The sequence below is a fragment of the Lucilia sericata genome, unplaced genomic scaffold (assembly GCF_015586225.1).
Source record: "Lucilia sericata isolate MDLA Ls3-8-SP2 unplaced genomic scaffold, ASM1558622v1 Contig000147F_arrow, whole genome shotgun sequence".
Lineage (NCBI taxonomy): Eukaryota > Metazoa > Arthropoda > Insecta > Diptera > Calliphoridae > Lucilia > Lucilia sericata.
The window spans coordinates 467,402-539,490 of record NW_023994179.1 but is presented as its reverse complement, the minus strand read 5'-3'; the positions used below and the strand labels follow the sequence as shown (position 1 = coordinate 539,490).

Genomic DNA, 72,089 nt, shown 5'->3' with positions numbered 1-72,089 from the left:
AGACTAGTCTATAGAATAGCCTATAGACTAGTCTATAGAATAGTCCATAGACTAGTCTATAGAGTAGTTCATAGACTAGACTATAGAGTAGTTCATAGACTAGTCTATAAAGTAGTCCATAGACTAGTTTATAGAGTAGTCCGTAGACTAGTTTATATAGTAGTCCATTGACTAGTTTATAGAGTAGTCTATAGACTAGTCTATAGAGTAGTTCATAGACTAGTCTATTGAATATACCATAAACTAGTCTACATAGTATTACATAGACTAGCAGTCCATAGACTAGTTTATAGTTCATCGACTAGCTGTAATCCATAGACTATTCAGTAAAGAATTCCATAAAATAATCAAGAGATAAGGCCATGGACTAGTCAGTAGAGTATTCCATAGACTAGGTAATAGACTAGTCCACAGACCAGTTCGTAGATTAGTCAACAGTCCATTAATTTATACAGTAGGCCATAGAAAATAATTTAGTTATTGCATAGACTAGCCCATAAATCAGTTCATAGAAGTCTCCTAAGTTTAGTCAATAGCTTACTCTCTGTAGTCAATACCTGCTGAGAGCAATGTTTTCAAAATTCGAATTTTACAACGATATTGAAAAATCCTAAAAAAGCACCGATAAAATAATTTAGATTGGTTCCAATTTTGATAAAATCTGATATGAAATTAAAGATTTGAATGATAGAGAAACTATTAATGTAAATAATACTAATTAGGCAAAAATTATAAATTAAAGCATCAACAAATAATAAGTTACAAATTGTTCTTAATCAATTGGTTTTAAATTCAACAGATCATTCCGATAGACAAAAATAATTTCTTTTCATAATGGAACCAAATTTGTTAAAGTTCAATCGTGAACTTAATCAAGAATATTCCTCTAATCTTGATTAATGTATAAAAAACAACCCTCGTATTACCAATTAACATATGTATATACAATTATAGACAAAATAACAATACAAATAGCGATAACAAATTTGAATACAAATACCTACTTGAATATTATTGAGTGTGTGTTCAAAGTTCTCATCAGCCAATAATTATGCCACTTGAAATAAAGCAAAATAAAACAAAACAAAAGTGTGTACAAAATGTTTTCAAATACTAGTGTTTAACTTATTAATAAATAAAATAAGTTTACTTACACACACACACTTTGTTTATAGATGATAATAAAGTCAATAATAAACAATATTGCATATTTTTTGGGATTTAGTTTATCTATATAATTTATATAGTATTTGTTTATTTATTTACTTTGACAAATATTAACTAAAATTTGTTTCATTGTTATTTAATTATAAACTAAAATATGTATGTATTTACGGTCTTTTTTTATACAATAAAATAAATGGTCGTCCTTAATTCGTTTCTTTGTATTTAGTTGTTTCTTTGCTTTTACTTAATAAATATTTAATATATTTCTTTAATTTATGTTTTAATTTTAGGTACTTATTCGTTCTTTTTTGTAACAAAAATATTTAGTTGTAAAAGTGTTGTTTTACTTACAACTTAAATATAGTTTTAAAAATACAATTGTTTTGTTGGTTTTTATTTAAAATAAAATTTTAGTTAAAAAACAAGTTTGATAGTTTTTTTGAGAGGGAGTTTGTAGATATGCCTTAAAATCTTTAGGGTGTTTAAAAGTAAAGTTTTAGATTAATATTTAAGCACCAATATATTTGTTATTTTGTTTGTTGTAGTTTTTTAAGGCATTCTAAGAAATTAAATTGTGCTGTTGTTTTTTCTTCTAGATAGTGATGGTATATTAAAAAAAACAAATCACAGTTTATGCGTTTAAGTTATAAGCTTATCAAGGTTAGAAGGATTTTTAAAAGTTGTTGTTTGGTTTGTTTGAATAAGTAAGTATTTGTTTTAAAATAATTTTAGGCAGATTTTTCTACAAATAATTTATAATTTTTGCCTGTGGAATAAAGAAAGAAAATAATAAGGTTTATGAAATGTTAGAAAAAGTTAGAGAAACTCATCAACATTCTAGGCAATGACAAGCACTACATTTAACATTTATTTTTTTGTATTTTTTTTTTGGTGTTCAAATTGAATTAAAATAATTTTTTGTAGGCCAATTAAGCTGTAAAAGAAACATGATTTTGGGATTTTCTTCTAGAAAAATGTTTATTTATTTATTAACTATAAAAAATGGTTTTTTAAAAATTTAGTTTTATAATGCATTTTATAATATAACAATTAATTACACTTTATTATGTACAAAAATAGCAAGAATAATAAGAGAAATAAAAAGGTTTTAAAATTAAAAAAACAAAAATAGTAAATTCTAATGACATGATGTGTTAAATTTTGCTTTAAAATAAAAGCATATCAAAGGAAACCTAGTTTAACAGCTCTTTGCATTTAAAATAAAGTCTACTTTTAGCTGTTTTTATTATAAGCAAAAAGCTAAAAGTAGACTTTAATGTTTTTTAAAACAGTCATGAGCATTAAACTGTATATTTTTTTGTAAAATTAAAATTTTATAAAATTTTTGGTTTTTAAACTTAATAATGATGCCGTAACAATGTGGTTTAGTAAGTCAGGTGGTGTTTGGTGTTGGTGGTAGTGTTAAAAAGTATAGTAGTGTGACATGTTGCTGTTCTATTAGTTTTGCATTTAGACAGTAACACACTATTATTATTAAGATTTTTTGTTTGTTATTTATTTAAGACTTTGCAAACATGTATGGCTTTTGTTTGTTTATGGTTTTTTTTTGTAAGGACTGGGTAACAACTTATTAGAGCTTTGGTGCCGGCAGTAATGATGATTGCCTAAAAACAAAACAATAACAAATGATGATTAAAATGTTATGCTGAAAATGATGTCAAATGTTATAAAATTAGCTACAGCTGCATGAGAGAAAGGTAAAGAGGAAAATGTTTAAATTAAAATTTACAATAAATAGATTTTGAATTATAACTGATTGTTTACAATTATGCCTAATTATTTTAACATTTTGCAAATTTTTGTTATTTACAATAGTTTTTTTTTTTTTTTTTTGTTGGTTTTTCTATAGAACACTTTCTTGTGCAAAATGCTTGAACAGTGGGTTGGTGCAGTTTTACAATTTCTTGTAGGTTTTTATGTTTTACTTAGAAAATGTATTTGAAATTTTTTGTTTTTTTAATGACATTTGTGTAGTGTTTGCTTTAAAACTAATTGTTTTCACTGTGAATCCTGTAAGATTGATGTTTAAACATTAATTAAATTATATTTAATTAGTTACAATTTAAACAGAAAATGTATAATTACAATTACAAAATAAATTATTACGAGGTCTGGTCACAGTTTGGAGCAAACATAACGAGCTTCTTAACACTCGTAAGTAATTATTATACTAAACTGAATAAATCCAAGTTTATTTTTCCTAAAAATAACATTCTATATTCTAATGTTCTGAAGGAAAGTTCAAAAAATTACACAAATCAAGATCAATGAACTTAGCAGCTTTTCATAATTCCAATATTTTTTATGTATATCCTTCAACAAAATGGCAAAATTTTTCAGTTTCATCAAATACATCATTTTTAACAGAAATTTAAATTCAATTTTTCACTAAAACTTGCATTTTCCCCTTAAAAAATTTATTTTTTTAAATAAAAATTGCATTTTTCTCTAAGAATTGCACTTTTTGCTAAAAACGCATTATGCAAAAATTCTTTAATTTTCATCATTGGCAAGTTCAATACAGCACTACCCTAATATTTCTAAAACTAGTCGTTTAATAAAAAATAAATAGCAGAATTTAAAGAAAAAACTATAGCTAGTTAGACAAATTAAGAATTTAATAAAAGTAAAATTAGTTATAGTTAATAAAAATATGCTGCTAATATATTTTAAATTCTAGAAAGCAAATTGGCAAAAGTTAAATTAAAAAAGCTGCTTTTAAAAAAACAACGCATTTGCACCAAAATGTGAACACTCCTTAAAATATTTTGCAATTTTAAGAAATCAAAAAAAAAAAAATACACAGTTAAACATAATAAAAATAAGACAGAAAGAAGAAACTTTACACACAGATTGAAGAACAACTTACATATGCTCGGGATGAATGCGTATGCATTCAATTAAGTCTTGGGGCTTAAGGGCACCAGTGCAGATTTTATTAACGGCGGTAAATAAGGGGAACCTAGAAAAAGAAATAAAATGAAAAAATAATTAAATTTATTTAGAAGATTGATTATAAAGAAATTAGTTTTATCATACTTTTCTTCCAAGTTTTTGTTTTTCAACATGTAGCTAACTTCTTCGGCAGTAAGGGGACCCTGTAATTTTTGTCCATTCAACATTTCAGTTTCCAATTGTTGAATGGTTTTGCCAGATTTAACAAAAGCTTCGCCGACTTTACGGTTGCGGCCACCATAGCAGGTGGTAATTAAATCAGCTACACCACAGCTTTCAAAGAAGGTGGACAATTTGCTGCCGGGATACATGATTTCCACAAAGCGAATCATTTCCATTAAACCCAAACGGATAACAGCGGCCTTGGTGTTGTCACCCAAACCCAAGCCATCAACGAAACCAGCACCCATGGCTACCACATTCTAAAAAGTGAAAACAGTTTTAGTATTTTTTACATTATTGAAAGTTTTTCGCGAATACCTTTAAAGCACCACAGATTTCTACAGCATCTGAGTCCTCAACCACTACCACACGGAAGTGATTGGCTTGGAAGAGATCACGTAAGATTTTGGCATATTTGGCATCGCGACAACCGATTGTGGTTTCACAAAATTGTCCCTCAGCCACTTCATTGGCCAAATTGGCACCCATAAGTACAGAGCAGGGGATTTTAAGATGGCGGGTAATAATGTGTGAGATCAAGTCAATGCCACCACCTTCGGCCTTATCGAAGCCCTTGATTAGGGAAATAGCCACAGCATTGGGCTTAATTTTACCCAAAAGTTGTTTACAGAAATTGGGAATGAATTGATGGGGTACAACGAAAATTAAGACATCAGCATCTTTGGCAGCCTCTACCAAATCGGGTACAGCAACCTAAAAATAACATCAAAATAACGAAAATATGAATTATTTATTTTTAAATTTATTTTGGGTTTAGGTTTTTAATTAGTGATAAGCAATCTCTAGACGCAATTCAAAAAGTATTATTGATATTTTTGGCATTGGCCTTTAACTAATTTAATAGATAAAGCTAAATAATATTTTATTATTTTTGGTGTTGCTATGTTTAAATTAAACTAAATATAGAATCTTCTATTGTATGGCTTCTTGGTAAAGAATTTGGAATTTGTTTTAAGTTCTAAAATAAACATTAAAGGGCGTTAAAGTTAATGAATGTTATCAAAGTTTTTGTTAAATCAAATAAATAACCCCAGAAGTTGAGTTGTTTTTTCTAACAATTTGTTTACAAATATTTTAAAAAGAATTCACAAAATAAACAATTGAAGTTTTTAAACAAATATTAAGTAATATGTAATACAAAAACAAGTATGCTTTCAATTTCAATAAAATCAAAACAAACAGGTTATCTTTGGATGTGTTATATTTTAAATGTCATATTAATAAATTTAATAAAAAACACCTATTAAATAACATATTAAAGTGTGTCTTAGTCCATTTTTTTGGCACAAAAACTTGTCACTTGTATTGCAAGCATATCTTAATAAATTTGAATAATTTAATGGTTTTGTTTTCATTCAAAACAAAAGTGTTAAGTTAAAAATAAACAAAAGTTTTTTTCTTTCAAACCCTTTAAATCTTCCATTAAATATAGAAACAAATGTGTTTTGTTTGTTTTGTATTTTTGTTGATAACAAATAAATAACGTCAAATAATAAGAATAATAATAAAAATAAACACTTCCACATACATATATTTACATACATACATTAATAGGGAAAAAGCAACCACATTTCTATACAAAATTGGTTTTGGAAATAATAAAATTATAAATTATTTTGAACAAACAAGTAAAAGTGTCTAGAGTTTAGCATTAAATAGAGAAATATGCTCTCATTGTTCTCGGTTTAAAATACAAAGCTAATCTTAAGCAAAGTAGTTTTATGATTTTAAGTTTGTAATGGGGTTTCAAATTTAAAATTAGCATGACGTTTTATACCCTTCACCTTTTTGGTTATAAATCAAGCAACCACTTAGGGCCTACGCTAACTTAAGAAGAGTTAAACCATATTTTTATTCAAATAGAAAAAACCATATGGTAGACACAATCAAATTAAAAATTTACTTCCGGAAATGTTTCATTATATAAAAAAGAAATCGAAAATAAAAGTTTTAATCAGGAGTGGAAACTTTAGTGTATTTTTATATTATAAACTATTAGCCCAGGAAAATAAGGGTTTTGCTGTGGAATTTTAGATAGCTTAAAGAAAATGGGCGCATAGCTTCTCCTTAGCATAATTAGTAGGGGATTAAAAGTCACCGAAAATATAGTTTACGCTAAAGGAGATATTGGAGGTCAAAGGTTGATTATTACATCTATAACCCCTTTATTCATGGTCTAATCACGAATAGTCATGGAAAATACAGTACTTTAGCACCATATTCAGTACTTTTTTATATCGAAAAAAAAAAAAAAAAACGCGGTACCCCCATGACATTATTGGTACTTTTTAAAACTTATAAACTTTTTATAATTAGTTCTCATAGTAGTCGATAGACCAGTATATTGTCTCGTCTATAGTCTAGTCTGTACTCTACTCAATAGTCTATTCTATAGTGCAATCTATAGTGTAGTCTATAGTCTAGTCTATAGTGTAGTCTATAGTCTAGTCTATAGTCTAGTCTATAGTCTAGTCTATAGTCTAGTCTATAGTCTAGTCTACAGTCTAGTCTATAGTCTAGTCTATAGTCTAGTCTATAGTCTAGTCTATAGTCTAGTCTATAGTCTAGTCTATAGTCTAGTCTATAGTCTAGTCTATAGTCTAGTCTATAGTCTAGTCTATAGTCTAGTCTAGTCTAGTCTATAGTCTAGTCTATAGTCTAGTCTAGTCTAGTCTATAGTCTAGTCTAGTCTATAGTCTAGTCTAGTCTATAGTCTAGTCTAGTCTATAGTCTAGTCTAGTCTAGTCTATAGTCTAGTCTAGTCTATAGTCTAGTCTAGTCTATAGTCTAGTCTATAGTCTAGTCTATAGTCTAGTCTATAGTCTAGTCTATAGTCTAGTCTATAGTCTAGTCTATAGTCTAGTCTATAGTCTAGTCTATAGTCTAGTCTATAGTCTAGTCTATAGTCTAGTCTATAGTCTAGTCTATAGTCTAGTCTATAGTCTAGTCTATAGTCTAGTCTAGTCTATAGTCTAGTCTATAGTCTAGTCTATAGTCTAGTCTATAGTCTAGTCTATAGTCTAGTCTATAGTCTAATCTATAGTCTGGTCTATAGTCTAGTCTATAGTCTAGTCTATAGTCCAGTCTATAGTCTATTACTAACTAACTAGTAACTAACTAATTAACTAACTAACTTACTTAAAATATACAAAATATTATATTTTCAATTGCAATTTCTTTCAACTTGTTAGATTTGTGGATTTGCTTTTTTGATCTCCAGTAAATAAAAATATCATTTTAGATTTACGTGAAATAGAAGGTTATCAGATTAATTGAATAGGTGTTTAGTATATAAACAATTTGTACAATATTTTGAATGCGCACATGTCATACTTATAATCATGTCATTTTGAATTTATTTCTATTTTTGTAAAAAAAATATTAAAAATTTTTGCAACACACATATGAAAATTTATAAACAAATAAGCCAATTTTTATATGCAGTCATTTTTTTCTTGATTCCATGCCAAAAAATAGAAATGTAAACAGTATAAAAAAAACAGACAGCCTTTGTCAAGATATATATCTAACACGCATGCAAATAACGAGATTTTTAATTAAGAAAGTTCATTGCATTTTAAGAAATTTCTTTTTTAAGTGAGACACATATTAATTCTTTAAATAATAAAAAACAAATTGAAAAATCTTAGATTAATTCTCTTCTTTATTTTATTATTACTAATTAAATGACATCAGCTTTATATAAAAAATATACCTATGCAATTAATTACATACGAATTGCTTCACCTTGTAGGCTTAAATACTGTTATTTATAAACAATAAAATTGTTTGGTTATGCCTCTCATATTAATAAATAACCAGTAATTCTTAAATTATTATTTTGAAGAGCTTTTTTTATATTTTTAATGTTTAATGAACCTTAAAAACGTTTTTTTATGCTGCGTTGATCAAATTTAATACATACAATTTATGCATACACTTTGCATTTAAGTATTTAACAATTTACATGCATAAATAGTTTTTCATAGCAAGTTTCGTATTTATTTTGTTTGGTGTTTTGGAGACAAAGTTCATTAAACTTTTTTTTGCTTTTTTTTGTTTTTGTTAAAAAGAAATACAAAATAAATCAAGTAAAAGTGCCAAGTTATAAATCAAAACAAAAGTAAACAATAATTTACAAATTGTCTACCATGAAATTAAAATTGTGACGACAAGCGACAATACTAGATACATAATCACTAGTAGTTAATATTGAAATGTCAAATCTTTATCAGAAATTTGAAACCCTTGTCTGCAATTGAATATTAAAATAAATTCCCAAAAATTATCAGAAAAAATGTTTAAATTATTTTAATGTTTTCACTTGCCTTATACCAAATTTATATAAATCCACTTAAGAAGTTTCAAATATCATATACACACATATCAGTGTGTTTTTAAGTGCATTTTGTTGCCAGCCGCTTGTGGTTTTGATTCTATTTCCTTTCATAAAATAAATGTAGATAATTTTTTGGTTTTTGATAAGCATCAAAAAACATACGATTGTTATGACTGATGTGTATTTTTATTTTTATCGGTATTTTTTTTTTTTTTTTTCAAAATACAACATGTTTGATGGCCATTAATGAAAATTTTTTCCTTTTTTTAAAGTACTTGAAATTTTTAAAGTTTAAATGATAAGATTCTGAAAATTTGCTAACATTAACTTTGTTGCCTTTTTATAGTAAAGAAATATGTATATAATTTAATTGATTACAATATAATTGTGGTTAATTATTGTACAATTGGAATTAGTATTATAAAATATAAACTTTTAGAACTACACCGGCATAAAATTATAGAATGAACGGAAATAAATGATATTTGAATTACTGTATTTCGATTTCAATGTTTTAAATATGTATACTCAAATCTTTCAAGAAATTCAAATTATGCAGCTAGTCATACATTCGAGACTTTGAGAGATATATGTATGTATAGTGATCAATCGGTTATGAAATATACATATCTGCCTATTTATCTATCTATCTATCTATCTATCTATCTATCTATCTATCTATCTATCTATCTATCTATCTATCTATCTATCTATCTATATCTATCTATCTATCTATCTATCTATCTATCTATCTATCTATCTATCTATCTATCTATCTATCTATCTATCTATCTATCTATCTATCTATCTATCTATCTATCTATCTATTTATCTATCTATCTATCTATCTATCTATCTATCTATCTATCTATCTATCTATCTATCTATCTATCTATCTATCTATCTATCTATCTATCTATCTATCTATCTATCTATCTATCTATCTATCTATCTATTATCTATCTATCTATCTATCTATCTATCTATCTATCTATCTATCTATCTATCTATCTATCTATCTATCTATCTATCTATCTATCTATCTATCTATCTATCTATCTATCTATCTATTTATTCTATCTATCTATCTATCTATCTATCTATCTATCTATCTATATCTATCTATCTATCTATCTATCTATCTATCTATCTATCTATCTATCTATCTATCTATCTATCTATCTATCTATCTATCTATATCTATTTATCTATCTATCTATCTATTTATCTATCTATATCTATCTATCTATCTATCTATCTATCTATCTATCTATCTATCTATCTATCTATCTATCTATCTATCTATCTGTCTATCTATCTATCTATCTATCTATCTATCTATCTATCTATCTATCTATCTATCTATCTATCTATCTATCTATCTATCTATCTATCTATCTATCTATCTATCTATCTATCTATCTATCTACCTATCTATCTATCTATCTATCTATCTATCTATCTATCTATCTATCTATCTATCTATCTATCTATCTATCTATCTATCTATCTATCTATCTATCTATCTATCTATCTATCTATCTATCTATCTATCTATCTTCTATCTATATAGTTTCAATTTTTAACTGTTACGGTTCAGTGACATAGATATAAAAAACTATTTCAAATTATATCAAGAAACTTAAAAATTTTAAATATCTAAAAAGTATGTAAATTGAAAAACATAAATATTTGCAAAAAAATTAAGAAAAAATTAACATAATGTTAACAGTGCCAAATGACAATTTTCAAAATATTTTAGCCAAACAAAGTCAAGAAACCCTGGCAACAATAAAGACAAACTTTGTTATAAATATGTTTGGCCTTGACCTACAGTTCTTACCAATGGCATTAATGCATGAGAAAAAAAACTACACTTTCATTTGAAAACAATGAAAAAGAAAAAGAAGAGAAAAACATCTCCCTCATATAGTTAAGAGAGAAAATTGCATTAAAAATAATACACTTACAAACACATTTATATAGAAACAACAATATTCCTATGTAAAAAACAGTAATCAACCCACTGGGGTGGGGAAGGAAGGTATACGGAGATGGTCATTTAGAATTATTTTAAAACTTGTAAATATGTTTTTCAATATACCACGGAAAGCAATAAAACTTTTTTGCAACTTTATTATTATGCATATTGTTAAAAGTATTACATATTTAAATTATTGATTACAATTTAGAAACCTTTCAAAATTTCAAATTTCACATCTCTGCTAGTTTTTACATGACGTCAAGAGCAGCAGCATTTGATTGTTACATTAAAAAATTAAAAGAATGACATGACAGCCTTTCACACTCTTTGCCAATGTGCAACATTGAAAGAAGAAACATAACATAAAAGTGAAAAAATAACGAGAAAAACTTTCCACATTCATATTCTTTTTATTTTTTTTTTTTTCTATTTAAAAATAAACCATCGTAACAATGAAAAATTTCAATGTCAATGTTTTTTTAGATTAGGTAATACCAAAGACTTGTATGTTGTTTGTAGTCGAAACCGGGGTGCATAGTAAATGCATGTTCACTAGTATTTTACTTTCATTTACAAGAAAATTAAGTGAGAGGTGCATCAGCCACAAACATATGGTAACAAATTTTTACGTAAGATTTGAAATTGATTATTTAGAAGTGATTTCTATTTTAAATTAGAAATTTTTGTTTTTTAAGCTGTAATAGCAATTGTATGAAATTAGTTTGTATATAAGTTTTGATTTTTTTTTTATAAATAAATAAATGAGAATAAAGTGTAAAGAAAATCTAAAGCTAATGACATGTTAGAGATGCCAAATGGTTTTTAATTTTAAAATAATTTAATTTAGTGGAAATTAGCAATAATGAGAAAGAAAAACTTATTTAACTATAACAAAATTATTAATTTAAATCTGTTAAGAGTAACTTTCTATTTAATTATGTCTTTGGTTACAATTGGTTATTTTATCAGACAGCCATTCATTTACAGACAATAAATAAAAATTAATAAAATGTTCTTGTAAAATAGTTCTAAACATTTTTTATCTTAGGAAATTAGTTTTTGTATTAGTAAATGGAATTAGGTTAATTAAAAGTAGAAAATTATAAACTCCAAAGTACATATTTGTAAAGATTCACAATTCCAAATTAGAACGTGATTTGAATTTAAATTTCATTTAGCCATAAATTTATTCAGCAATGAACAATAGTCAAAAAAAGACGATAAAGCCTTGCTTAAACACGAATTTTAGAATAAAAGATCTATAGAACTCAAATAATTTAAAATTAATAAAAAAATTGCACGTGTCGTTAATAAAAATTAAAAGAAAAATTATTAAAAAAAATCAAGAATGAATTTAACATTTTTAAAATTTAGAAATTGTTTGACTTGAAAATTAGCACCATTGTTTCAGTTCAATTTAGAAGCAAAGTTTTTTAAATATTGTAAAGAAATTGAAATATAATTGAAATTTGGCAACTCTTGTGTTGCATGCACAAAACTAAAGAGATGATGTACTCGACAAATGGCATTTGTTGTTAATGCTCTTGAAATATTTTTACTTTCTTGTTTCTTTTTTGTTTTAATCTCTACATTTTACAAACAAATTATTCATTACATAAGAAATCTAAAACTAAAATATAAAATAAACTAATGCTGTAATAAGATAAAATACTAATAAAGATAAAACTTAATTTATTTGATAATAAAAAAAAATAATAAAAAGACCTTAACAAAAAAGCAAAAAATAAATTTCCATTTAATATTGTTATTTTTTTCTAGATATTCAAAGTTTAATTGTTTAATGGTCATGGTACAAATACTATCAGTTATCGCCTTATTAAACAATTAGTCATTTGACTAAATTCAATAATAATCAACTAACTGATAAGAACCAAAAAAGTTTTCCATGAGATATGAAAATCTGAACATTGAACTTACCACATTTGGTGGCAATTTGTGTCCGGGTAAATATTTAACATTCTCATGGGTGGTATTAATGATTTCTGTCAATTTCTTGCCATCGATCATTTCTTCATACACATACATGGTGACACGTTCCTCGAATTCGGGCAAATTAGCACAATTGGCACCCACAATTTTGGCTATAGCAGAACCCCTATACAAAAAACGAAATAGAAAATGCATTTAGTTTTTAATTTAAAACAATTTTTTTAAATTTATTATGTAAACAAAAATTATATAACTTCTATTAAATGCAAAAATATCAAAAATAATAGAAACAATTAAATACCATAATTAAAAAAACTATATAAACTTACCAGTTGCCGGAACCCACAATGCATACACTTGTCTTTTGAGCCATTTTTAGTTAATGTTTTTTGTTGTTTTATTTAATTATTATTACAGTAAAGTTTCTAAGTTTCTTTTTTCTATGAATGCAATTTTTTACGTTTTTGCACTAATGCGTTTTGTATTTTTTTCAATGTCTAGAGTTTAAAAAATAACACGTTAAACACGGCCGAAGTAGCAACTACGACTAAATTTTATATTTTTTGTTTAGTTAGTAAAATACTTAATTTTTTACTCTTGTCTGTTATCATACGAATTCAAAATAAAATTATTAAGAGAGTGTGAGTTAGCGTGAATGTGAGACTCAGAGTGATAGAGCATAAACAAGCAAAAAAATTAATAGAAGAGAGTAGGTAATAGAGATAAAAAAACAAATAGAGAGTTAATTATTTTTATTTTTAATTTTTGTTTTTCGTTTTAGCGTTTTTCGTTTATCTTGAAATTTATTTTTATTTGTTTTAATGTTTAGAAACCTACTGGCAGTATTTATTTTATAATCATTAAATAGGTCTAGATTTACAAAGAACTCCTTTAAATATTTTGAGTTATGTTAGGTTATTTTCTTACAAGGACAATTTTGACTATGAAAATCCGTTTGGGAGAAATTTTAGCTGGTCTGTTGACTGGACACAGAAAGTTGTTTGGTCTATTGTATAGAACGGAGCGAGATGAGTCGAACTTCACGTTCAAAAGCTATGATAAGTACATTGGATCGGTAAACGCCTATTTTGTATAAGGATACCGTTCCACAACGCAGTGAGTACCCAAGACCGCGAAGAAGCGGCTACCAATATTCTTCCAAGGTACAAATTCAACCTAGTGAGTTGAGCATAGATAGGCCTCTGTAAAGTTCTATACCTCAACATTCTTATTAGAAAGCACAAGACTTCTGATGCAGCAGCGATTCAGATTCCTTAGAGCTGTCATTTAGGCGACTCCTATAGTAATATATCTCGCATAAACTGGCAAATACAGTGGATGTTAGTCCAAAGAGCTTAAATTTCTGATTAATTTATAATATCCCTGCATCTTATTTATTTAAAAATACTTTTTAATTCTTTAAAAAATCTTGGTATTTTAAGTTCAATCAATAGCCATAGATTTATGTATATGGACATAACATGCCGGTTCTAAACGACTACGATTTCCATAACTCTTTAACCACGTATGGAATATTCAATTTAAAGCTTTTGTGAGCATTTTTGGTTTGATGTCTGTTAGTTTGGGTGTCTCTTCCTTTTGGATAATTCATATATCGTTCGAATGGGCTTTTAAACGATAATCAGACATTACCTCCGAATTAAATCATATCAATTTTGTGTCCTAAAAATTTATATTAGAATGTTTTAATTATTTTTCTTTCGATGACCTCAAAATTAAGGAATTTTTAGACCTATTTCCAAAAGATTACATATATTTTATATATCTAAAAAAAGTGATCCACGGTACATTCTAATGTATTTGTCGATATGAAGTAAAGTAAAGCAAATTATTTCCGAAAAATGTCAAAATATCAGTAGTGTCGTAAGGTATTTCCCCCAAAAATGCTTGGCAAAGATAGTGTTAAACATTTGTCGGTCTAGTTAAACCCTCTAAAATTTAACAAATTAGTACACAAATTGACAACACCTAATATTTGTTTACTTTTACTAAATAAATCTCACTAGGAGTGAGCACAAATCGTCTGTCTGTGTCACCCTTAAAAAAATTCCATCAAATGTGGGGGGGTAAAAGGGTTATTGTTAAGAAATTCCATTGAAATGCACTTTAAAATAAAGAAATAACAACGAAATAAGAAAATAAAATTCCAAGTAAATGAAAAATCTTATGATACTATGGAAAATTTATTAACACACAATTATGTATGTATGTATGTATACATTATAAATTAAATTTACTTATTTAATTTAAAATAACAAGTATTTGTACTTTTATATTTTTTGCAAACTATTACAGCATACTTTTTTATCTGAAACACATATTTTTTCTCAATTACAAAAAAATAGACAAGCAAATAATCTTGAACCAAATTATTTTGCAAAAGGTGTGAGTTTTTTAAAAATTGTATTTTTTAAATAAAACTTTTATTATTGTTAAAACACTTTAGCGTTCATAGTTTTTGGTTATCACAATATTTACTTATTAATTATTACCGATGTTTTTATATTTTTCTTATTATTTTTAGCTACAAATACCGCACTTCTTGCCAGAGACCTGTGCCGGTTCGGCTTAATGCCGACTAAGCCTAGCCGCCGAAAAAATTTCAAAGCCGCCGCCGAAAATTTTTCAGCTTTAGGCGGCTTGAAATTTTTTGTATAATTTGCTGAACACTTTCATTAAACGTTGTAAATGTTTTAATTTGTTTATTAATTGCCACTCATTTATAAATTATAATTTGTTCTTGTTTTATTTCGAAATAAAATGTCAACTTTTCAATGAAAACATTTAACATTGTTTATCCAAGACACAACAACTAGGTTTGACCAAATTGCATTATAATTAATCACGTTATCTACAAAGTGTAATTATAAATTTTTTAATTTAATTTGTTACCATTTAATAGAAAAAATATTCTTGTTATATAAAATTGGTAACAATTATGCCGTTATTTATATTAAAAAATATTTGTTTACAAAATGCTTGGTATTTTCAGATTTTTTAACATAAATAATTCGAAATACTAAAGAAGTTTTTCTCTGTTTTAACAGACATTTTAAATAAAGAGAGTAAACAATAACAAACTCAGTGCGTAGCAGTCAAGTGAAGAAAATATAATCAGCTGATTGAATAACACCACCTTATGTGAACTCTCCTTTCTAAAACGGTTGCTGTACAAAAAAATACATCAAATTGTATTACGGCGCCATCTAATGTCAAATGTTGTTACTTATCTACTTCCTTTATATGTTTCTTAATAAAAAAAAAAAGAAAGACAACAATAAAAGCTTTTTTATAAGTTTGTTTACAAACAACTGCAAAGAAAAGAGCGGGAATTAAATATTTGTTGTGTCAGTGAAAAGTAAAATTAAAAAGAAAATGTTTTTTATTACATTATAGTTGGAGGTCGGTTTTTCTATAACATTACGCTAATACAAACAGAAGAGAAAAGAACGTGCTTAAAACAAATGTAAGCGATCATTGAAATGAAAATTTAGTCAATCGATGGTTAATTTAAAGAGCCTTAATTTTCAGGCAATGGTATTGCGAAGAAATAAGTAAATGGATAATATCAGGTAAGAGCAGTATAACCAGCTGTGTCACACAATAAGAAATACCTGCCACGTCTATAAAAAGAAATAAGTATGCGAATTTGTTGACGCATTTAATATGTATTGTTTGTCAGTCAGTCAATTAGCTCAGAACTGACTTCTATAAAAAATGCTATAATAATAGAGGCAGTCACATTAAGGACACTTTTTTTTAAATAAGAGTGGAATGAAACTCATTCTAAATGCCTTCCTAAGCATTTCATTAAAACTTCCAAAATGGATTCCCAGATTAATAACACGGTGTGACGAAATTGTGCAGTTACCTAGAGCAGTTTATAAGTCTAGTAGAGTAATGACACTTAAAATCAGGCATGGAAAATTCAGTAATAAATCATGACATATTAGAAACCTTTTCCAAACTTTTGATTATAATAGGTTTGTCAATAGGCTAATGCATGTATTAATCAATAGACTATCCCATATACTAGTCAATAGGACAGTCTAGTCCATTGACTAACCAACAGACTAGTAAATAGACAAGTCAATAGTCAAACCAATAGACTAAACAATAAAACAGCCAATAAACTTCATAATAAACCAGTGAATAGACTGGTCAATAAAATGTTCTATTGGCTAGTTCATAGATTAGTCAATAGATAGACTAGTCTACAGTCTAGCCAATAGACTAGTCATTAGGCCAGTCCATAGAATAGTCCACATACAAGACTAGTCAGTCCATAAAATAGTTCACGGACAATTAAAGAAAGTAGTCAATTGACTAGTACATATACTTTTCCCAGTCTAGTCAATAGACTTGTCTATAGTCTAGTCTATAGACCCGTCAAAAGGCTAGTCCATAAACATACTAGTCAAAAGACTACTCTAAAGACTTTGAAATGTAATTTAGTACTTTTAATGTTTAAATTTTACATTACTACTTGTAATGATCACCCCTGGACTCTTAACCGAAGTTAAACTAATATTATAATGAATGACAATATTTACATACATAATGATTTGGAGATTTTATTTATTTCAAAATATCATCGATTTTCAATTGCGTGTAAATTCTTATAATTTAAATCATAAGTTTTGCATTAAATTAATAATTGACATTGACCTAATATCATTAAAATATTTGAACTAATAATTTGAATAATTATTGGGAGTGTAATAATGTAAATATGAATAAACAAATACTTATTTAGTATAGCGTAAGGCATTTGTTGCTTGTTGTTGTTGTTTAATGTTTTAAAAAAGAATTAAAACAACAATTAAATATTGATTATTTATTAGGGTTTAGTATTAACACATACATACCTATTTTGGTTTCTATAACGCAATGAATTTCATTTCAATCATTACTTAAGTGAATGACTATTTCGGTTTCTATAACGAAAGCTTTTATTTCTACCATTACTTAAGTGGATGACTAGACAGACCACGTCCACATTAGCGAGTTGGTTCTGTTTAGTAGGACTTAATCTATTCTAAATACCTATCATGCTTTTTTTAATTTCTCTTTTCATTGTTTTATAAATTGGACTTGGTAATATTTCCGCACTTAAATATTCCAATTATTTGGATTCAATTCATTTGCATACATGACCTTTCCTACGTCAAATTTTATAATAAACACACAAAATAATAACAAATTGTATACAATTTGTTTTGTTGTAAATATATTATGCAAATTATATAAATATAAAAGAAGAAGAAAAAGAAGATGACCAATGTGACAATATGTTTTAAAAATGCATTCAACCTACGTTTTGATCGTAAAAATATCAATAAAAAACTGTTAAAACTTGTAATAAAATTAAAAAAAGTTATGGATTATGTGACAGATCACAGATGTGAAGATGGAAAACATTGCAATGTTATTCATATGGTCACGTTATTAACACCAACTCAAAACTGATGATGGTGCACTCCCTAACACACCCTTTAATAAATAGATTATAAAATTTGACCATTAGAAAAAGTATTGTTATAATTTTTCTTAATTGAATTTTAATTTTAAAACTTCCATATACACATACATACATACATACATGCATACATATAGTACAAGTATAAACTAATAAACAACTGAATGAATGCATTTGTATCTCTTTTGCGCCTGATGATGTATTGTATGTTCCATACAATCTAAATTTAATATAATTACTAATTATTACATGTTATGAAATATGACGAATGATTTTTGTTATTATTATTTATTTCTGTTTTACAAAGGTTTAACCGAGATACCACAATGTCTAACATAAATTTTATTTTTTGTTTTGTATTGTTATAGTCTCGCTGCATAAAATAGTATTTGTATTTTATGATTTTTATTATATGTATTTTTTTCAAATATTTGCCATTGTGTATTGAAAGAAACTACAACTGCTGCTGGTCAGGCTGATGCTGTTGGTTGTTTAAATGGTAAACTGACTAACCTACATTTTACACGTAACCCTGGGAAAACACAAGAGTTTTTTAAATAAAAAAGTAAGTGGAGTTGCATCACCGTTCCGTAACTCGATTTGATTTTATTTTAATTGCAGCCATATTGAATTTATTACTTCGTATGTAAAACATTTCTGAATATATCTGGGTCCTTGTAAAAGGCCCTTCACACGATCACACTTTTCGTACGAAAAAGTCTAATGAAAAAGTAAAATGAAATTCCATCCGTATGACTAAAAAGAGAATAAAAGTAGTAGATTTGTATTTCTTGTTTTTACACGATGGGTAAAAAAGAATAACAAAGTAAGATGGAAACAGCTGTTTTACTTATTTGTATCTGTTTACATAAAAATAGGGGTCTATAGTTAAAACGAAAAGTCGACTTTTCGAATTTTTGCATTTTATGAAAAGACGATTTACGACTTTTTTCATTAAATTAAAAGTCGACTTTTAGACTTTTCGATTTTTAGTATTTTATAAATAGTCGACTTTTCGACTTTTTCCCACTTTTCGTTTTTTTGACTTAGAGTTTTTCCGACTATTTTAGAGCTTTTAACTTTTTTTCCTCTTTTTTAAATTTTCGACTATTTTTGATTGTTCGATTATTCGAAAGTCGATTATTAGAACTCTATTCCTGATCCAATGCGATTTGCTTGTTTTTTGAATCATTTCAAAATATATTTTCTCCCAATGTGTGATGGTTTCATTATATATTGCTTTTAGACGCTCCCATCCGTACTCTTCTACATACAATTTTGTCAGAATGTATTACTTGTGTGTAAAAGGGGCTTAAGATTATACGACGATCTACGTACACATGTTCGCCCGTAGGCACGAAAACGTTTACGAAATGAGAAGCTAGATATTTAGAAATGTATAGTATGGACAAAATAGGTGTACGATTTCCCTTAGCATCCATACAGTTTAAAAGGTCAAAAATACTTTGCTTCGATCTTGATAAAATTTTGCACATCAAAAGTTGATAGTTGTAACAGTTAGGTAGGGCAGTCCTGAACTACCTATTTAACATACCACTTAGGGTTATCCCTTGCCACTGACTACCCAGGTGATTAGCTATTTTTCCCATAGACTACGAAGAGACAGACAAAATGTATATATATCACAGCGGTTGCGACAGATTTAGCTACTAAATCGGTATTTTTACAACTATCAACTTCAAAGTAATAAAGTTTGCTAAAGTAGATTAAGACTGTGGCATAAACCCTAATAAATTTTATTAACGAATGAACAGAAAATTGGCTAATTTTGAGATTCCACTTTTTCCATTTGTATAATATATGGTAAAGATTTTTATTTCATATGAAAGTACAATCCAAAACCATTATTTATGGAATACGACAATGTTCAAATGTTTGTGCGGAAGTACTGGACGTACATTTCACGACACGATCACACAAGTCGGCCCTAACTCGCATTCAATGTATAGACCAGCGATTTAATGTAAACTCAAAAATAGAACATGAAATGAAAAAAAAATCCAAATAATCTTCAATATTAAACTTTTAAAGAATGAAAAGACAATTTCACTACTATTCGAAAAATGACCAAAACAAAAAATGCTCTCAATGAAAGACGCGATATTTTCTTTTTAACTTAATTACATAAATTATTTTATTTTAAATTAGTTTTGAAAGAATTTCTTTTGTTTCATCAACACTATTGAGGTTTAAATGGTAAACGTAACAATAATGATCTTTTCAAAAGTTCAACTAATTGTATTTATTTCAACATTCAGGTGTTAGTAATTTTGCATTTAACTACAATCGCAATTAATTAACAGGTTGCGCGAGGGACACGTGTTTTATATACGAAATAATGTGTGTAAATATTGGTATCGCCACCTAAATACTCGAACTCGTATACATATTTACAAGATTCACTGTAAGACTGCACGTGTGTGTTTGTTTGTTTGTGTACGTACATGTATGTATGTTGGTAATTTCAACGACCTTGATATCATTTTCACCATGGATGGATCCAATAAAAAAGTTTGGTTTTTTTCTTGTGTTTGAATACAAAAAAAACAAGTGGGGTCATGATTATAATAAATAAAAAAAACAGATATTGAAGAGCATAAAAAATAAAACAATCTTTGAAATTAAATAAAAATCATTGATGCTGAAGATGAATTTGATGATAACAAATGGTGGGGAATCAATGATCTGTTAAAAAGCAGAGACACACACACACTAACACACAAAACAATGGGTGCATAGATGGATAGACGGACATTTACAAATGCTTTGAAATTATTGAAATTATTATTTGTTGAGTTGTGTTAAACATAAATACGAGTATTTAAGGCCAATATTTAGTACGCAATATTTGGTAAAAGCCAACGAAAACATACATAAATGTTTTAAACGTTTTTAAGGCAAAAAAATTAATAAACCAATGACTGATGATGTTGATGGCGTTGATGGTGATGTTTTCAGTGTTTATTGCATACAAATACAAAAAAGTACCAATATTTAAACATGTTAAAGTCATCAGACATTAATTTACTAACCTATTGACTAAATTTTTTTATGTCTTTCACATTATTAATTATTTTTACCTTAAAAGCCAGAAATTATTTTTGTCCAAATTATTTTTTCTTCTTTGGGGTAAAAAAACCAGTTCTTGACTTAATTTCAGCAAATACTTAATTAAACTACGGACTGCCACTAAATAAATAGTAATAAACAAAGATGATAAAAACAAAAAACCAACAAATATTTATTAATATATAAAACAGGTTAAAATAAAATCTTAATTTCATTTTAAGTTTGATAGAAGAAAAAACATTAATTACTTACTCACTTGTATGATTTGGCAGTTGTTGTTAAAATTCATATCTGTCAAGTTTAATAATTCATCTGATACTCGTAATAATTCAAATAATTTATGTTGGGCGTGTTTTATTGTTATTATATTCATATTTTTTTAGTAGTTGTATTTTAATTTTTTTTTTTTTTGGTAAATTATAATTTATCCCACACATTGGTTGCTATGATGGTTGGTACTAACGAGTTAAATTTAATTTAAAAACATTTTTTATTTAGATTTTTATCAATTTATAATTGCTAAAAGATAAACGTATGAGAACTAAACTTATAAATTGGCCAACTTTGCAATACTTTTTATATTAATATGCTAAAAAAAGTCCCATATTTAAGAACTAACTCTTAAATATGGGATTTTTTTAGCAAGTTTTTTAAATTTATCGAATAGGAGTGACGTAGGCTTCGCAATTCTTTTCCAGTTTGAATTGTTGGTATATGTCTATTAATGATGAAGATATACCATTAGCAAAATGTTTATTTTTTATCAAAGTTAAAAAAAAAAATATAGACTTTTTGTTCTTTAGCCACAGATAATGAATGGCATAGATTGTACTTTCATTTAAAATACAAATAATTCTCATAACTAATCCAATCCAATATCTTTATTAAAAATAACAAAATCGGTCATAGTCGACCAGTAAGTATGTTAAAAACTTTGATTATTTTTAATAATAAGGCATTTAAGAAGTTTTACACCTTACTTTGGAAATATTTGAACAATTTGTCAAACAATTTATTTTCTAAGATTATGGGTTCAAGTCATTTTCTGAAGGGGACTTTATATGGAGGCTAGGGTCAAATGAGGCGCGATCATTACGAAAATCGTCAGTTTTTTTGAGATTTTTCTAGAGATACTAGAACATTTAACTTAATTATGAGCTTATAAGTCCTTTTCAGGGGTCTAATTGTATGTGGGCTAGGTGAAATAATGGACCGATTTCAACCATTTTCAATAGACGTGGGTCAAGAGAAGATTATGTGCCAAATTTTATCTTGTTATCTTGAAAATTGCTATCTATACCGTGCGCACAAGGTTTACATGGACACACAGAGGGACGGCTTATAGCTTAAACGTTTCTGAGCCGATTGGTTTACTTTAAGGGTGATGAAGGCACAAACGCATAATACCTAGTGGTGTAGGGTATAAAAATCAGAAACCTTGGTTTTTGAACCATTAACCATATTTTTTAACACTAACTTGTTAGGTTATAGTGATTGCTTTCCATTAATTCACAGAATATATCTCATAGTATTACGTTAAGGTGAAATAAATCAAGATTTTTACATTTGTTAGAGTCTCTGGAGGGAATCGAACCCACAACCTCCGGACTGACAGACTACAATACTACCAACTAACCTACCAGACATGCCAGATCTTACTTCATACAAAGATCGGGGCATAAATGTTCAATATATCAAGGATGTTTCAAGTAAAAATTGCTTCCTCGAACTTTAAAGATTTTAAATTTCTAGCAATTCGAAATGTGGGAGCTTCATGTACTATGGCAGTGCGTCGTGTTCCAGTGTGGAGTTTACAATGATGTTGAATAAATATTTTAGACCTACTGATCCACTGTCTGTCATGATGTCATGTGAAAAATTTAATTGATCTCATGATGTTTAATCTCACCAGAGAACAAACATACATCATTTATGAGCATTTGAGAATTAAGTCACTTAGTTTTAGATTAGCATCTAGTAAATTTTCTTAATATTTCCAGCCAAAGAAAAATCAATTAAGAAAATTAAGGGGCCTACAAAAGATTTAAATGCATCCGATTTGTGGAACCATACATATTATTTAAAACGAGTTTTTATAAAATCTACTTACTTTATTTAACTTACTTAACTTAAGAACAGAACTTACTTAATTTAAGAACAGAACAATTTGAAGAATTTTTATTTTTGGTTAGGTTACGTGGGTTACTCGCTAGTTAGCGAGTTCACTCGGAGGCCGTGTGGGCCATTGTGATACCCTTAGAATTGCCATTCCTTTATGTTGAGAGAATACTTTCACTCCCTAATTTCGTTGACTAGTTGGTTCTTGCGATCCCGTGAAAACCAGCCAGTATTTCTAATAAAACCGATTATGTTTACTAGTGACGCATCTCTGATATAGTCCATATCATGGAAAAGAGCTCTACCAGGATAGAGTCGTCTGTACTTTTGTAAGGCTGGGCAGTCACATAGAAGGTGTTGTAGCGATTCCTCTTCTTCTTGTTCAAACAGCTTCTACAGCAGCTATAACGTGGGTAACGCATACGTTCCGACTTATGTCCAATCATACAGTGCCCAGTAATTATACCAGTGAGAAGACTAATCGAGTTCTTAATAAAGGACAAGAGAGTCCTAGTCCTATCCGTTGTCAGAGTGAGCTAGAGCAGTCTCAATATTCCACAAGTGGTGATATTTGACCACCTGAGTTCCGTCTCATTCAAAGCTAAGTCATCTATCAATTTTGATGTGGTCACCAGAGGAGTGTGAATATCCCTTTGCGCAAGAGTTAAGTCTAGGGACTACCCTTTGGTTGCGCATTCATCAGATATTTAATTTCAGTTAAGAGCCTTGATCGATGCAAGGCTGTCCAAGTATATGTATAGTCGAATTTTTGATATTCAGTTCCCGAATTCTTCTCGCTTCTGTATCGATGGTATACGTTGTGCCCTTCGTCACAACTTTCCTTTTCTTGCCAATACCCATATTAGAGTTAATGGTCATACTTTGGTTAGTTTAAATATAAACAATAAAATAATTGTTCTGAGTAATTTATTTTTTAAATTTATTAGATACCTAATTTTGTTTTGAAATTTTATAATTTTTTTACACACATTTTTTTTTAAATCGGTCACAAAAAGTTTTATATTAAAAATCCGTCAAAAAGAAAAGAAATCTATAAAAAATTTACCAGATTAAAAAATTATTCTTCTTATATCAAGTATGTATACATAAATACTGCTTTTTTATTAAAAATGTTCAATACAAAATTCTCTTTCTATTTCACTTCATTGAAAGCTAATTTTTTTCATGTAAATCAAATCAAAACATATTATAATGTTTACCATCTAATTTAAATAAATTTAAAAACTGTAAAGTCATCATAATAAATTTAATAGGGAATTACCCACTGACAATGACCTTGCTAAAGAACCATAAGTAATAAACAAAAAACAAATACAAATTGCAAATATACTAATAATTGACTACAAATTTTATAGACAAAATCCAGTCTAGCCAAAAATACTTCAGACTCCATTTTGATTTAAGACAATTAATAATCCATTATTATTTTTCCCCGACATATGTATGTCTGTATATATTTGTTTCTTAACAAATTATGCACAATTTTATTATATGGCTTAAAAATTTTGAAATATCTTTGTTCTTTACGATTATTAAATTCAAGATCAAAATATTAAATACCAAATATCCACATATGGAGTTTTTTTCTCTTAACTGGTCAACGTAAACGACATTGAACTTCAACTTCATAGAAAAAATACCAAATATAACAAGACGACTTTTTTTACAAAATGGTAACTGGTCATAAAACGTGTTTGTACCAAACTTGGCCTAAAAACACCCACCGAAAAAAAAAATCAACATCTTCCTAAACAAACCGTTTGTTTATGTTGCTGTGCATGTTTGTTGTTGTAGTTGTTATAGTTTTATTTCCGTTTATAATTAAAAATATGCAATGTGCTCATTAATGTTTTTAAATTAGTTTTTTTATTATAAATTCCCATCAAAAAACGTGAAACTGTTCAAAAAAAAACTAGTTACGTTTTTATAAATTTCCTTTCATTTTTAGTTTTTTTCTTGTTTCTAGTTTTAACCGTTTTAACAGGAAACTGCATGCAGCCAGGAAAACAAAAAAAAGAAGCGCCGCCGTGTTTTAGTTTTTGAACAGTTTCGTTTTCATCTCAAAATCAAGCTGTCATCCTTGAGTGTGTCGATAGTTTTGCAAAAAAGTTCTTTCAACTCAAAAAACGAAAAAGTTGAATAGCAAATTAAACATTTTTTTGTAGTTTGTTCTTTTTGCACACTTTTTTATTTTTTGTTTTATTTTTAACAAATTTGTAGACGTAGAATTTATAGTTAATGAAAACGTTTTGTTTCTAAACTGGTTTCTTTCACTCTTTGTCTGCGATTTTCATCTTTGTCATCATTATCAGCATCTTTGTCATTCCCCTCGAAAGAAATTCAATTAAAATTCGAAATTATCTAGTGTTTTTAAGAGATTTTTATATTTTTCGCTTTTTGAATGCAAACATTTTGTGAGAACTCTCTAAGTTTTAAACTTTTATATAGGAAGTAAATTGATATAGAATTAATGGTTTAGTATATATTTTTAATTCATCTTAGACTTAAAAAAAAATTAAAAATCACGTAAGCCAAATTTTGTATTTTATTTTGTTGAATATAATATAATTGGCATAATATTAATATTATGATTATTCCTTGAAACAATACTTAAATACTATCCTCTTTATTTTTTCCAAAGCTACATAATGCAATTTAAAATTTTTTAAAAAGGTTATTAAACCTTAAATTAATTTAACGCCACCCAATATGTAAATCGATTTTGATTTACTTGCCATTTTATTTTTCGCACAAAAATTCAATGAACTTCGTTCAACATAATTAAATAAGTACACTATATATTATGTTAATTAAATAAATTAAATTAACCCATTAAAACAAAATAATTTTAATTGTTGTATCTCTATATCTGTGGCCCGGTCCTCTTGAAGTTTGATATAACCCCAGCAGTTCAGCAAAAAGTCAATGCATCCGAAAGAGACAGTGATTTCCACTAACGTCTAACCACCTGGTTGGCTCTAATTCGTCTTCCGACACGGTTGTACCCTTTTAAACGAGGGTGAAAACAATCGTCTCTTTAATATCCCCTTTGTAAGCGAGAGAGTGGACACTTAAAAATTACTTATGGGGTAACGATTGACTTCCTCGTAGGACAAGCACATGGGCAGTCGGTGGCTAGGGGTAACCCAAAGTGCTAGGTTAAATAGGTAGTTCGGGACTGTCCGACTGAACTGCTGGGAAGGTAGTTATGACCGTTAATGTAATTTTCTGAAGCGGACTTTTATGGTCAAATATGGGACCATACCATTAACAAGGCAGATTATGGGGTCTGATGCGTAAAATGGTCTACAAATCCCATGCTGTACCTACCGCCTCTTGTGGTGTCAAATGTATCCTTGGTCTTACCTTGGAATGATTTGGACTGGGGTCGAACCAAAGAGCCATAATCTGGTACCACGGCAACCGGTAGCCTAAAGGGCAGAGTTTCAGACTTGATAGGTTGCTTATCGTAGTAGTTCACAGTGTGCGAACAGTCAAGTAGAGTCGAAGTGACTCCATTTTGACCGGACCATTCCACTCATATGTAGTATTGTATAGTATTAGATCCAGCCTGTAACCTTGAGAAATCTTAAGATGTCAAGGCTGTATATGAAATAACTGCCAAGAAAACTGTTTCCCTTAACGTCTATAACAAGGCATTCACAGAGAAGATGGAAGACCATTTCTTCCTTTTCCCTGTCATAGTAATTGCGACATTGAAGGGAAGCCTAAGACGACTTGCTTGTCTGCTCAGTGTCCTGTTATTACTGCTATTAACTTCGATATATCCCGCCTATTTTGGGTTGTAAGGTATTTTGAGCTTTTTTCATTGTCTTGTCCTGATTATTGGGGAGGTCCCATCGAGGTATATGTGATGGAGGGAAGAGAGTGTTGGCTAAAAGACTGATGGTGACAGTGAACTCTATATTTCGGGATAAGTTCGGTGATGTTGATGAAACAGGCAACAGATATCCCGGAGAAAATTTACTGTGGAGTTAAGTGATCGACATGAGTTTGTGTCAAGTGTATATGTTTCGAAATTTGTGTGGGGGCCGCCTGCAGCCTCACCCACCCAATACCTAGAATGAATGTGTCGGATAAATAAGAAATTTGTTGGGTTGAATGGTGATGGATGTAAGGTATCTTAAACAAGAGATTAGAAAGCTCGAGTACTTGCAAGTGTTCACGTAAAGGAGTTCGACATGGTCGATATTTTTAGTTCGTGGGACTTTATTAAAAAATCTGGTATTATCAACCCGATCATGCGATCATATAATTCGATGATTATTTAAAATTTCAAATATAATGCAATAGATATGTATGTTAGGTCTAAACTTTGTATTGAAATACATTTTAAACCCTGAAAACTTTTTGGTAACATTCCAAAATACAGCCAGAAAAAATTTGCCATTTTGAGAAGTTTATTCACAGCAAATAAAACAAGAATCTCTAAAACCAATAATATTGAAAATAAAGAAGGAAGAACATGGTGGACTCAGCCTTAGTGAGGGTAATTGCAATATGTGCATTTTAGTATTTAGGATAAATAGTAAAACCACAATAACTTATCAGATTTCGTGTGGCAAAAATGCTGTCGATCAGTGTAATTAAAATTATTTTATTTATAATTGAATTATTTATGATTAGGCGCTATTAAAAGAAAAAGTAATATTATTGTTTTTGATTAAAAACGAGTAATGAATGATGTTGTAATTATTTGTTAATTATTAGAAATTTGAAACGTATTAAATTTGCAAATTTTAAATTTTATACAAAATAATTCTTATTAAATATTAAAAAAAAAAGTTGATAATATGTATTAACTTTAATTGTAAATAAATGATATATAATTTGAAAATATACATATGTATGTGTGTTAGTAAGTAAACATGAAATTCAATAATTAATAAAATCTTTAATTATATATATTTGCAATAAGATAATTAAAATTTTATCAATATTGATTATAGAGAATTAATACTTATTTGCGCACATTACAATAATTTCCTTAAAATTATATTTGAATCAATTTTTGTTTTATGAAATACTCAACAATAACTTTAACATTTAATACAATAACAACAAAAATACTCAATTTATTGTTTAAAGAGAAGCTAAACAAAAATATGAATTTAAAATTATTGTAGATGTATTCAACAAAATGGAATTTCAACAGCTATTAGCAAAACGTAAACTTTCCATTATACACTTAATAAAAATCACCTCAAATACTACAACAACAATTAAAAACTCAACACCTGTTGTTGTAAGATCGATGACAATAACATCAGGTTGAAAATCTCTACAAAAGAAAACTGTTATACGTATAGAAAAGAGATGCTGAAGAGAGATTTCTTAGACAATTTATTAAGAAGAAATGATCTGGCCAAATATGATTTTTATTTATAATGATCATTTAAAAAAAATTACGATTAAAAAGTACGGCCTAAACATATGAAACACAAGCTGAAATTAACATTTGGGTTTTAAATAGTTTTTGAGTCCTAAAAACAAAACTAAATAGAAATAATAGTAAAATAAATAAAATATCCACCAATACCAACAGCCCACAGGTGAAACATAACGATTGATAGTGCTCCCCACTGAAAAGAAAACAACAACCTATAACAACAGCAAATGTAATAACAAAAAACTTTAAGAAAAAGCGCTCACAAACACACACACATACGTCGATAGCTACTACTCTCACACCTGCACACACAGTCTCCAATAGTTTTGAACAAACACACTCAGAATTTTGAAAAACTTAACTCAAGTTTAAGCTGAGACTTTTGGGGCCGTATAAAAGTAAAGCAACAAAGCGAAATGAAACTTATTACAGTGATTTTGATTTGAACGAAAACGTTGTTGGACGAACACTTCTTTTTCTGCGCCACAAAACAGTTTTTTTCAATCATTTTTATTTTATTTTTTTTTGTTAAAAATATTTAAAGCTTTTATAAAATAAAAAAATTTAACAAAAGAAAAAGAGAAAATTAATTAATACTAAAATAGCAGAAAAATGTTTTTCAAAAAATTAAAATAAAACAAAAGTGAAAAGAATCAATCAATAAAAGAATTTCCAATAAAAATAATTTAATTTGTTCTAAAAAAAAACAAAACAAGCAAGGAAAAAATTAATTAAATTTTTATAAAAAACAACAAGCCATACAAAGTTTAAACAAATTGTTGAATAAAAAAACAAAATTTTTTTGGAAATAAAAATTTGAATAAAAGAAACAAACAGAAATTAATCTATACAAAAACAACAAGTGTTTAAAAGTTATAAACAAGTGTTTGCAGTTTTCATTGATTTGAAACATTTCGTGCCAAGAGTTTGCAAAAGTTATACAACAATTGCAAGGATTAACAGTTTTAGCAAAAATTATTAAGAGTTTTTGCTAAAAAGGATAATAAAAGAAACAGAAATTAACAACGTTTTCAACACATTTTCTCTAACTAACAAATAGTCAAAATGGTGAGTTAAAAAAAAAAAATAAAAATGTCCTTTTTTGAGAAAAAAATTAATAGTGAAAAAAATATCCTTTTTGAAATTAATTTTAATGAAATAAGTACAAATTAATAATTGTTCAAATTAAAAAATAAGTGAATTTAAAATAAAAGAGAATTGAATCATATTAAAGAAACTGAAAATTTAAATTAAATTTTTAAATTAATTAGAAAATTAAAAAACAAAACTATGGACATTTTATGGTAACAATGTTTTTAAACTAAATAATTTTATAAATTAATTTTATTTAATTTTTTATATAAAAAAATAAAAAAGGAGTCTGTGTTGCGTTATCTTTTCTCCAGATGAAGCTTGGTTGACCTCACTCAATCTGAACTTAATTTCCAAAAAATATTAATAGAGAATTGAAAAATTTCAACGAACTAACGCTCGTTTCGATGCTGTCTTCTGAATAACTTACTAATGAAAACTGAGTGATTCAATAGAGATTTAGTTCTCAAAGAATGGATTCTTAATTTTGAATTATAATACCATTAGTTGAAACGAATTCTTCAATAAACAAATTATTTAAAACAAATCATTAAAAATTAAGACAATTTGAGTGTTTTAATAGAAATTAAATTCTTTAAAAATCTGATTTTCAAAGAAATTCAATTCTTTGATATTAAAAAAGAAAATAATACGACCAGAATATTCTATTCGATTTTGAATTCGGAGATCAGAATCTTGAAAAAATTAATTATTTTTTTATAAAGTCCGACAATAATGAAATAATTTAATAGAGAACTATTTCGATTCATATACGAAATACTTTCATTAGATAAAGATTTATTCGCGATTAATATTCAATTCGAATATGAAAATTAATTTCAAATGTTAATTTTAAGAAATGCATTTTGGGAAATTTTGATTTTCTCTACCGTTTTATAAAATTAATAAAAATATATTTTGATATTTTTTGCCAAAATATTCCTTATAGAAGTACTTTTCTATTAAAGTGTACTTTACTAAAGTTGAAATTTTAAAAGTTTTTTATAAAGTAATCAACTCTCTCTCTCTCAACAACTCTCTTAATTTCATAAATTATTTCCCCCAAAAGTACTTTGTTACTTTTTGTCAAAGGATCCCTTTAAAAAAAGTGTCCTCTTTCCCTTTTTTTTAAAGTACTTTTAATAAGTATTTTATATGAAAGTACTCTTTGAAAAACTATACTTTTTAAACATACCTTTATTTGGGTATCACCTTTATAAATGTTTACCTTCCCTTTATATTAAAAAGTCCTTTTAAAAGTACATTTATAAATGTACCATTTATAAAAGCACATTTTTTATAAAAGTATGTCCTTCTATAAAGGAACTTTAATGAAAATTAAAAATCTTTTAAAATATAACACTATTTAGCACTGGTTATTTTCCTAAACTCAAAGAATGCCAGAGGGTGTCAAAAGTTTTAAAAATTTGGAGAAATTTCATAAGCATTAATTAATTTTTTTTAATGTATAATTAAGAATCTGTTTTGAATGACTTGGACTTTTTTCTCAAACAAAAAAAAAAAGCTTGAAAATAAAAATATTCGTTCACTATTTAACCAAAAATAACTGTTATTTCTTTCTTTAGCTGAGTTATGAATAATTTATAAACAAAATTTCATTTATTTAAATCAACAGTTACACTAACAACAAGTTGGTGTGAAATTTTCATTAGCATCAATAAAATGAAAAAATAATAATTTAAATTTTATTTTGCATACATCAGCAAAATATTGTTTTTTTTTTATTATTTTGGTTATAAGAAAAAAATACACTAGCAACAATAACAGACTTAAAAATAAATAAAAACAATGTTAATTTTTTAAATATTATACTAGAGTTAATGTTTTCATTACCTACTAATACTCTTATTAGCAGAAGCTTGAAAAAGCCTTGAATAAATTGTTGCACTTTCATTTTCGCAAAATAAATAAATCCAAGAAGTTATCGCAAAAAAGAAGAAAAGAATCAGGGATGGAAAATTTAGTATTGTTGAACAACATTTTTTTTAGTCCACAGACTAGTCAATAGTCTAGTCTACAGACTAGTCAATAGTCTAGTCTACAGACCAGTCAATAGTCTAGTCCACAGACTAGTCAATAAACTAGTCATTCACTAATACACTAGTCCATAGATTAGTTAAAAGTCTTGTCCACGAACTAGTCTATAGTCAAGACCACAGACTAGTCAAAAGTGGAGTTCACAGATTAACCAATAGATTAGTTAGTCTATGACTAGTCAATACATTATTCCACAGACTAGACAATAGATTTCTCAATCCATAGAATAGTCAAAAATACTAGTATGTAGACTAGTCAATATTGACTAGTGCAAAAGTCTAGCAAAAATACTAGTCTGTTAACTAGTTAATTATGTAATGCCTACACTATTTTATAGATTTAATATTTTATATTTTAATCCGTAGACTAGACAAAGGCCAGTCCACAGACTAGACTAATAGACTAATTCACAGATTAGTCAATATACTAGTATGCAGACTAATCAATATATTTGTCCATAAACTAGTCCAGAGAATGTCAATACAAAAGATTAAATATATACTAGTCAATTGTATACTGACTACACAGAGGGAAAAATAAATATACACGCCTGGTACCAAATTGACACCAAACTGTTTATAATTTTTCAATAACATCCGTCGTCAAAGTATATACATATGTACGACAAGACTATTTAATGTTGACAACATTGCAACAATTCGTTGTTGAAATCTGAATTTTATACACATCCGTTGTCTAAATGTTAACAAACGTGGTAAGCTCACTATTGACAAACAATCCGTTGCCAATAGTGAGCTTACCACGTTTGTTAACATTTAGATTTCGAGAACGATCTGTTGCAATGTTGACAACGTTGAGTTGTCAACATTACATAGTATTGTCGTACGTATGTATATACTTTGACAATTTGGTACCAGGCGTGTATATTTCTTTTTCCCTCTGTGTAGGATTTTTTATAGACTAGTCATTAGATTAGTCCATAAACTAATCTTTAGATCGGCCCATAGCCTAATATGTAGACTAGTATATATACTATTCCATAGAATAGTTAAGATTCTATTCCAAAGACAGGTCAAAAATATGGTCCAAAGACTAGCCAAAGTCTAGTCCAAAGACTTGGTAAAGTCTTGTCCAAAGACTAGTCAAAGTCTAGTTCAAAGACTTGTTAAAGTCTTCTGCAAACTGGTTAAAGTCTTGTGCAAACTGGTTAAAGTCTAGCGTAAAGACTAGTCAAAGTCTAGTCCATAGACCACAGACTTGACATAATTAGTCAATTGACTACTTGAGGCTATATATAGAAAAAGGCAAACAAAATTTATACTTTTCACTTTAAAAAACTACTCATTTTGAAAAAAAGTAATTTCAAAATTTCGATTTTCCATGCCTGAAAAGAATAATAAACAATATGTTTTAGAGTGCTGACTAACAAATGAAAGAATTTCTTTTGAACATGACATTGCCAAAAAAATAAAAAAAGACGCGCCACTTTTCTTGGGTTTTTTCTACTGTTTTGAATTGAAAATGAACTTGACACCACTTTCTATGGAAAAAAGAAGCCATGAAAGCAAAAAAGCACACATTTTCAAGTTTGGGTTTTTTTGCACTTGTTGTTGTCGTTGCAATAAACTGCTCATATTACCAGTATTTGCAGCTACTGCTGCTGCTGCTGTAGTTATTACTTTTGCTAAACATTATGGTATGTTGTAACAACATGACCTTGAAAGTGTATCCCTAAACAAGTTTTATAAATTTTACTAAACTTTAACAAAGAGCGTATGCAATTTAAGATTTTTGTACTAAAAATATAAACTATTGAAATAAAAATTGTTTAAAAAGTATTAATTATTTATTTTTTTTCTTTTATTTTTTAAAAACAAAAAGTGTAAGAAACAAAACTACAACATTTTGTAATATGTAAAAATTTTATTGTATTTTTAACTTAAAACTTGTTTTTTTTCTTTGGGTAATGTTGCAATGCAGTTTTATTTTTAACTTCTTTCTTTTTTGGTTTAAATTAATTTTATATTTTTTTTTTGTTAGCCTGTTTTCTATTTTTAGTATATTTTTTTTAAAGAAAAAAAATAAAGTTTTGAATTCATTATAAAAACGCAACATGTGCAACAAAACAAACTTGCGTTTTTTCTCTTTCACTCTCTGTCTCTAGCTGTATCTTTTATTGTTAAAATATTTATTATTATTTTTTTTTTTTTTTTTTGAAAACTCTTCTTATTTACATTTTAAATTAAAATTTTGTCTATCTTTGTTGTGTGTGTTTTTTGTTTATATTTCTTTTAATATTCATTTTATTCTTTTAAATTATGTCAAATGCAAATTTTTTTCTTTTGTAGAAACTTTTTTCTGTTAAATTTGAAACTACAAAAAAGAAATATGTTTAAATATTTAAATCGTTCGAGTTAAACGATTTCTAAACAAAAATTTTTAAAATTATTTTATTTACGTTAACTTGGGTGTTTTAAAAGTGCGGCATTTTGATTTTGAAATTAATATTGTTAAGGGTATTGTTAAATTATGTAAATATATGAAATAATTTGCAAGTTTGCAATATTCATTTCGAAAACATTTTATTTTTGGAAACTATCTTCAACGTGGCAATAAAAAAAGAGTTCAATAGCATTTTGGTTGAATTTAAAGAGGACTCCCGCCAAAAATTATTAAAAAAATAATGCAAATTTTTTTCAAAACAGTTAATGTTAAATCAAGAAAATTTGATGAGACTGTTGGTTTTCTAAGAATACTCCACAATTTTAAATTAAGGCGGTACTGTTTAATCCTAATTTCTTTTATATTTAAATTTTTAATGAAAACCCAGTTAAAACATGACCCTACATATATACATGAGAATTTTAATTGTTTCTTAAATATTTGCAAATAAAATGAGTTTATTTTATTTAATAAAATCGTGCCTAGATTACAAATCTAAATTCTAGATTAACACGTTTGTTGATGAGTGTACGTATGTAGTACATCAGACAAAGATTTATGATATTAAATTTAAATAATCTTCTCTGTCAAGTTAATAGAAAAACTTGATGAAATAGTTTGAGGGAGAGTGAGAGAGATAGTGAGAGTTAATGAAGGTTTAAGTAATGAGAAGTTATTAATTTGCACTAAAATACTTTAAAATAAATTAAAAGTTTTTTAATCCAAACATATGTAGAATTGCTATCAGTTTAACGGTAATTTAAAGAGCTCTCTTTCTGTGCCTTTGACTATGGAAAAGGAAGAGAGCCCTTTGCCTAAAGCCAGAGGTCCACACTACTCGTCTTCGCGACAAAGCTTTTCGTGCTTTCCATACCTTCTTTGCATCCTACGCATCAAGTTTATTAAAATTGATAAATTCACATTAAAAACATAATATATGTATGAAAATTGTCAAAATCAGCTGACATATTCGTGCGCCGCTTATGACGCTTACAAAATTAGAAAGTAGATCTACTTTAAGCATTATACGCGTCAATGCTTGCAACTTGTAGCACACATCAACATTGATTCTACTTTTTTGACAGCCGCGTAGAATGCGAAGAAGCGTAGAAGCGTAGAACGCTTGGTGTGGACCTCCAGCTTAACTCTGATTTGAATTGTCAATACCAGGAATGGGAAACTGAAATTTTAAAATAGTACTTAGTTTTTCGAAAATGAATACTATGTATTAGTTTTTAAGTACTAATTATTTTATGGCTTTTTTATATATTGATCACTTTAGGGACTATTCTACTGAAGCACTAGTTTATGGAATATTCTATTAGCTAGTCAATTGATTAGTATATGAACTAGTTTAATGCCTAGTTTATTATCTAGTCTATGAACTATTCAATTGCCTTATATAATGTTTGGTATATATATTGGTCTATTTCCTAGTCTATTGACTGGTGAATTGACAAGTCTATGGATGCGACTTTAGACTAGACTATTGATTAGTCTATGCACTAGTATTGCATAGGCTATTTATTAGCCTATTGATTAGTCTATATACTAGTCAATGGATTGGTCTATTAACTTTTTTGTTGACTAGTCTATGGAATGGTCTATTGACTTATCTGTTGACTAGTCTATGGATTAAACTTTAGTTTAACACAAGTCTATGGATACAACTTTAGATTAGATTATTGATTAGTCCATGCACTAGTATAGCTTAGGCTATATATTAGCCTATTAATTTATCTATAGACTGGCTTATTGACTAATCTATGGACTGGTCTATTGACATTTCTGTTGACTTGTCTATGGACTGGTCTATTGACTTATCTGTTGACTAGTCTATGGATAAAACTTTAGTTTAATTAGTCAATGGTCTAGTACTTTTACTAGTTTAGAAACTTTTCTATGGACTAGTCTATGAACAAATCTATTGTTATAATAGGCTAATTCTAATACTAATGGACTAGTCTATTATCACATCTACTGAAGAGTCAATGGATAAATTGGCAGAAGTTAATTATATAAAAAGTACTTATTATGTTTTTCGTTATAAAAAAAGTACTGAAAAGGTACAATAGTGCTGATTTTTCCATACCTGTTCAATGCTATAAATTCAATATGGCGGTCAAAATTTGTTATAATATAACCAATAAAATTCTTCTAAATATTCTATCTGTGTAAAATATCATAGTATTAATATTACATAAGAAATCAAAAATCTATAGTAATTTATTTAAATTTCGACTTTGCCCTTTAACTAAATTCCAATACAAATCATTATGTAAATTTGCCATAAATTGTTTACCTTAGATTTTAGAATTATAATATTGGGACTAAAGAGTATTTATATTAAAATGTTAAAGGTTAAGCTAATTAAACTCAGATTTAAATAGTTTAAGGTAAAGTTTTGTAAGCTACATTTTAAATATATATAATCAAACACGGCCTTTTCCATAAACAATTAGTAAGATTATAACATGTGTGTTAAACTATTAAGTTTAAATATTTCATAATAAATTTCATGATAAATTTTCCAATTAATTAACTAATTACTGATTAAGTGATATTATGTACTTTGTTTAATTGACTCAATTAAAACAATACAAATTTTTAAGTTTAATAACATACAATTTAATAACTAAAATAAAAGTCTAATTCTAAACAGTTTAGTTATGTGCTTGCATGTAATAGCTTAGGAAAAGGAATTAAATATATTTTTGGCATAAAATATAAACATTTTTATTTATTAAATATTTATCATTGAAATATTTAATTTTCAAAAAAAAAATGTGCAATGGTAAACTTGGCCCATAACATACTTACCATCAATATATTGAAATATGAATTCTACCTTTAATATTATTAACTTTAAATAGAAACAAAATAAACGTCCGAAAAAAAAACAATAATTTAATGTAATGTAATTAAAGAAAATAAAAGTTAATCAGTCAATTTGATTGCATGAGCGACAACAATTTTGCCACACTACCAATAAAACACAAATAGAAACGACAACAGCAATAACAGCAGCACCAACAACATTTAACACTATAATAATAATAACAATAGCAAATACAATTATACAGTAACAATACTTAAACTTAATTCAAAAACAATAACAAAATTGAAAGAAAAAAAGTTTTAAAGAAGCATTAGAGGGGCCAAGGAGGTGTTAGAGGCCTGTAGTGTTTTTGTTCTTATGAAATAATATGTGTAGCAGTGATAAAGTGGTCTAGGTTTTTGTCTATCTAACAGCGAAAAAAAAGTTTAATAATATACAATTTTATTTAGTTTTTCCCATGTTATCTATCTTCTTATACACATGCATATGTATGTATGTCTAGGTAGTTGTACAAACAGGTAGGTGTAGTTAGATACATGTGATAGGAAAATAAATAGATACAAAAATAATTGCGAGTTAAAACGAATAAGAAATACTTTACGTTTCTAATAAAGTAACTTAAAGCTAATAAATAGTACAACAAAATAATTAAAAATTCTAATAAATCTATTACTATTAGTTAGCAATTAGTTTTTAATTCTAATTGCTAACAGAATTCTTTCGTACAAAACTGTTTTTCCAACTTCTAACTTTTAACGTTGCCAATACTTTGATTAAGCTCACATACTTCCCCACCCCAATCAATAGTATAAATATAAATGTTAAATATTTTATCTAAACTGTTAAATACATAAATATTGTTTTGTATTTATTTGTTTTATATTTTTTTCTTGATTTTCTTATTTGTGTTTAATTTAATATTTTAAACAATTCAGTTTGTAAACGGTTGTTGCATTGTTTATTTTTTTTCCTGTCATAGCACGTCTATAATTTTTTGTGCTACTAAAAAAGACATTTAAAATTGATGGCAATTCTGAACTTTTTGCGGTTGTTATTGTTGTTGCAATAACATATTCAAAATATTGAATAATATTGCAAATATTGAAATTAAAGGTTAATTAATGTGTTAGCAAATTGTTAATGTGTCAAGTTTAATTATGGAGGAATTAAAGCAAGAAAGTGTATAATTCCGATTACATATTTATGAATTTAATTAAAAAGCGATAAATAATTTTAAAATTACATAAAAGTTGTTATAAATCAAAATTTTTTCCTAGTGCGAAGAACGATACAATATCGATACAACAATTCTTTTTCTATTTATGACTTTAATATAGAGATAACACGTTTTCTACACTTGATAAGTGAAATGGATTTAGAAGTAAGTAAAGTATAAATTTTGTCACATCGGTCGAATATTGTGTACATAACGTCATCAAAAATTATTTTCTGTTTACTTAAATTTTTGTAAAGAACAAGATCTTCGGTAAAATCTCACTAAAAATTAAAAAAGGCTTTTCGAAAAAAAATAAAAAATAACAATTTTCAGTGAAAAGATTCACTGTTGACTAATAAAAACTTCTACGAAAATGTTAAAAAAAAGTTTTTTTGGTTAAATCTTTTTTTCGTAAAAAAGCTGTTAAAAATTTGAAAAAGCTTTTGGCGAAAAAAAGCTTTTATTGACAATTTTAAATGTAAAAGGCTTTATTTAGTGAAACTCGTTTTTAGCGAAAAAGTTTTTTTTTTGGAAAATAGACTCTTGTGAAAAAGCGTTTATGGTGAAAAAGCTTTTTTGTTGAAAACTTTTGGTGAAATCTTTTTTAGAAAAACTATTTAAAAAAGTTTTTGGTAAAAAAACTCTTTTGAAATAAGCTTTATTTGGTGAAACTCGTTTTTAGCGAAAAAATTAAAAAGCTGTTAAAAATCTGAAAAAGCTTTTGGTGAAAAAAGCATTTTTGACAATTTTTAATGAAAAAAGTTTTATTTAGTGAAACTCGTTTTTAGCGAAAAAGTTTTTTTTTTTGATGAATATACTCTTGTGGAAAAGCGTTTTTGGTGAAAAAGCTTTTTTGTTGAAATGGTTTGATTTTGCTGAAAACTTTTGGTGAAACCTTTTTTTAGAAAAACTATTTAAAAAACGTTTTTGTTAAAAAAGCTCTTTTGAAAAAAGCTTTATTTGGTGAAACTCGTAATTTGTGAAAAAGTTTTTTTTGGTGAATAGACAAATATGAAAAAAGCGATTTTGCTAAAAAAAGCTTTTTTCAAAAAACTATTCAAAAAACGTTTTTGGTAAAAAGCTCTTTTGAAAAAAACTTTATTAGTGAAACTCGTTTTTAGCGAAAAAGTTTTTTGTGAATAGACTCATGTGAAAAAAGCGATTTTGCGAAAATATTTTTTGTGAATAGACTCATGTGAAAAAAGCGATTTTGCAAAGCTCTTTTGAAAAGAGCTTTATTTGGTAAAAAAAACTTTTGTGGAAAAATTATTTGAAATGTTTTTGGTGAAAAAGCTTTGTTGGAAAAAGCTTTTTTTGTGAAATAAATATTTTGATCAATTTGTAGTGAAAAAATTTGACAACGATAGTTTTAGATCAAAAAAGCATTTGGATTAAAATGTCGAATATTTGTTAAAAAAAAGTTTTTCACTTGATTGAGACAACTATTGTGAAACAGCTTTTTTATTATTTTCGAAAAAGCTTTTCTACCAATGTTTAGTCCTTTCCTTCTCAAGATATGAAAATACTCTAGTAAACATATTTAAACTGTAAAAACACTTTCGAAGTTAAATTTAACATTTTTAATACTTAACAAAATCATGACTAGTGACTTCTAAGAAACTCGATTTCATTATAATAATTAAAATAAACCTTAAAATAATAAATAAATAAAATTCTTAAATGACCTCATAAGGGTTAAGAAAATGTAATAGTTTTTAGATGCTGTTATTGTTTATTAATAAAATAAATATTACAAAAATTTTTTTTTTTTTTTGTTAAATAATCAAAACCCCTTTACTAGCATGATTTTTCAATATTTATTATTTCCAAACAACAGACTTGAAAATCTTTTCAATAAATTTGAAAGACAAAAACAAAACAAAAATCGTAAAAAATCAAAATTTAATGTCAAGTCATTTAAAATTTTCAAATGTTGTTTTACTTAAATGTGTGATTTGCGTAATTCGAACAATTATTATATTTTGTTAAGTACATTACAACAAATACTATATTAAAAAATTAAAAAAAACAACAACAACAAAATCTTTACACAAAAATAATACTCGTAATAATTGTAAGACGCCATCTTTGAGGTAAAGAAAATTTTTTGCTTTGTCACTTAATTCAATGATTTCCATTGACTATTGATTTAATAAATTTTTGTTAACTTCATATTTAAAAACATACATATAAACACACTTACCTAGACAGATTATAAAATTATGAATTTGAATGTTTTTTTTAGGAAATCCACCTAACAAACACTTTTTGTGTGCAAAAGGGCGTAACTGACAAAAAATTTGTGCATAATTTTAAAAATTATAAATAAACTTGAAATTCTAATTATATATAAAGAGGCTTAAAAATTGCTAGTTTGAATATATATTTAAAATCTAATGCCAAATTGTGATAAAAGGTTTTTTTTTACATTAGGAGTTGGTCCCTTTTTTTGATATCTAGGTCATATATAACAAGTATTTGTCTACATGTGTTATTTTTTTTTTTAAACACAAATCAATAATTACTAATTTTTCAGAAATTAAAATATGTTCAACTCAAAAAAGTTTAAACGGTCACTGTTAGTAAACTTGTTGTTGTTGTTTTTTAAAGGCTAACGACACTTTAGAATCAGTTTAATGTGGAGTAGGTTGATAAAATATCATTAAATTATACAAAATTTTTATTTATTTTTTATTGTTTATTTACACTGTTGTTAAAATCGTGTTTATTCATGTTCATTCATGCCTATTATAACTGACCTTACTTTACTTACACCCTTGATAATAGCGGTATCTTCAAGTAGAATATTTTTCTTCCCAAATCATTTTGTTATTTTGAATCTCAAACATATTTTGAATTCTTTGAACTTTTAAACTTGTTTTATTTGTAACTCATAATCAGTTTGAACTGAGACTGAAAAACATGTATGGAATTTTGAATATACGTACATATGTTTGTAGTTTTGTTTAGATTCAAAAGATGTTTTTATGTATTTTTTAGCTGATTAGCGAGAAATAAAGTCAATTTATTGTTTTTTTATAACAACCAGGAAAGAAACAGGTGAAATTATAATTGAATATAATATTTATTTAAATATGAATGTTTTAAACATGATTATATTCAATTTTGTATTTCTAAGTAATTTTAAATAATAACAGCATGCAAATTGCACAGTGGGTAGATTAAAATTTTAGAAAAAAAAAAACACTAAATTTTCACTAATAAACACATGCAAATTGTATCAAAAACTTTTCAGTTCAAAAACCTCGAGTTTTCGAGTTACATCACTCTAAAAGTAAATGAGCGTTATATTGTCTAAAAAGAATTATCTGAACAGAATTCGCTTTCAATTATAAAATAACATGCAACGATAACTAATACCTATGATTTTGTTAAAAACAAAAAATTTGTTTGAAAAACTTGTTGAAATCAAAGTTGAGTTGTTTTACTATTTCTACAAAGATTTCTTAGACAGCATGCATGCCTCAATATTCGTGCTGGATGAATGAGTGAGTAAGTGCCACAAAATTGTAGTTTAATGCTGGTTTTAGACATCATTACCAATTTTGATTTGTGTGCTGCAGTTTTTCTTTAAACCACTGCTGTCTCATATAAAGCCGGTTGTTTGAAGTCCAAAATAATTCAGTTGTAAACATTTTTAAAGAAAACAAACCGATCTACAAAAAAAGCTTTAAGAGTTAACTTTTTTAACGTAAAAACCCAAACTGCAACTTCTAAACAAGTGATTGAGTGTTTATTATTTTTGCTTAAAAACATGTATAGTATATGCCACCAACAATACCAATACTATACAGCAAAGTCATTCATTCATTCATTATGCCACCATCAACATCATCATCACGATCATCCAACTCATATTCACTCATGTTCATTCTCTAAAAGGAGAATGTAGCATGTACGAGTAACGTAAATGAAACACTTAAACTTTTTTTCGCTTAAAACTATTGTAAAGCTTTTGATTTGCACCAATTACTAAAGCATTTGTTTTTAATATTTTTTGGGCCTTTGCAATTAAAAGCGCGTTATTACTAAATATTGTATTTGTTGCTATTATGTTGTGTTTTTCTTTAAAATGTTGTAACAATTTTGCTCTTGTTGTTGCACACATTTTTTGTTAAAGCTATTTGAAACAATACTGCAGCAAACGTAATGTTTACAGCAAGTACAATCAAAGTCGTTTTTAGTAGTTCGCTTTTGTACTGATCTAAACATATCGCTGTTTGACCAACAAAAGGGTCTGAGTGGTTTTTAAATCTCTAAACTTAACAGAAGAGTAGGCTAAACTATAGACAAGACTAGGTTATAGACTAGGTTATACTATAGACTAGACTATAGACTAGACTATAGACTAGACTATAAACTAGACTATAGACTAGACTATAGACTAGACTATAGACTAGACTATAGACTAGACTATAGACTAGACTATAACTAGACTAGACTAGACTATAGACTAGACTATAGACTAGACTATAGACTAGACTATAGACTAGACTATAGACTAGACTATAGACTAGACTATAGACTAGACTATAGACTAGACTATAGACTAGACTATAGACTAGACTATAGACTAGACTATAGACTAGACTATAGACTAGACTATAGACTAGACTAGACTATAGACTAGACTATAGACTAGACTATAGACTAGACTAGACTAGACTATAGACTATAGACTAGACTATAGACTAGACTATAGACTAGACTATAGACTAGACTATAGACTAGACTATAGACTAGACTATAGACTAGACTATAGACTAGACTATAGACTAGACTATAGACTAGACTATAGACTAGACTATAGACTAGACTATAGACTAGACTATAGACTAGACTATAGACTAGACTATAGACTAGACTATAGACTAGACTATAGACTAGACTATAGACTAGACTATAGACTAGACTATAGACTAGACTATAGACTAGACTATAGACTAGACTATAGACTAGACTATAGACTAGACTATAGACTAGACTATAGACTAGACTATAGACTAGACTATAGACTAGACTATAGACTAGACTATAGACTAGACTATAGACTAGACTATAGACTAGACTATAGACTAGACTATAGACTAGACTATAGACTAGACTATAGACTAGACTATAGACTAGACTATAGACTAGACTATAGACTAGACTATAGACTAGACTATAGACTAGACTATAGACTAGACTATAGACTAGACTATAGACTAGACTATAGACTAGACTATAGACTAGACTATAGACTAGACTAGACTAGACTATACTAGACTAGACTATAGACTAGACTATAGACTAGACTATAGACTAGACTATAGACTAGACTATAGACTAGACTATAGACTAGATAGACTAGACTATAGACTAGACTATAGACTAGACTATAGACTAGACTATAGACTAGACTATAGACTAGACTATAGACTAGACTATAGACTAGACTATAGACTAGACTATAGACTAGACTATAGACTAGACTATAGACTAGACTATAGACTAGACTATAGACTAGACTATAGACTAGACTATAGACTAGACTATAGACTAGACTATAGACTAGACTATAGACTAGACTATAGACTAGACTATAGACTAGACTATAGACTAGACTATAGACTAGACTATAGACTAGACTATAGACTAGACTATAGACTAGACTATAGACTAGACTATAGACTAGACTATAGACTAGACTATAGACTAGACTATAGTTTAGACTAGACTATAGTTTAGACTAGACTATAGTTTAGACTAGACTATAGACTAGACTATAGACTAGACTATAGACTAGACTATAGACTAGACTATAGACTAGACTATAGACTAGACTATAGACTAGACTATAGACTAGACTATAGACAAGACTATAATACAATATAGATCTACACAAATGTTGCAATTAATAACAAACCAAACTATATACTGTCAAATCGAATTAAGATTTTGTCGTGTGAACAGAGTCATTGGGATTTAAGTAGTTGTTGCAAGCGTCGGAACACAGTAGGTAAAAATTCCTCTTAGGTCCTTTTGCAGTTCAGCCTACGTTATGTATGTAGGTTTATCAAGTTTTATTTATATATTTCTTTATTTTATAATTCCCCTTTTTACGGTCAAGTGATTTATAAAAACTAAATAATGTAATCAATACGGCACGAGTTGTATATGTTTAACATTCTAACTTGACCTAAATGATGTAAACAGACCCACTTGTTTTAACCCATTTGAACATTTACAATTATACATATATATTTTTTTTTACATAAAATCAAGTTTAAACATGCAACTATTTTAAATTTTTACTTTGCTTTCTTCTTGTTTATAAACAGTACAAATGTAAATATATGTCGATTTATCTTAACTTTATTAACAATTCTGTAAATTAAATTATTAAAATTATATCCAAAAAACTTTGCTATCAGCTGTTTACTCTCTTCTTTCTCTCTCTTTTGGCTTTGCCGTTTTTTCTGTAAGTAATATCGAAAAATAACAAATTTTGAATTAATTTTGCAATTTAGCAATAACTAAACATTCTAAACAATAAGTTTTTTAATGGCTAACTTGAAAAATAATTTCAAATTTATTATTAAAATTCCAAAAAAAAAATCCACAATTGATTTGTATGTTTGTTTTGTATATTCTTTTAAAATATTTCCTTAACTTTAGATTTTTTGTTACATAACTAACTGCATCAACAAATTCTTAATAAGGATTTTTAAATTTAATTAATTTAGGAAAATTTTCAAAAAATTGGCAAAAAAAAATATACAAATTAAAGCACAAGTTTTCCTTATTTAGCCCAGACAGAACAAAAACTAGTTAATGTTCTAAGTAATTGTTTAATAGCGTGTTAATATACATATATATATTTTGTTAAAAAATTATGCATTGCGGAAAATTTATACTAAAACATCTCTATGACTTCCTTAAAGAATTAAATAAAAAAAATTAAACAAAAACAATTTAAATAATTTGCGGAAATCTATTAGTTAAACTACTGTCTGAATTGACAGAAATAAACATAAAATATGCTATATTTTAAATAATAATACTTTTTGGTAGAAGATTAAAATCAGGTTTATTAAATAAACTAAATTGCATTCCATTATAAGTCAAAAATATATATTAAGTCATACTTATACTTTTCTCAAATAGAAGTGAAAAAATAAACGCGTGTAGGAATATAGATTTTGGGATGAATATATTTATAAATTAAAAATCATGAATTCATTTCAAACCAAAAAAAAAAAAAAAAAAACAACAAAAACAAAACGAAAATTTAAATATTATGAAGGTTTGTTGCATAAGCAGCTTTTGAAGCGGTCAAAACTTGTATCACTGCCAAACAGCACTCTTCTTCAACTCTTTTACAATAAACGACCCCCTTTTAGAAATACCAAAAAAATCAACACAATAAAAAAGTTTAAATCGAGAAAATATTGAAAAAAAAAAAATTAAATAAAACTAGTAAAAGTAGTTTCATATGCAGCAAAAACAAATCATCATCATCATCGTCATCTTCAGCAGAGACAGCAGCTTCATTATGATCATTAAGCAAGTCAGCAACAGCAGCCAGCACATTGCTGTTCCTCACATCAACAACATTAAGTATTCATAATGAAAATAAAAGTTTTTAAACTAATTTGAAATTTGAAAAAAGATTGGAAACTGAATTTAACGAAAGTGAAATAGTAAAACAAGATATAAAGGCAACAACACAAAAACAAAAATCCAGTCGTTGAAACCGACAGACATCTAGACAACTTTTAACAACATCCAGAGAGACCGCCATCATTTGAAAATCAATTGAATTCAACTTGACCTATAAATGTGAATGTGTGAGTGTGTCTGTTGAGTCTGGGTCTGTTGTTGTTTTCGCTTTTTAATTGTGTTACGGGTGTTTACTTGCCTCCCAGTGTTTGCCAGTTTTTTTAATACTCATGTCTTAAATCTTAATGATTACAGCATCCAAGAGGAGTTTGTTTGAAAGTGTTGGTCCATTGTTTGTAAACTCTATTATTCACCACCAGATTGTAATAAATGAAAAATTACTAAATCATCAACAAATCATGGTTTACCATAGAAAATTATAAAACTTGTTCATTTGTTCGTATTTTGATATTTTTTCTTTAACTTTTGTTTTGGTTTTCCTCTTCCCATTTCATTATTAGTGTTTTTAGTACTTTTAGTTTTCAAGAAATATATACTTGTGTTATGAACAGTGGAGCTTTATTTTAAAAGAGTTTTTTATCTTTGTAAAACAAATCTTTTTGCGGAGTTTTTAAGTTTATACTTGAGTTTTTAAAGATATTTATTAAAAAAAGCTTTTCCATAAACGTTTTTCTATTGACAAATTTTGAATGGAAAGAAATACTCGGTGGGGAAAAGTCCTTCATATGAAAAATTATTTAATTTTTAAGTTTAAACTTGAGCTTTTAAAAAAATTTAATTTTTCCATAAAAACTCATAATATAAAACAGCTTTTTTAAAAAAGCTTTTTATGTACAAAAAAAGCTATAGATTTAAAAATGTTTTGTAATTCTATGAAAAAACTTCTTAGTTAATTTTTTAAGCGTAAAGAACTTTTTCAAAAATGCATTTTTTTTGTAAATTATCCAATATTTAATTTTTTTTTCAGAAAAGTTTTTTTAGTGAAGAAAGAAATAATTTTGTTAGTGAAAAAACTTTTTGACAAAAAATTCTTTAAGCCAGCAATTGTTATATTGCAAGGAAGTTTAAAATAGTAAAAGTTGTTTTTGGTTAATGAACTTTTTAAACATAAAAAGCTTTTTGAAAAAAAATTTTTTTTTGCTTGGTAAAAAGTTTTTAGTCTAAAAATGGTGTTGTTTACACAAGAGCTTTTTTGTTAAAAAATTTTAGGTTAAAAAAATATTAAAAGCACTTGATGTAAAAAGCTTTAAAAGCTTTTAATGTAAAAAAGCTTTAAAAGCTTTTAATGTAAAAAAGCTTTAAAAGCTTTTAATGTAAAAAAGATTTAAAAGCTTTTAATGTAAAAAAGCTTTAAAAGCTTTTAATGTAAAACAGCTTTAAAAGCTTTTAATGTAAAAAAGATTTAACATTTTTTTGTGTAAAAAGCTTTTGATGTAAATAGCTTTAAAAGATTTTGACATAAAGCAGTTTCAAAAGCTTTTGTTATAAGAAAGCTTTAAAAACTTTTGGTGTTAAAGTTTTTTATGTAAAATTCATTCAAGCTTTACAGCCAGAAAGTGTTGAAAGCTGTAAACTCTTATATATAAATTTAGCTTAATTGTTCCTACTGTTACTCATGCCCATATGTTTGTAGTTTGCATAGTTGGTAATAAATTGCAGCATTTTTGTCTTGTATTTTCTGTATTATTTATTACATATCTCAACTATGATGTTTTCGTTTTTTTCTCAAATCATTTTTAAAGGTGCTTGAGATTTGACATAAATATTCACAGTCATTTATAAATAAAATACATAAATATGTATGTATGTGTGAATGTTTTTTGAAACATTTAAAAGACTGCTGATTTTTTCCCCAAAAAATACTTTTTACCGCCGTATTTGATTTGTTTGAGGATTTGTAAAGTTTTGCGGCTTTTATTAAGCAAATGAAAGTAAAAGTGTTGAAATATCAATTATTTCTTTAGGTTAATAGTAGCATTAAATGTATTTAAATAGACAAACAAAAAACACTATAAATAAAAACTCCACATGAGGTTGCTGATGAGTTTTTTTTCTTCTTTTAGATAAAGTAACAAAAAGCTAACAAAACAATTACCCATATATGTACATACATATATATATACTTTTTTTGTGAGAAATTTCAATTGAAGTTCATTGAAGATGAGACATACAGCATCAACAACATTTGTAGACATTTTCTATAAAAACAAAGATTGAATAATCAAACCCTCTACAAACAAAAAATTAAAGACTTCCGCCTAAAAAAGAAACAGATACATAACTAAAATGCATATAATCGCCTTCTCTTCAATAAAATGGTTAATAAAAAAGGGTTTTAAAAACGATATGGTATTTTTTCAAAAATTAGAAACAAACATTTTTAACATTCCCATGATTTATAATTGAAATAGTTTATGCATTAAGTTCAGCTAGAGGTGTGGTGATTTTATAAAATTTATTTACGAAAGTTCCCCTTTAAAAGTTATAAAGCTTAGATTAATCAATATAAAGTTTTAATTGAAGTCATTAACTGAGACGCTAACAGGCACTACTGGCTTAAAATTACAAATTATGCTAAGAATTATAGAGATTATTCGGCTTAAAGTTTAGCACCCTCCTTTACTTCCTTTGAATGTGTAAAAGTATTTGTATTTAAACCTAAATCTAAACAGTTTTTATTAAATATTTGAAAAATGACTGTATTTGATAACTATTTTTGTTATTTACTTTTTTTTCGGTCAACTAAAATAAACATAACAAATTACCAAGAAATAAAAAAATAATAAAAATAAAAACTATAAGTAGTGACTCCCAGCTTTTAAGTAATAAACAAAGAAAGAAAAAAACTACATACAATCGAATTTGTTAAGCTACTTGAGATGGCCTTGTGATTATACACTACTTTTATGTTTACAAAAAAAAAAAAAAAAAAAAAAAATAAATATTTCTTTAAATTTTAAGTAGTTTTAACATCTTTTTTTACACCATACAAATCAGCTTCTCTTCAGTAAATTCACAGCATCACTATTGTTGTCAGCAACATTATCAGCAGTATTATTCATCATTATTACGTTGAGACTGACTGCCGGAATGTATAGTTTTATGTATAGCGATTTTTATTGTTTCACTGTATATGTCCATTCATCTATTTGACAGGTGATTGTGTCACAAGTCACAAATTTTGTGAAACTTGTTAAATTACACATTTCAAACAATTTTAACATTCATTATTATCAAATTGTAAATCATTTTAATAGAAAATATAGTTTCGATTTTATATGATATAAAAGTGTCAAGTTTTTAGTTTATTAGTTAATATAATTTTAAAAATTGATTGAATGTTTTTTTTCTTTAAATATTAAATAATTTATTAGCTGTTGTTTGGGTTTAACTGTTTTAAAATAAAATAACAATTGTTAATTATTGAAACCAGTTTCATTAACATATTGAGAATTTGTTATAAAAATCTGGTATTTTTCAAAATATTTACACTTATTTTTTAATTAATTCATTCAAATGTAAAAAAATTTTTACACCTAAAAATTTGTTTTCATAAAAGTATTAAATTGCGCATCTGGATTGTCTAACTCTTGGCCGTAGATTAATTATTAGATGGGCTATAGACTAGCCTTTTGACTAATCTAAATACATGGACTATGGACTAGTCTTTTGATAACCCAGTCTTTATATCTATATATGAGACTATGAACTAGTCTTTTGATTACCAGTCCATGGATTAGTCTATATAAGAGCCTATGGACTAGTCCTTTGATAAGTCTTGAGATTGATCACTGGTCCATGGATTAGTCTATATACGGCCCTATTGAACAGTCTATATAAGAGCCTACGAAGTGGTCATTTGATATGTCTTTAGATGGACTATTATTTTAGCTAGTCTGCGCATTAGTCAATGGATTATACTTGTGACTAGTTAATTGAGTAGTTCATGGACATGTATATTGTCTAGTCTATTGACTAGACTATTCACTAGCTTATTGTACAGTACAAGTAGGTACAAGTTTATAAAAGGCTATCGACTGGCCTTTTGATCAGTCTAAATACATAGTAGCCTATGGACAAGTCTTTTGATCACAAGTCTATGGATTAGTGTATATACGAGCCTACGGACTAGTCCTTTGATAAGTCTTGAGATTGTTTACTGGTCCATAGATTAGTCTATATACTACCCTATTGAATAGTCTATATAAGAGCCAACGAACTAGCCATTTGTTAAGTCTTTAGATGGACTAGTCTTTGAAATAGTCTGTGGATTAGTCAATGGACTATACTTGTGACTAGTCAATTGAGTAGCCCATGGACATATCTATTAAATAGTCTATGGACTTGTCTATTGTCTAGTCTATTTTCTAGCTTATGACTAGCTTAGGTACTAGTTTATGGACTATCTCAGGTACTATTCAATTGACTAGCCTAGAAACTAGTTATTGACTATTTGTTGACTAGCTTAACGACAGGTCTATTGACTCACCTATTGATTAGTCTATGAAGCAATATTTTGATTTGTCTATTTGTCAATATCTACTGATTTGTTGGCAAGTAGAGTCTATTGACTAAATTCTGGAATAATCTATGCACTAGTCTAATACTGATCTATTTTTCATTGTCAAAATGTGCTGAAGATTTCATCCCCTGATAAGTTATTTACGTTTTTTTCTAATATAAACAAATAAATTCTTTCTTTGCTCTCTCATAACTAAGTTTTTTTAGTTATTATTTGCTTAGTCTAAAGTCTAAAACTATTTACTTTTACTTATTATTTATCTAAATTTTATTTAAAATTTCTACTATTATTTATAAATTTACCTAAAGCAAAAAAAAAATTTTTGCAAACACATTTTCAATTTAATAACAATACCACAAAAAAAATAAAGAAATTAGCAGTTTTACGTCAATTTAAATAAACAACAAATATAAGAAATAAAAAAATATTTCTAGAATCTTTCGAAGCAATTCATTAAGCCAAAAGTTCAAATTAAATCAACAAAAAAAGTTTATTTTTGCAAAAAAAAAAAGAAATGTTCAAAAAATTCTTCTTTTAAACTCAAAACCGTAAAAAATATTTGTTGTTGATAAGTTAAAAAAACAGAAATTTAAATTATAGTTTTGAAACCTTTTTAAAAATAAATATCTTAAATGCATTAGTAAAGCTAAGTTCTAAAGTCCATTATAAGTTAAAGCGGGCTTAGTAACATAAAAGGAAAAAAATATAAAATTTTTATAATAAAAATTAAATATTGAAATAAACCAAACTATGTATTAGCTATTTATAGGAATTTTATGTCTCTAATAAAATTTCCAAGAATAAAATATTAAGAAGACTAAAACTTGTCTACAGAATCTTTTGTTTAAAAATGATTGTGCAGTTTTTTACAGAAAAACAAACTTCATTTCGAAAAGAGGAATTCTTGTTGTCATAAATAATTTTTTTTGTTTGTTTAGAGCTGATAAACATTATTATGAAATATTTTATTATTAATGATTTTGTTTATAATTTTGTTTTATTTGCCATGCTTTTGTGTAACTTATTTTAGTCATTTATTAACAATAACTAATATAGTTTGTTTCACTACCTTTCTCGCTGTATGTATTTAATAACTTAGTGACCCCCTTTTTCTTAAGTTGTTAAATTAGCGTTGATGAATTTGTAAAAAACCAAAATTCACACGCGTTAAAAATGAAGGAAAAACAGCAGAAATAGTAAATAACTTTAAAAAATAAAACAGTCATCTTAGGTAAATGTAAGTGGGTACATACTTACCTACATACATACATATGTAGTTATGTAGTATATAGTAATAATTGTGTTTTATTTTTTTTTTAGTTAATCTGTTGGTATTTTGACAGTACAAATAGTTTTATACAATTTAAAATGTGCAAAAAAAGGTTTAAACAGCTACAAATTTGTTTTAACTTTAACCAACCATAACCGTTTTATTGTATTTGTAATTTGTATAACGTTTTTTTTTCATTGTTTCTGTTAGACAGCTAATATGATTTATTTCAAATATTTGTTAAATTTTATATATTTTTTATTCTTTTTAATGGTTATTTTTTTTAAATTATTAATTCAACTTCTGCTGGTTTATAATTGTTATTAATTGTTAAGTCTGCTAGCTAATTTTTATTTAACACTTTGATGTTTTGTTCTAATGAAATATGTATTTTTTTAAGCGATTACAATTATTTATAAATTAACTTTAAATATCATAAAAATATTTATTTTTATCACTAATAGGCTTAAATTAAAGTTTTTTCTTAATTATTTTGTATTTTTCTAATTATGTTTCAATTTAAAGTTTGTTTCCTAAATCTTTGCATTCATTTCCTGTTTAGTCATGTTTGTTTTCTAAGTCTGCTTCTTAAATCTTTTTCCTTACAATCGTATTGTTTTGAAAATAATGTTTGTGTCTTAAGTTTTTTAATGTTTATGTTTCTCTATTTATTTTATGTTTGTTTCTTAAGTCTTTTTGTATTGCGCCATATTGTACTGTAAGAAAAGTTTGTTTCATAAGTCTTTTGGATAAGCATTTATTTCCTGTTAAATCACGTTTGTTTCTTAAGTCTTTTGATTATTCGAAAGAATAATTACGAGTCTTTCGGACTTGCTTCGTAAGCCTTGAAAATAAATTTAATTTTGTTATAGGAGGGAGGATATTCGATTTAAACCAAATCACATTTCAGGTGACAGATGAAACCTCGGTTCCACTCACGTACAGTATGATAAAAGAACGAATGCTCTCAGTAGTGCATTGTGCGACCACTAATAGATGTGCTATTAATAAATGACGTTTGTTGCGTGTAAATATGCGGTTTTCGGGAACAAGTGATCTAATTTCAATTCCCTATGTTTGTTGAAGAACCCACATATCTATGGATTCCAAATCTTAAATAATTCTTTCAAGTGTGATTTCAAGAAGTTTGCTGTTTAAAATTCGTAAAATTGCTCCATAAATAACGCATATATGAGCAAAAATTTCAAAACAATCGATGGAAATATTGTCAGAAAACTTGTCGTTGTATACAAATACAATGAAAACAACAACAACATATAGATTCATATGTTTTATGTAGAACAAAACGTAATATACATACATATATTAGACTCTAGTTATTGCCAAATTTAACGGTAGTGTCAGAGATGGAAGATTGTATATGATGTAAAATTAAATTTTAAATCTAAGAAACTAAATTTATTTTTATTTTTTTGTTTTTGTAATGAAATACATTTTACTTTTGTTTAAATTCTCTCTACGATGAAGGGTATATAAGATTCGCCAGAGCCGAATATAAAACTCTTACTTATTTTAATTTAGAACCGGCTAGAATTGCATGTTGTAGTTGAAAACAAATATACAAAGTTCAATGAAATTGTTTTTGTATTAAGAAAAACCTACGTCATTTAACCATTCCTAAAGTAAAATAACGATAATCAAAACACCTAGCAATTATATATAGCATATTAGTGGTTAATTTTCAATTAAAGTATTTATCCAGAAATTTCTTATGTAATATTAATTTTTTATTTTTTATAAATATTTATTAATTATATAAATCTTAAGCAATTATCAAATTACTGTGGGATTTTTTTTTTATTAATTCATATAATTGCTATTCTACTGTTAGTTGTAGCAAAAAAACAATAATAATTGTTCTAGAATTTATAATAATTTTTATACGTATTTAATGCTTGAAATGCCGGCAGTAAATAGCTGTTACTAAATATTATCAATTAATTTAATATACAACTTTTTTGCTTTGCACTATAATAAACAATTGTTAAGGAATGCATAAGAAAAACAATAACAAAACTAGTAATACTAGTATGTATGTATGTAAGTTATAATAACTATATAAAAAAATATAACAATAAAAGTATTATTAAAAAATAAACTAAAGGAAAATATTCAGTACAAATTATGTAAAATTAAATCTAGATTTTTCAAAAGACCACATTTTGCCTTTTATAATATTTAATTTAAAATAAATTTAAATTATATTAAAACATTAAAAGAACATAAATTTGAAATCAAATTAAATTTTTTTAAAAATTTCGTGTTTTGTCTTTAATGACATTTAATTGAAAATATGTTTAATTACAAATCTTAAGTACAAGTATTAAATATTTCCGTTAGGAGAGAGAAACTTTACATTTTGTGAAATACCTAACGGAAATGAAGAAAAAACTAAATTTTTAAATTTCTTGACAAAAATTTCTTTTTATTAAAAAAAGAAAACAAATAATTTATGGACCTGTCAGTACATTTCTTAAAATAAATTTACGGGTTTATATTCCTACAAACACATGTTGAGAGTGTGTTTTATTTGTTTTATTTAAACACCAACAATAAACCACAAAAATTAAATAATTTTTTTTATTTGGTTTTCAAAAACAACTTTCAAACCTAAAAGTAAATCTCTAAAAGTTACGTTATATAAACATTACACACATACATCTTAAAAAAGTGACAATAATCACCAAAAAACCTAGATACACGCAGGTTTTTAAAAGAATTTAAAAAGTTTTCATTTACTACAGAAAAAAGATGCTGTAATTTAATAATATGAAAAAGTGAAATTATTTCATGATTTCTTTCATCATACATACTAGCAGCTTAGTTAAATTACAGTAATTACCTTGAAATTAGTTTTGTATCTGTTTTTAAATTAACAGCGTTTTTTCATTACAAAATCAAGCAAAGAACCATAACATTAACTTTACAACGACTTGCATATATCAAATTAATCAATCTAAGTTATAAGTAATAATAATTTCAACAAAGATTTTAATTCAATATATTACTTCAGCTTTATAAATTTTTGTTTATAATTTTGTATGTTATTGTAGCTAAAATGTTAAGCACAATTTGCTATAGTTGTTTTGTAAACAACAACAACAAAAACAAAATATTCTATTACAAATCAGTTTTCAAAAACTAAATTTATTAGCAGAATTTAAAATGCTTTGCTTACTCCATTTAAATTGCTCTGTTTATAAATTAAATTTGTTTAAATTATTTGTATATATACAATCTAAGAAGTCGCTGAACTTAGTTCAAAAATATAAATAAACAATGCGATGTTTTTGGTTTAGTTATACGAAACAAATTAATAAAATGTTTTATTCATTTGCTTAAGAAAGAAAGTATTTTATTTGTTTTTATTTCCAAATGTTTTTGCAATTATTTTAAGTCAAAAATACCATTTCAACAAAATATTAAGAAAACAAATCTAGTATATATAATATATTTAAAATTTCACATAAAATTTCTTTCCAATTACTAAGACAGAGTATTCATTCCTATTTAAAATTACGAAATTAAAAAAAAATTCTTTTATTTAGCAAAAAACATATTAATCATACGCAGTGTTAAACGTTTTAAAATTATTTTTTTATTTTCTTCACACCCCCTCACAAATATGTCTACAACAAAAAAAAAAAAAAAAAAAAAACACTCAATTAAATACCGTTAAGAAATTGTAAACAAAACAATAGCCCGAGTATTGGTTAGTGTTGAATGTTCTCTTTTATGTATGTTTCTAAAATATAAGAGATTTTAACTGTTATACTTAGTTAGTCTTGCGGTTTATTTGTCTGTAACTGGCAGGGAAACATTTTAAATGGCAAATACTTATTTCTAATAAAAAGAGTACTTTTTTGGAATAAATGTACTTAATAGACTACTCTATTGACTAAATGCATTTAAAATACTACTCTATGTAATAATTTATTGACAAGATTTTTAATACATATACTTATAGACAATGAACAAATGGAGTAGTTTAAGACTGGTCTATAAAATATCAATAGATATTTTATTATATATTTAAGATTATATATCGATGATTTAGTTTATTGACAAAACTGTAGGTTAGTCTATGATTTAGTTTTTGGTCTTGTCTATGGTCTAATTTGTTGACTATTCTATTGATTAGTTCAGGGACAAGTCTATATAGACTTGTTTATTGAACGGACTTGTTTGATTGATTAGTTTATTAATAAGTCTGTGGATTAGTCTATGGAGTTGTATGTGGACTAGTTAATCTATGGTAAAGTGAACTAGTTTATGAACTTTTCTATATATATAGTCCATTGATTATTTAACTAACGAGTCTATTGCCTAGTTTAATGATTAGTATACTCACTAGTCTCTTGACTGGTCTATGACTGGTCTATTGACTATTTAGTCTACTGGCTAGTCTGTGAACTAATCTAACCTTGGTGAGATATCTGCATCTAAGCTTAATGATATCCTGAGATTTCTCACTACTTCAGGCTGGATCTAATACTATACAATACTACATCTGACGAGTGGAGTGGTCCGGTCAAAACGGAGTCTCTTTGAATCTACTTGACTGTTTGCTCGCAGTGCACTACCACGTTATCTAACCAATCTATGGACTAATCCATTGACTAGAATAGTCTTTGGACAAGTCTATAGATTAATCTATTAACTCTTCTCTCGATTATCTATTGATTAGTGTGTTTTGTTCACGGGTATTTTTTCTGTTATTACAATATTATAATTTGGTATTCAATGTCAACAATTTTGTTTACTTATTAGACTTTGGCAACTCTTGTGTGACGTCATTGTATTTTGTTTTGATTTTGCAACTATAATTCTCACAAACACATTTAGAAACTATTAAATAAGGTAAATTACATAAAAACAGGAAATTATAAAGAATAAAACAAAATTCTTATACTCTGTTCTATACACACAGTGTATTCAATTAATGAATACTTTAAACAATTTAAAGAAAATTTCTAATAACGAAAACATTTAAATAAATTAACTAAATTCCAAAAAAAGTACACAGATTATGCTACATGTTTACAGAACAAAAGACGTATTACGCAGTCATGAGTTGTTCTAAGTAATTTTAGCTTAAAGTTCAAAGGTGTCAATTCCACTTTGCAGGAACAAACTTATTTACTTAAATGTATATTCGATTTACGTATTTTACTCTTAGAGTACAAAAGTTCTAAGTCCAACTTTTACGACGACTAATTTTCTGCTTAGAAATTTATTTATTATTAATAAACAATACATTCCTTTAAACTTTAATAAATTAAATCTTAATTTAATTCATTGTTTTTAGTCTTTGTTATAACAAATTAATAATTATGAAACAAGTGGTTTTTTTCAATATTATTTATTTTCTTATTTAAACAAAATATTCCATTACAGTTATGGAAATTTCTCAATGAAAGCATTGACATCAAATTATAAACAACTACAATTGTAAATATATTATTAATAATTTTATGAAATAAAAATATTTAATTTATGGAATTTTTTTCAATAAATCCATCAATAAAACAAAACAAATATTATGATGCTAATAAATTACAGATTATGAAGCAAAAACAAATTGTAAACAAATATTTTATAACAAAATGTAAACAAATATTTTGTAGCACATTTTTTTATGACAGAATAAGTGAGTTGATATGTAAGTTGCAGTTTTGATTTGAACGTTTTTTATATCCTGTAAAGAAAATTTTAGAAAAAAGTTGAATAAATTTTGAAGTTTGTATTTCACACAGAAATATTATCATCAAATTGAATAAATTGTATGCCAATCCATTGAAACAAGCTATTAAACTATTAACTTGGCTTAAAATGTGACTTGATATTCCCAGAAAATGTTTAAAATGTTTAAACTAAGACTCATCTTCAATTATTTACTTAACATCTTTGTTAGTCATTATAAGATTATATAAAAATATAAACTTACATATAAACTATTTACTTATGCATATTTTTTCATTTAATTTTTATAATTACAGAATTTTGCCACAGCAATTTATGATGGCTGGCGAGATCTTATGGACAATAAATCAGATCCCAGAACGAGAGATTTTCCACTTATGAGTTCGCCCTTTCCCACAATTGCCATCAGTTTAACATATGCCTACTTTGTAAAGGTAAAATAAAAAACAAATAATTAATGACACAAACACTATAATTAAAAAAAAAGTAACAAAAATAAACAAATTTATTTACTTGTAAATAAGAATCATTCGCCTTTAACTTAATATTGTGCAGTATGTTAATTACTACTCGTGGAGTTAAATGATCTTGTAATACTAGTCTTTTGTTTTGTAAAAAAGGAATCCCCTTTAAATGCATCATTAACTTTAGAGATATTGAATGATACTAGAAAAATAATCATTATTAACTATAGTTCAAGCTTAAAGATTTAGTTTTGTTCTTAAGAAGCTCATATACACTCACTCACACATACATAATACTTAGTTAAAAGTTCTATACTAGCCTTGATCGTTTCCATTTCATTGCTTATTATTTTCTAGTTTGTTTTTGTTTTTTATACGATTCTTTTATTTTGTGGTCAATTACAATAAAGCTAATAAAAAATTCCTTTCAACTTGTTAAAAATCTTAAGTTGGTTGTTTATTTTGCCCAGATTCCTTTCTAGATGATTCCTTTCTTTGTTTTAAAAGCCAAAACTTGTTTACAAATCACAATTTATTCTAGCTGTAGAATTTTATTATACAGCTAATAATAAAGGTCTTTGGGTTCTTCTTGTAATCGACAGAAATCAGGAAACAAGTTTAGTAGAGAATTTAATTTTCAGGGTCACCTGATGACAGAAGACATTAAGAAATTCTGGGAATTTATAAAATCTGAAGAGGTTATAGTGTTTTACAAGAAACTTAATTTTGCACTATTATTTAGTTAGTTTAAAATGCCATATTTTATATACAACAAATGTCATATTTATTGATCATAATAAATAGCTTTTGATAAGATTCTTAATGGATTTAGTTTTTAATTCAGTTTTAATATATTAAAGCAGATATGGGGAATAACTAAAACATTATATGAGTTATAATATTTTAGTAACTAAACTTTTGTAAATTATAGAAAATAATAAGATTTACATTATAAATATGTAAATCTTATTATTTTTTGTATGTATATAATGAGAAGCTAATTAGGTGTATACTGTTGAGGAAGATTAGTTAGTTAGTTAGTTAGATAGTTAGATAGTTAGATAGTTAGTTAGTTAGTTAGTTAGTTAGTTAGTAGTTAGTTAGTTAGTTGGTTAGTTAGTTAGTTAGTTAGTTAGTTAGTTAGTTAGTTAGTTAGTTAGTTTGTTAGTTAGTAGTAGTTAGTTAGTTAGTTAGTTAGTTAGTTAGTTAGTTAGTTAGTTAGTTAGTTAGTAGTTAGTTAGTTAGTTAGTTAGTAGTTAGTTAGTAGTTAGTTAGTTAGTTAGTTAGTTAGTTAGGTTAGTTAGTTAGTTAGTTAGTTAGTTAGTTAGTTAGTTAGTTAGTTAGTTTAGTTAGTAGTTAGTTAGTTAGTTAGTTAGTTAGTTAGTTAGTTAGTTGTTAGTTAGTTAGTTAGTTAGTTAGTTAGTTAGTTAGTTAGTTAGTTAGTTAGTTAGTTAGTTAGTTAGTTAGTTAGTTAGTAGTTAGTTAGTTAGTTAGTTAGTAGTAGTTAGTTAGTTAGTTAGTTAGTTAGTTAGTAGTAGTTAGTTAGTTAGTTAGTTAGTAGTTAGTTAGTTAGTTAGTTAGTTAGTAGTTGTTAGTTAGTAGTTAGTTAGTTAGTTAGTTAGTTAGTTAGTTAGTTAGTTAGTAGTTAGTTAGTATTAGTTAGTTAGTTTGTTGTTTTTTTGTTGTAGTTGTTAGTTTGTAGTTAGTTAGTTAGTTAGTTAGTTAGTTAGTTAGTTAGTTAGTTAGTTAGTTAGTTAGTTAGTTAGTTAGTTAGTTAAGTTAGTTAGTTAGTAGTTAGTTAGTAGTTAGTTAGTTAGTTAGTTAGTTAGTTAGTTAGTAGTTAGTTAGTTAGTTAGTTAGTTAGTAGTTAGTAGTTAGTTAGTTAGTTAGTTAGTTAGTTAGTTAGTTAGTTAGTTAGTTAGTAGTAGTTAGTTAGTTAGTTAGTTAGTAGTTAGTTAGTTAGTTAGTTAGTTAGTAGTTAGTTAGTTAGTTAGTAGTAGTTAGAGTTAGTTAGTTAGTTAGTTAGTTAGTTAGTTAGTTAGTTTAGTTAGTTAGTTAGTTAGTTAGTTAGTTAGTTAGTTAGTTAGTTAGTTAGTGAGTTAGTTAGTTAGTTAGTTAGTTAGTTAGTTAGTTAGTTAGTTAGTTAGTTAGTTAGTTAGTTAGTTAGTTAGTTAGTTAGTTAGTTAGTTAGTTAGTTAGTTAGTTAGTTAGTTAGTTAGTTAGTTAGTTAGTTAGTTAGTTAGTTAGTTAGTTAGTTAGTTAGTTAGTTAGTTAGTAGTTAGTTAGTTAGTAGTTAGTTAGTTAGTTAGTTAGTTAGTTAGTTAGTTAGTTAGTTAGTTAGTTAGTTAGTTAGTTAGTAGTTAGTTAGTTAGTTAGTTAGTTAGTTAGTTAGTTAGTTAGTTAGTTAGTTAGTTAGTTAGTTAGTTAGTTAGTTAGTTAGTTAGTTAGTTAGTTAGTTAGTTAGTTAGTTAGTTAGTAGTTAGTTAGTTAGTTAGTTAGTTAGTTAGTTAGTTAGTTAGTTAGTTAGTTAGTTAGTTAGTTAGTTAGTTAGTTAGTTAGTTAGTTAGTTAGTTAGTTAGTTAGTTAGTTAGTTAGTTAGTTAGTTAGTTAGTTAGTTAGTTAGTAGTTAGTTAGTTAGTTAGTAGTTAGTTAGTTAGTTAGTTAGTTAGTTAGTTAGTTAGTTAGTTAGTTAGTTAGTTAGTTAGTTAGTTAGTTAGTTAGTTAGTTAGTTAGTTAGTTAGTTAGTTAGTTAGTTAGTTAGTTAGTTAGTTAGTTAGTTAGTTAGTTAGTTAGTTAGTTAGTTAGTTAGTTAGTTAGTTAGTTAGTTAGTTAGTTAGTTAGTTAGTAGTTAGTTAGTTAGTTAGTTAGTTAGTTAGTTAGTTAGTTAGTTAGTTAGTTAGTTAGTTAGTTAGTTAGTTAGTTAGTTAGTTAGTAGTTAGTTAGTTAGTTAGTTAGTTAGTTAGTTAGTTAGTTAGTTAGTTAGTTAGTTAGTTAGTTAGTTAGTTAGTTAGTTAGTTAGTTAGTTAGTTAGTTAGTTAGTTAGTTAGTTAGTTAGTTAGTTAGTTAGTTAGTTAGTTAGTTAGTTAGTAGTTAGTTAGTTAGTTAGTTAGTAGTTAGTTAGTTAGTTAGTTAGTTAGTTAGTTAGTTAGTTAGTTAGTTAGTTAGTTAGTTAGTTAGTTAGTTAGTTAGTTAGTTAGTTAGTTAGTTAGTTAGTTAGTTAGTTAGTTAGTTAGTTAGTTAGTTAGTTAGTTAGTTAGTTAGTTAGTTAGTTAGTTAGTTAGTTAGTAGTTAGTTAGTTAGTTAGTTAGTTAGTTAGTTAGTTAGTTAGTTAGTTAGTTAGTTAGTTAGTTAGTTAGTTAGTTAGTTAGTTAGTTAGTTAGTTAGTTAGTTAGTTAGTTAGTTAGTTAGTTAGTTAGTTAGTAGTTAGTTAGTTAGTTAGTTAGTTAGTTAGTTAGTTAGTTAGTTAGTTAGTTAGTTAGTTAGTTAGTTAGTTAGTTAGTTAGTTAGTTAGTTAGTTAGTTAGTTAGTTAGTTAGTTAGTTAGTTAGTTAGTTAGTTAGTTAGTTAGTTAGTTAGTTAGTTAGTTAGTTAGTTAGTTAGTTAGTTAGTTAGTTAGTTAGTTAGTTAGTTAGTTAGTTAGTTAGTTAGTTAGTTAGTTAGTTAGTTAGTTAGTTAGTTAGTTAGTTAGTTAGTTAGTTAGTTAGTTAGTTAGTTAGTTAGTTAGTTAGTTAGTTAGTTAGTTAGTTAGTTAGTTAGTTAGTTAGTAGTTAGTTAGTTAGTTAGTTAGTTAGTTAGTTAGTTAGTTAGTTAGTAGTTAGTTAGTTAGTTAGTTAGTTAGTTAGTTAGTTAGTTAGTTAGTTAGTTAGTTAGTTAGTTAGTTAGTAGTTAGTTAGTTAGTTAGTTAGTTAGTAGTTAGTAGTTAGTTAGTTAGTTAGTTAGTTAGTTAGTTAGTTAGTTAGTTAGTTAGTAGTTAGTTAGTTAGTTAGTTAGTTAGTTAGTTAGTTAGTTAGTTAGTTAGTTAGTTAGTTAGTTAGTTAGTTAGTTAGTTAGTTAGTTAGTTAGTTAGTTAGTTTAATGAATAACCATCAATAATGAATAACCATCAATAATGAATAACCATCAATAAAATGTAATAATTGGAATCATGTCAAGATCATGTTAATGAAATTTCTTAAAAAATAACCCAAGATATTTTTGTATTTTAATCATCACGAAATTTAATTACAATGATTCACTAAACAAAATCTTAAAACAGGAACTATAAATTTGTTTAAGCAAAAGATTCACACGTAAAACAAAGTAATATTTTAATTATAGGGCGGGTGTTAAGAAAACTAAATAAATATTTGGTTCAATGTTATAAAATGAGGCAATATCTTTAAAAAATATACCCATATATTAAATATTAAAATTATAATTACTAATAATTTCTTTATACATTTTTAGGTACTTGGTCCCAAATTAATGGAAAACAGAAAACCTTTCGAATTACGCAAAGTTTTAATTGTTTACAATTTTGCACAAGTTCTATTTAGTGCCTGGTTATTTTATGAGGTAAATTACACATTTATATTCAAAATAAATTCATTATCAAATTAATTTATAACATTTTTAATATTTGTTTTTCAGTCCTGTATTGGTGGCTGGTTAAATGGTTATAATTTAAGATGCGAACCTGTAGATTATTCATATTCCCCCAAAGCCTTAAGAGTAAGTATTTTCTTGTCTGACATGATAAATTTATTGTAGAAATTAAACTTGTTTTGTTTTCTTGGTAGTATTTTTATTTTGATTGAAGATTTTTAATTTACATTTTATGCTAATTTCTTAAATAGTATATTTTTAACAATTTACAAAAATACTATATTTAATATACATATTTAGTTGTGTGAATAATATAAGAGACATACCGTCTGTTTTAACTGGCTGCGTAAATTTTTGGTTATTAGCTTAAGGCTAAAACAATATGGCCGTTTGTTATAAACTTTAATTAAAAGTTTATGACAAATGCTCATACCAGTCTAACTCGTGTTTATAGCCGACAGGTTTTATAAAAAGCATATCACGTGTCATTTATTAGACTTAAGTTGCCCCTATTTCTCTATGAACTTAATTTGTTAAGGTTTTCGGTTTCTTCTAGAACTCCTCATAACTTTCAAGTTTCCAAAGATTTCTTTCAAAATTTGATCCGCTATTTGGCACTTTATTTTTATTTAGATAACTTTTTGTTTAAAAATTAACATATTCGCCAAAGAAATTTTTGCAAACAAAAAAACAATGAATAGACATAAAGAAATTATTATGCATAAATTATGGATGCTTATTTGTTAGTCTATGATTTTAGAAATGTTCGAGAATTTCATGAATATTGATTTATGAAATCTTAGGTTTACTTAATCATTTAGTTTATAGTTTTGTGAATTTTTTTTAAATTTATATTTCTTTTACTTTCTAAAGAATTTATACAAAAACAAGAAGAAAAAAACATGTGTAATATTTAAAAAGTTGTCAAATCGAATCAAATATATTCAAACTACTTTCCTTTTTGAAATGTAAAATATAACGGTGTTTGTATTTTTACCATAATTAAATTTGTTGGGTTCAAAGTATGGAAAATGACTTGCAGATTTAGGGTTTGAAGAAGCATATGTAAAGGGCCAGAAAGATTTATTTTTATTACTTGGTAAAGTGACAACTATATTCAAGAAACTAGTTCGCAGATTTGTAAGTAAACTAGTCAGGTCAATGGACTAGTTCATAGATCAGTCCATAATCTAGTCTATCGAGTTCAAACGTTGTTTTAATAAATTTTGATGATCGGAAAAAAATACCGAACATATTTAGTACTTTTGGTAGCTTCTTTGTTTTTTAGTTCATACTTGTCATATAGCATATTTGTCATTCTCTATTGATCAATGACTGTTTTAAACTCAACTGTTAGCTTGAAACTGAAATGAAAATATAAATCATGTAAAAGAAGCGTTAGACCATAGAGAGAGTTAGAGCAGAGAGAGATTTTATTACAAATGTGTGAAGTTAGAGAAGAGAACTTTTTGCCTAACTCTACTTTTAATTTATATTAGAGTGAAAACAAAATAGTTTGTTAAAATTAATATATTTAACACCAATGTTGTAAATAAAAATACACAATTTCGTCAAAGTCCAAAAAGTTTAAGACTTTAAAAACCTGCAAATTCTTTAACCAAAACAATTTCAATCTATATAATTTACAGAAGAAAGTCCACGCGTAATTTTAACTGCTTCAATTAAATAAGTATTCAATTCTACAAAAATTAAATCTTAACAAAGCTCAAAAATACACCTGCAAATGTATTCCCAAACAAGTTCAAAAAGTTCATACAAAATTACAATAATAGTATTTCCACTTGCAGTACAATTTATACGTAATTGTAATCGCCCCAATTAAACACTTTATTTTCATGCCCATAACTAATAAAAGTCCAATTCTGAAAAATACTTAAGAATTCAAACACCTGCAAATTCTTTCACCAAACAATTAAAAAAATTTCTTCTAATTTACAGCAGAAAGTCAACACGTAATTTTAATTGCTTCAATTAAATAAGTAATCAATTCTGAAAAAAATTAAAACTTAACAATGTGCAAAACTACACGTGCAAATTTGTTCCTAAACAAGTTCAAAAAGTTCATACAAAATTACAATAGTATTTCGACTTGCAAAATCGCCCCAATTAAACACTTTAATTTGATATCATTCCTATAACTAATAAAAGTCCAATTCTGACAAAATGCTAAGTATAATAGTATTTCCACTTGCAGTACAATTTATACGTAATTGTAATCGCCCCAATTAAACACTTTAATTTCATGCCCATAACTAATAAAAGTCCAATTCTGAAAAATACTTAAGAATTCAAACACCCGCAAATTCTTTCCCCAAACAACATCAATAAGTTCATACAAATTACCTTAGAAATTTTAATTGTAATAAAAATTATAACTAATTGTAATTGCTTCAAATAAATTGTTTAATTGTTACATTATGCCTATTTACAACCAATAATTTATCTTTTTAATTAATATTAATTTAATTAACAACTTTCGTTGGAAAACAATAAGCAAACATATGTGTTAATATGTGTTAAATAATAGAAAATACGTTATTTTCCCTTAAAATAAACTATTGTTTTTAAAAATCATCAGGATTTAAACAAAAATTAGAAACAGAAAAAAACAATAACAATATTTGATTATAGAATGTTTGCTTTTGTTATTATAATTTACAAGATTTTATATTATTTGTTTAATTTTTTTATTATTATTTCGCAAGTTTTATAAATTGTAAAAATTCTATTTCAAAAGATCGTAATAGTTTATATTACATCATGATCATTATAAGGAAGAGACAACAACATTGTTGCAAAGTAATCGTAGTTTTCTAAAAGTATTAAATGATTAAAAAACCAAATAAAATATTTTTAATATTTACAAAAAATCCCCAGTTTATTGCATAAGTATTTGAGATAAGAGTGAAATTTCAAAACCCATATCTTTTATCACATTTTCTGAACATATCTCGAACACAATGATCTTTTCTTAGGTTTCCAAAATATCTTTCTTCTTTTTAACGAACATATAAAGCAAATACATATGCAAAATATATATTATACATATCATGATCAGGGACCGATTTTGCTGGCTTCAAATAGAAAAGTTTCCGAAAGTACATATATCTGATATAATGATATAGGGTATAAATCCCGGAGATACGAACAAGTTCGCAAATTTAAATTTACATACGAAAAGACACAGTCTCGAAGGAGCATGACAATGTTATTAAATTTGAACTATTTCTATTAAATTGTTTCTAATTTTAAAAAATATCTTGTTATTTAGCAATTGTTTTAATTCAAATAAAAGGTGTGTTAGAAACTAATTAATTTGTTATTAATTTGTTTGGTTTGGTAACAATTTATGCAACAACGTCGTAACAAATTATTTAATTTAAACAAATATCCGCATTTTTTTTAAATAAATAATTTCTTAAATCTACGTAGTATTTTATTTAAAATTTCACTTTGGAATTTGTTCTCTATTTGAACTTTTTAAACATAAGCGGGTTCCAATAACTGATTACACAATAAATTCTAGAAAAAAAAAAACTGTGATAAAAAACATAAATTCTAAGCAAATGTATTTTGATTACTATTAGTATTTACTCTAAACAAATATTTAAAATTTCAAATAAATATTAATAATAAGCAAATGATAAAAACAAATACAAACAACTTACGTAGTATTTATTCTTTTATAAAAAAAAATAATTCATCAAGAGTTCAGTAGATCATTGTGATAAATTTAACACTAAAATAATAAAAATCAACAATTAACACTGTTTGATTATTTAATAAAACACTAGCAATTACTATTTTGCATAATCACATTATTACATGATGACAATTATTTACTTTATTAACAATCATTAATTTGTTTATTTATTTATTTGTTTTTATTTCTAGACGGCGCGTGGTTGTTGGTGGTATTTCTTCTCAAAATTCACCGAATTCTTTGATACGTTCTTCTTTGTGATGCGCAAACGTTACGATCAAGTTTCTACTTTGCATGTGATACATCATGGTATTATGCCCGTGTCCGTTTGGTGGGGTGTTAAATTCACTCCCGGTGGCCATTCGACCTTCTTCGGTTTCCTCAACACTTTTGTGCACATTATCATGTACACTTACTATATGTTGGCTGCCATGGGTCCTAAGGTTCAAAAGTATTTGTGGTGGAAGAAGTACTTGACTGTCTTGCAAATGATTCAATTTGTTTTGGTGATGGTCCACTCCTTCCAATTGTTCTTCAAAAATGACTGCAATTATCCCATTGGTTTTGCTTACTTCATTGGAGCTCATGCTGTTATGTTCTACTTCTTGTTCTCCGATTTCTATAAACAAGCTTATTTGAAAAGAGAAAAGGTGAGTTAAAACAAACTGAAATTTATATTTTGTATAAATTAAATAACAATTTACTCTTTCCATTAGGACAAAGCTGCCTTGAAAGCTGCCAACTCCCAGAGCAATGGTGCCATTAAATCTCATCCGAATGGCTCTGCTTTCAGTAAAGAAGTCAATGGTAATACCAAATTTGCCGATTCCATGTCTAAACTAGACGATGCCTCTCTAACATCACCAACTGCCAAAACGACGAGACAAAGAGTATTTGCTGCTGGCAATAATTAATTAATTAAATGTTTAATTAATAACAATTCAATTCAATGAATTTTTATTTGTTCGTATTAATTAATTAGGGCGTGCCGGTTGCGTGCGTATATAAATAATGATATGTATGTGTTTTATATAATTAATTTATTAATTTTTTAATAAACATAATTTGTATTTAGTTTTAAAAATATTATCTATTAATTGTAAGTTTATTTTATTATAATTATGTAATAATAATTAAATTACAATTAGCAAACAAAGGTATCAAAACAGAAAAAAGAACTCTAATACCAAAACCTCTACAACCAAACCGAAACAGCCGCACAGAAAGAAGTTCCGCCTCAAAGGCAAAAATCATATAATAATTAAGCAAAAATAGTTAGCAATGTGAACACTTATAAACTTTATTAAACAATTTAAAGCCAAATAGTAAAATTTTGATAGCTTTTTCTTAAGCGAATTTATCTCCTTGGTAATAAAAAGTAGCAATATTTACTATTTGTTAACCTATGTATATAGTAAGCCCATAACTTTGTTGCTTAAATCCAAAAATACCTCTTTGCAAATATTGAAATCACTGTAATATTTAATTTTAATGGTTTTGTGTCTTAATGTGGAATATTCCATCAAACTATGTGCTGTTTGTTTGTTTGTTCTTTGTATTGGGTTTTTATTATTAAAATCAGTTTTGCAATAATACAATTTTTTACGGTTTTACAAAAATATATATTTTTTCTAATTTAAGTTAAACTGTGTGGCAAGCAAAATAGAGAAAAAAAAAACACAAAATAAACATTTTATGCTTAAACCTTTTTTTTATGAAAACAAAAATAATTTACCAATAACTATAAATTAAGCCTTAGTTAATACTTAATAATAATTTAAACAAATCAAGATGAATTAAAATTAAAAAAGAACATATCCAAACTTAAAATAGGTGTGATATTCTGAAATTTTAATATTAAAAAACATAAATCTCAGAAAATTCTCCTATAATTTACAAAACAAAAGAATTGAAACAAGAACAACTTTATTATATACTCGTTCGCTTTATTTACTCAAAAAAATTTTTTTGTTAATTTCTTTTGTATTTTTTTAATCTATTTAAATATATTTTTTCTGGGAGTAGTAGTAATTTTTCTTGAAAACTATTTTTGTAAAATTATTAAGAAAAACACGCAAAAAATATTTAAGAAATGTTTGTAAATTTTAATTATTGGATGTTTGTGTTAGAAGGAGTTGATGTGAATAAAGAATTTTTTTGTAAAAACAAAAATATTATTACCAAACAAATTTAATCTTTAGAAATGGCGGTAAGTAAGCCAATTTTCAAACATTTCAAAAGTTAAAATAACCTTTTCAATTTGATTTGAAATTGTTGCGAGTAGAAGTCGAAGTCCTATACATGAACACCTGTTGGCCTTATTTCACGGTGGTACTTTTACAATCACAAGGTGAGCTGATTAGACGACTCACCACCGTCCCTTTGTGCATCTTACACGCAGGTAACACTTTCCACAAGTTCTCTAATCTCTGACCCCTTTGCTTAACTGTCCAAATGAAAAAACATCACTTTCGTTTACAACAACGCAGATGGGATGGCCACTGTTGAGTTGGCAACAGCACGTGATAGGTAGACCGAAACACGAGTACATACCCATGAGCTAAATCTAGTATAGAGTAAACCGGGAATATACTCGGACATGCAAGGAATATTCACTTGTATAAGGTACCTTAAAAATTTACGATATTTGAAAAACTTACGATATTTCAAAATTACGATATTTGATATTTACGATATTTGAGAATTTTTACGATATTTGAAAATTTACTATATATGAAAATGTACGATATTTGAAAATTTACGATATTTGAAAAATTTACGAAATTTGAAAAATTCACGATATTTGAAAAACTTACGATATTTAAAAGTTACGATACTTAAAAGTTACGATACCTAAAATTTACGATATTTGAAAATTTACGATACATATTTGAAAAACTTACGAAATTTGAAAAATTTACGATATTTGAAAAACTTAGGATATTTGAAAAACTTACGATATATGAAAAACTTACGATATTTAAAATTTACGATATTTGAAAATTTACGATAATTGAAAAATTTACGATATTTGCAAAATTTACTATATTTGAGAATTTTTACGATATTTAAAAATGTACGATATTTGTAAAATTTACGATATTTCAAAATTACGATATATGAAAAATTTACGATATTTTAAAAATTTACTATAATTGAAAATTTACGATATTTGAAAAATTTACGATATTTGAAATATTTACGATACTTTAAAAATTTACGATATTTAAGAATTTTGAAAATGTACAATATTTGGAAAATTTACGATATTTGAAAAATTTACGGTATTTGAGAATGAATTTTTACGATATTTAAAATATATGAACGACATTTGAAAAACTTACTACGATATTTGAAAATTTACGATATTTGAGAATTTTTACGATATTTGAGAATTTTTAAAATATACGAAAAATTTACGATATTTGAAAAATTACCATTTGAGAATTTTTACGATATTTGAAAAATTACGAATTTCAAATAAATATGCGCCCCCAAAAATCGCTGGAACTCTTCTACAAACAATATGGCAGCACAATAAAAACTAACGAACAAGTCCCCAAAAGCAACACCACAAAAATAACATTCGCTAACGAAACAGCACCACAAAGTGAAACTGTCAAAAAAATTACAAAAACATTTAAACATTTTTTTTGCATTAAACAAAGTAAATTTTTTCGCTAGATTTGTTTTTATTTTAACGAATTTATGTTCCGAAGAAAATAAATGAGTTGAATTAAAAGTTGCTGCGAAAATGAATCGCCAATTGGTGGAAAATATTTTAACCGTAATAAAGACCTCAACTGATAAATCGGTGATTGTTAAGGGTCTGGTAAAATTGCGTACAGATGTGGTCAAAGATAAAGATGGAATTTTATTGTTTCGGGAAGCAGGGGGTGTCTCACCCATGGTACGTTTTCTAAGTAAACCACATGAGCAAATATTGGAAGTGGCTTTGAGTATCATGGGCAATTGTTGTACCGATGAAATCAGTTGTAAAGAGGTTAGTGCGACAGAAAAAATTGAATTGAATTACATGACATCAACCGTAAAATATGTTTTTGTGTGCGTGTTTTTGTAATTGTGTAAAATTTATGTAATTTTATAGGCTTTGGAAAGTAAAATTGCCATACCTTTGGCTACCATACTAAAATCGATACCTAATCCAGTGATACAATGTCGTGCTTGTCGTTTGTTGGGCAATTTGGCCAAAGTGGATGCAAATCAATTGGTGTCCAATCATTGTCCAGTAATTGCACAATCTTTGGTACGCATAATAGAGGATACCTCGGATGTTCAGACACGTATGATGGCATTCCGAGCTTGCCGTTTCCTATTGACAAATCCCCAGTTTGTGAAGAATTTTCTGCAGGCTTCTGGTTTAGCCACAATTTTACGTATTTTGGCCTCGGTAATGAAAAATAATGATTACGTGGTCGAGGAAAAACTGCTAAATGATGCCCAGGCTCCTTTAAAAGTGGGATTGAAACGTAATCAGCACCGTGAGAAATATTTCGAAGAGGTGGCCCGTAATTTGGAAGGTGTACGCAGTGATATATTTGATCATGAAGTTTTGAAAAATACCACTCGTAATTCTAATGCTTATGTTATGCCCAAGGAAAGAGTAGCCTTAGATCTAGTATGTGAAATCCTAAAGTGTTTACTGGCCATTTCAGAGCTGCAGATAGGAGTACCCATATGGGATTCGCTGAATCGAGCCAATTGTACATTTGCTCCAATTGTTTATTTTGTAACCGATGAAAAGAATAAACACAGAAGTGTAGCCTTAAAAATCTTATCAAATCTTTCGAAAAATACGGGAGCTTTTTACATTTTAAGTTCTGCTGATGCTATTCTGGCTGCTTGTGAATTATTGGTGTCAAGTGATATGGAGGCAGCTCCCAATGAAAGTGAAAGCCGACATTGTATCAATATTATAAGTATACTATCGACGGATGCCTGTAATCGTTCTAAAATACGAAGGTCTGGAGCCTTAAGAAAACTTATAGCGATGTGTAAGGAATCTAATTCCCAGCCAGAGAAATCAGCGGTAAGTTAAGATTTTAAAAAATTGAATTCAAGTTAAATTTCAGTTTAAATTTATTTTCTTAGATCTTAAATGTCTTAATCAATTTCCAATATGACAACATGAGCATGGATCTGATGTTACGCGAAGGCTTAATCAATGTTCTAATCAAAGAACTTGATTTGTATTTAGCTAGCGATGATGAATACTATAAAAAGAAACGTGAGGAAAAATTGCAAACTTCTAAAAAACGTAAACTGCCGGAAATAGTTAAAGAAACCAAATGCAAGGTGAATATACAAAATGTTTTATAAATGGAAATTATTGAATTTAATTTATAAATAGTTTCCTAAGGTAAAAGAAGAAATCTATTTGGACTGTGATTCACCCAGCAGTTCGCCTAGATCATACAATGCTCCATCTAGTCCTTGTAGTTCTCGCAGCATGTCACCAGTGGGTGGAAATGTATATCAAACAAATGGTAATAATGTTACTAATTAGTACAGAGACAAAAAATTTTATAAAAATGTTTTTACTGTTAGAATCCGATGAAGAATCTTATTCTCCCGTATGCAGTGACGATGAAGAGGAAGAAGAGGAGCAGAATGAGAATGATAATAAGAGAGATACTAGCAGCTATTTGTACAGCAATCCAAATGCCAATTGTAATGATCATACCATAATAATGAATCTACTGGATGTTGCTGCCAGATCTGAACCCATTGAAGATAATATTTTACTGGA

The 72,089-nt window shown here is 26.8% G+C and overlaps 3 protein-coding genes across 13 annotated transcripts in view; 2 read left to right on the top strand and 1 right to left on the bottom strand.

Annotated features, from left to right (window-relative positions):
* Positions 1–1,801: 1,801 nt before the first annotated feature.
* LOC119601182 (glycerol-3-phosphate dehydrogenase [NAD(+)], cytoplasmic) lies at positions 1,802–15,195 on the bottom strand. Of its 11 annotated transcripts, none has more exons than XM_037951949.1 (7): positions 14,889–15,195; positions 12,929–13,146; positions 12,588–12,765; positions 4,624–5,019; positions 4,228–4,565; positions 4,058–4,150; positions 1,802–1,933 (listed from the first exon to the last, which is right to left on the bottom strand). In XM_037951949.1, the coding sequence occupies exons 2-7, from the start codon at positions 12,970–12,972 to the stop codon at positions 1,921–1,923; spliced, it is 1,062 nt and encodes a 353-aa protein (XP_037807877.1). In that variant the 5' UTR covers positions 12,973–13,146; positions 14,889–15,195; the 3' UTR covers positions 1,802–1,920. The 11 variants fall into 11 exon arrangements, with proteins under 11 accessions (XP_037807877.1, XP_037807879.1, XP_037807876.1 ...); XM_037951951.1 differs by having other exon boundaries at positions 12,929–13,096; positions 14,889–15,180; XM_037951948.1 differs by having other exon boundaries at positions 1,802–3,198; positions 12,929–13,096; positions 14,921–15,172.
* Positions 15,196–29,163: 13,968 nt separating this feature from the next.
* LOC119601181 (elongation of very long chain fatty acids protein) lies at positions 29,164–68,491 on the top strand. Its single transcript, XM_037951939.1, has 6 exons — positions 29,164–29,806; positions 57,845–57,982; positions 62,458–62,565; positions 62,641–62,721; positions 66,511–66,969; positions 67,036–68,491. Exons 1-6 carry the CDS (start codon positions 29,804–29,806, stop codon positions 67,231–67,233), a joined length of 987 nt encoding a protein of 328 aa, XP_037807867.1. The 5' UTR covers positions 29,164–29,803; the 3' UTR covers positions 67,234–68,491.
* A 1,416-nt stretch (positions 68,492–69,907) lies between these two features.
* Positions 69,908–72,089, top strand: part of LOC119601190 — a 6,392-nt gene continuing 4,210 nt past the window's right edge. Inside the window, exons 1-5 of the mRNA XM_037951961.1 lie at positions 69,908–70,322; positions 70,428–71,369; positions 71,432–71,635; positions 71,691–71,826; positions 71,888–72,089. The exon at positions 71,888–72,089 is cut by the window's right edge and continues 29 nt beyond it. Of these exons, the coding sequence (XP_037807889.1) occupies positions 70,074–70,322; positions 70,428–71,369; positions 71,432–71,635; positions 71,691–71,826; positions 71,888–72,089 (1,733 nt within the window). The 5' untranslated portion in view covers positions 69,908–70,073. The remainder of the gene's footprint in view (positions 70,323–70,427; positions 71,370–71,431; positions 71,636–71,690; positions 71,827–71,887) is intronic.

Coding starts and splice junctions, on each gene's coding strand:
- LOC119601182 (XM_037951940.1), bottom strand. CDS start 12,972: ATGGCTCAAAAGACAAGTGTATGCATTGTGGGTTCCGGCAACTG. Junction 12,766..12,928: donor ATTGTGGGTTCCGGCAACTG/GTAAGTTTATAT, acceptor TTTTTTGTATAG/GGGTTCTGCTATAGCCAAAA. Junction 4,151..4,227: donor AACAAAAACTTGGAAGAAAA/GTATGATAAAAC, acceptor TTCTTTTTCTAG/GTTCCCCTTATTTACCGCCG.
- LOC119601181 (XM_037951939.1), top strand. Junction 62,566..62,640: donor GTGCCTGGTTATTTTATGAG/GTAAATTACACA, acceptor TTTGTTTTTCAG/TCCTGTATTGGTGGCTGGTT. Junction 62,722..66,510: donor ATTCCCCCAAAGCCTTAAGA/GTAAGTATTTTC, acceptor TTTTATTTCTAG/ACGGCGCGTGGTTGTTGGTG.